Here is a 71,822-nt window from a genome sequence, read left to right as displayed (position 1 = left end):
TTACATAAATTATCGTAAAATGCCATTACATTTAAAATTAATATGACAATAAATAATTTGCAATAAAATTTAAACATATAAATTTACCTGTTTAATTTACATAAAAGATGCTGTAATGCCAATGTTATAATAATTTCATTGCTATGTTTTTTACATCACTAATTTTTAAATTACGCACAAATAAATTTGATACGATTTGTGGCACTTCATTGAGTTTTGCAACATGTATAAAACCACTCAGAGATATAACATCGCAAATAGCATTTAGATAATATTTATATACTGTAGTAAATTCTTCTATATTGGCAACGATTGTTACTTGATACACTTCTCCAATGTGATTAAAATCAAAGATTCTTCTAATTTGCCAGAATTTTCCCAAAACAATTTTGTAGCTTCCGCTTTTTTTTGACGTTTATATTGATCATTTTACAATAATATATGTACAAGACTAATTCGAAAATGAAGAACATATCCGTTTCATCAAACTGGTTTATTTTATTAATACATTAAAATTTTAATAAAAATACAGAGTTTGGTTATGTGTAATCCCGGCACCGTGGCCACGTCCGCGACCTCGTCCGCGGCCACGTCCGCGGCCACGTCCGCGACCCCTGCTGCGTCCGGCTCGTTGCCAGCGAGGTGCTGTAAAAAAAAAAAATTATTAATAAAAAATTATACTTATCATACTTATGAAGATACTTACGTTTTTTTAGCTTTTCCTCTAATTCTTGAATTTTTTTTACTAACATATTTATAGTTTCATTTTGTGATGGTGCCTCCTGAGGAGGTGGCGGCTGCTGTTGTGCAACCATCTCCTTGTGACGAGGTGGCGGCTGCTGTTGTGCAACCGTCTTCTTGTGACGAGGAGGCGGCTGCTGTTGAGCAGCCGTCTTCTTGTCGCAAGGAGTCGACTGCCGGTTTTTTTCCATATCATCCATGTAGCTGAAAAAAGAGATATACATATATATATATATATATATATATATATATATATATATATATATATATATATATATATGTGTGTGTATGTGTGTGTGTGTGTGTGTGTGTGTGTGTATTAATTATCATTTAATCTTACTTTCTAAAATTAATGAAATAGCTTTCTTCAATTTGTTGTAGCTCTTCGTCGGTAATTGTCGCCATTTTGAAATGGCGGGAACTGAGATTAGTATAACAAAAAACGATTGCGTTTTATGGGTGAGTTTATAACAAGTTATAGTAGTTGCGGTGAGTTTCGTAACGTATATTTACATAGTTTGTGACGGCTATCACTACAGCGAGAGTGAAATATTGTTTATGTTGTGGTTTTGTGATAGATCGCGTATAATTTTAACATTGACTGTGCAGATTGGGCTTAGGACTGTTCGTCGTGCATATAGTGATAACCAGGATAAGATACGTTTTCGCTTTTTCCTACAATCTTCGCTTATTTTTTCGCTATGACTGTTATCTCTTCTCGGTCGCTTTCTTGTACTTTTCTCGGTTCTGCTTGGTTGAATCAGCCAAAAAACGCGATTGTAGCATGTCGATTTAAATTTACGCAATTAATGATTCGTTTTTTGTTGATTTATCTATTCTCTATCTTGTTAATTATTCTCTATCGCTTTCTTGTACTTTTCGCGCTTCTGATTGGCTGAATCGTTTCTGATTGGCTGAATTAATTAGAAAACGCGGTTGTAGCATTTTGGTTGTAAATTTACGCAATTAATGATCCGTACGCTCTGTTTTTTTTGCGCTATTTGTTCTCTTTTTTCCGCGCTTTCCTTGTTTTCCGTACACTCCGTTTTCTTTGCACGCTCTGTTCTTTTCACATGTTTCGTTCTTTTCTCGTTATTTATTCTTTTCATACGTTCCGTTCTCCCCACACGCCACGTTTTTTACGTTAGAATGTAATTTTTTTTTCTTTTTTTCAGGTCTATTTGGAGGATTTTTTTTTTATCAGGTCGATTTGGAGGATTTTTTAAAATAAAAGCGGTTGTGCGCTTATAATTGTAGGCAGCTGTGCGCTTACATACGTAAGCTGCTGTGCGCTTACATACGTAGGCTGCTGTGCGCTTACATACGTAGGCTGCTGTGCGCTTACATACGTAGGCTGCTGTGCGCTTACATACGTAGGCTGCTGTGCGCTTAAAATCGTAGGCTGCTGTGCGCTTACATACGTAGGCTGCTGTGCGCTTACATACGTAGGCTGCTGTGCGCTTACATACGTAGGCTGCTGTGCGCTTACAATCGTAGGCTGCTGTGCGCTTACATAAATACTATATTTTCCGTACTTCGAAATACAGAGCAATATTGGCGTCGACCAAGAAACGATTTAGATTGTATGGCTCGACATTACGGACCTGCAACATGGTTCTTAACGTTAAGTCCTAGTGAATGGTTATAGGACGATTTAGGTGAATATATTCGTGAAGTTAATGGATGGCAAGATTCTTCGTTGAGTACTAGTGTACTTGTTGCTAAAGATCCTGTATCAACGTCAAGATTTCTTGATAATAAATTTCGAGCGATGATAGATTTTATTTGTTCGAAAGATTTTCCGATCGGAGATGTAACGCACTATTTTTGGCGACGAGAATATCAAAGTAGAGGCATACAACATTTTCACTTATTAATTTGGATAAAAAATCCACCAATTTTTGGAGAATCTTCTGTAGAAGAAGTTTGAAAATTTATTTCGCAATACATTAGCTGCCAAAAGCCAGATAAAAATATTGCACCATTATTGTACAGTCGTGTTGATAAACATCAACAACACAGACATAATGATTATTGTTTACGATCAAAAAAAGTAGGACGAAAAGTTATTCGTAGGTGTCGTTTTGGATTTCCACGACCTGTTACTGAAACATTGTATATGAGAGATGTAGCAACTGCAATAGCAGGTAGAAAGCAATTGAAACATAAAAGTAGATTGTATGATCTTCCTAGAACAGAAGATGAAGTTGATATTAATGATTATAATCCCGTGCTTCTAACTGCATGGGAAGGAAATATGGATATACAATTTATTGGTGAAAAGTCGACCTTGCTTACATGGTATGTTACTAAGTATGTAAATAAAGCGGGTAAAAGTGAGTTATCTGACTTCGATCTTGAGAATTTTAAAAATAATAAAAATAAATCATTAGGCAGTGTTCTTTGGAATTATGGTTTACGATCCTTAACTAATAGGGAATGTGGAGCTCTTAAAGCTGCAGATACATTATTAAGCATTCCTTTATATGGAACCGATCGTAATACAACTATTAAATGGTTGACCGTTAATCGTATACGACAAAAAAAGTTAAAAAGTCGTAAAGAGATTGAAGCTTTTGATAATGAATCCACAAATTTATTTTGTCCAGCTTTAGTAGATGATTATTATCCACAAAGAGTGGAAGAAATGGAATCTATGTCTCTTTACGAGTTCGCCCAATGGTATGATATCACGACAATCGAGCCAAAGAATAATATACCTAAATATTATAAAATAGATAGTAAACATTTTCTTAAACGACGACAATGTGCATGTCTTATTAATCACTATAAATTCAATGTTGAAACACAGCCCGAAGATTACTTCTTTTCTTTACTGCTTATGTTTAAACCATGGCGAAATTTAGACGATCTTAAAAATAATTGTGACACTTATGCAGAAGCATTTGAAAAAGCAAAATTAAATCTTACAGAGGCATTGCAATATCATGAAAAAGTACAAGAATTGCAAAAAGCATTTGAAAATGCAAAACAGTTGGTTCAGCAAGTTGATGAAGAATTACAACAAAAGAATGTGTCTCAGGATGATCCTGATAATCCGATTGGTATTCAAAATATAGAAGCTGGTGAAGCGATGCAAGATTTTAGAGATCTTGGTGAGAAAATAGATAATATCGATGTTTCAGAAATGATAGCAAAATTAAATGCGGACCAACTAAGAGTATTTGGTAGAGTCATTGATACGGTAAAATCGAAAGATTCGATATTACGTTTATATGTTAGTAGAGAAGGTGGAACTGGAAAAAGTTGTAACGCGGTAACTTTTTCGGCGGAAAGCTCGCCGGGAACCAAGGTACGAGTAAGAAGTGAGACGTGATTAGAACGTGGAAAACATAAATGATACTTTATTATAAAACTATAAGGTTAATGGCAACATAAAGATAAAGCTATAATACAAAGAAAACTAAAGCTAGAGTAACGCAGAAAGTAAACAGAAATATCCTAGCTGCTCGGTGGAACGGTCCACGGCCAGCCTTATATTACCGGATTGATCGGTGTTACGCTTTGAGGGTGGTGGCATACGGCCGCGAGCCGTCTTGGCGCTGGTCCAGGGTGGGCCCCGCGTCTGGGGGAAACACGCGGTCGAGAGGCGGCGGCGCGACGGGTGATGCAAGCCCTCTGAGCGGTATCGTTTCGAACGGAGCGACGTGCTTGCGGGTCGGCGACGTGGTGCGCAACAAACGCCCCGAGTCGTGTCGTTCGGTCGGAGGCACGCGGTCGCGAGTCGACGGCGCGATGTACAAGATAGGCCGTTCAGGCCGGGACGGTCGGACAGGTTCCGCGGTCGCGAGTCGACGGCACGCTGTACAAGTTAGGCCGTTCAGGCCGAGACGGTCGGACAGATTCCGCGGTCGCGAGTCGGCGGCACGCTGTACAAGATAGGCCGTTCAGGCCAAGACGGTCGGACAGGCTTCGCGGTCGCGAGTCGGCGGCACGTTGTACAAGATAGGCCGTTCAGGCCAAGACGGTCGGACAGGCTTCGCGGTCGCGAGTCGGCGGCACGTTGTACAAGATAGGCCGTTCAGGCCAAGACGGTCGGACAGGTTTCGCGGTCGCGAGTCGGCGGCGCCGGTCACATAGTAGGCCATTCGGACCGTGGCGGTGGTACGATTTCCGCGGCGCGTGAGTTCGCGGCGCAAAATCCGGGGAGACCGCTCGGACTGTGGCGAGGGAGATCCGCGAGCGTTCGGACGGAAGAAGGCTCGAAGGTGCCTATGTCCTGGGGGAAAATAACGGTAATGAAGGCCGGGTGAGCCCGGTCGAGGACAGGCTCGGGAGCGCCCGAGTCCTGGAGGCAGCGGTATCGAAGGCCGGGTGAGCCCGGTCGAGGACAGGCTCGGGAGCGCCCGAGTCCTGGAGGTGACGGTATCGAAGGCCGGGTGAGCCCGGTCGAGGACAGGCTCGGGAGCGCCCGAGTCCTGGAGGCAGTGGTATCGAAGGCCGGGTGAGCCCGGTCGAGGACAGGCTCGGGAGCGCCCGAGTCCTGGAGGTAGCGGTGTCGAAGGCCGGGTGAGCCCGGTCGGGGACAGGCTCGGGAGCGCCCGAGTCCTGAAGGCAGCGGTATCGAGGCCGGGTGAGCCCGGTCGAGGAAGTCTTGGGAGCGCCCAAGACCTGGAGGGTCGGATGCTGGAGTGCCCTCCAGCGAGGAAAAGGTGCCTCGTCTGCGTACGAGGCAGTTTATATACCCGTGGGCCCGAGAGTGGGGGACCTCCCACTCCCGAGCGGTCGGTGGCGGTGCGCGGTGTGGGCGGTTGGGCGGCCCATGTCACGCGGTCCGGTGATCCGCGCTACACGCCGCGGGCGGCTGGTCGGCCCGCGTAATTAATAATTAATATGGCCGGTGTCCTCGCGATAATTCCGGGCGATCAGTGTTAGTCGCGGCGCGGGGTCTGAATGTAGTTTTAGTGGCCTAGGGCCACATCACCCCCTCCTTTCACTCCAGCGTGACCTCCGTCACCTTGCGGCACATTGTCAGGCGGCCGTCCGTGGCGAACCGGAGGATCCACCTCCCTGTGGGGGTCCGGGCTCGCCACTTCCTATTGTGCCGGATGGCCGACATTGGCACGGAGATGCACGTGCCATCCGGTAACTGAATTGGTACCGCTAAAGGTATCCCAGGCCTCGAGATCCAACCTTCTCTCCGTACGTAGGCGGGAGGGGCTGGTGCAGGCAGAATCAACGGTACGGTGCCTGGTGGGCTGACGGTGGCCAGGGATGGCGGTGCTGCTGCTGCTGGAGTGCTGGATGGCCCGGCTGTCACGTTCTCTCGTCCTCCGGGTGTTGTGACGACGGTGGTTTTGTCTGCGTCTGATGACGCGATCGCCCGGGCATCGGTCCGCCGGATCCCGGATGGTGTGGCTGCTACGATAGGCTTTCTGGCCGCCAGGATGCTGGCCACTGTTTTAATTTCTGCGCCCGGCGGCTGCACAATCTTCACCGCACGGATGGTTGGCCCGCGGCGTGTTGTCGAGCCGCGTCTTAATCCTGGCGGCATTGGCGGGGGGGCCTTTGTTCGTTGTCCCCTGGCCGGATCTCGGCCGCGTGTCCCGGTGCCGGATTCCGTCAGGCTGGTGGGCGCCGATCTCCCTGCGTCGGTGGTTGTTGCCTGGCGGGTTGTTTCGACCGGATGTTTTTGGCCGCTGGTGCTAGCGGTCGCGAGAGGCCCGTCCTGCGTAGCTTGGTTGCGCGCCATTTTCCCCGGGTCACGTGTGGCCGGTCTCGTGGTGTCTGAGCTGCCGGGCGCCGCCATCTTGGTCGCGGCGGTGGTCCCTGCGGCCTTTTTTCCTGCCGGATCGCTTCGTGTGGCGGTGGCGGCGTTTTGGCCTCGCTTTTTCTGCGTCGTCCTTGGTGTGGCCGGTGGCGGTTCCTCCATCCAGCGGGTATGCCGATCTCGGCCGCCGTCTCCGCGCTGGATGCTCGTCCCGATCTTTGGGACTTGGTAACGACGCCCTGGATCAATGGGCGGCGGCCAGGCTCCCGGCGGTGGACTGGCCGGCGAGTCACTGTCTTCGCTAAGACTCCCGAAGAGTTCTCTTAATTTGTCTCGCTTGCTCATCGCGGACGATAACTGCTTGACTGATATCTGGGTCGATTTGGCACGCTTTATATATCCTGATTGCGGGGGTTTCTCGGTTGTGGATTGGTCGCTTTCTTCAGGTGGGGGGTCCGGCTTTAAGTCTTGCACGTGAATATGTCGATGCCAGCGCCCTCGGCCGTCACGAAGATCCACGATGACCGGCGAATGGAACTTCATTACTGTAAACGGGCCCGAATATTTTGGCGCCAGTTTTGCATTGAATCCGTCAGTTTTCCGTGACAATGGATGTTTCTTTTTCCAGACTAAATCACCGTTCCGAGGTTGCCAATCCCGTCGTCGTAAATTGTATGTGGTTTCTTGGCGCTGGAAGGCGCGGGCGAGGTTTATTCGTACTAGCTGGAAGGCCTCTTGGAGCGAGCGCTGTGTTTTATGCGGTGTTGTTGGCGTGGCGTGGCGGCGATCCTCGGGATGTGACAGGGCTAATTCTCGGCCGTGGTTGAGAAATGCCGGCGTGAATCCGGTGGCGTCGTGTTGCGCTGTATTAAATGCGAACTGAAGCGGCCCGAGATGTTCGTCCCATCGTCTGTGATTCTTCTGTGTGAATTGCGCAATCATGGTTTTTATTGTTCGATTGGTCCGCTCGACCGGATTACACTGTGGGGTATAAATCGGTGTCGTACGGTGTTGAATGTGCCAGGCGCGCAATAGGTTTCTCAGTAGGCGAGACTTGAATTGAGTGCCGTTATCGGAAATAACTTGGTCCGGGCATCCGTGTCGATACAAAATTTTCTCGACTATAGCAGTTACCACCGCCGTTGCTGTGGCCTTTCGCAGTGGGTGCAGCTCCACCCATTTTGAAAAGCGATCTTGCATGACTAGGAGCCATGTATGACCTTTGCGAGAGCGCGGTAGGGGCCCCACCAAATCCATGGTGACTTGTTGCCAGGGCGCCGCCACTGGTGCTGTGTGTAACTTCCCGGCTGGTTTGGTAGGCGATGCTTTATAGGCGAGGCAGGTTCGGCATTTCCTCACGAATCGGGTGATGTCGCGGAACATGCCCGGCCAGTAGAAGAGCCGAGCCATACGGGCAATAGTTTTGGCCGTTCCAAAATGGCCGGCGCTAACGTCCGCATGATGTCGGGCGATGGTTTGCTGTCGTTCTGGTTTCGGTACGCATTGCTTCCACTGCATAGCTGGATCAATCTCTTTAAAATCTACCTCGTGCAGTATGAGGCGGAATAAGCGTCCTTGTTGTTCCTTGTAATCTGGAAAGTCGGTAGGGTGAGTTCGGACCCCGGTGAGAATGCGGTGGTACCAATTATCCGGGGGCGGTGCCTCGGTGCTGGCTATGGCCGGTTGGCGGGAGAGCGCATCGGCCACTTGATTGGCTGCCCCCCGGCGGTAACGGACTTCGAAGTGGTACTGTTGCAGCTCAAAGAGCCAGCGGCCCAGCCGTCCGGTAGGTTCGTCCAAACGTTGTAACCACTTTAACGCTTGGTGATCGGTGATTACCGTAAATGAGTAGCCCTCGAGATATCCTCTCATTTTCCGTATGCCCCAGATAACGGCCAGGCACTCTAGCTCGGTGGCGCTGTAGTTTTTCTCGGCTTTAGTAAGCGTACGGCTTGCGTACGCGATGACACGCTCGCCTTCCGCTAGGTGCTGCGTCAGGACCACTCCTAGGTCGTTCGTGCTAGCGTCGGTCTGCAAGATGAAACGACGGGAGAAATCCGGGCAGGCCAGAACTGGGGCGGTAGTCAGGGCGGTTTTGAGCTCGGTAAAAGCTTTTTCTTCGTCGGAGCCCCAATTCCACCGGGCGTTCTTTCTGGTTAGGCGTGAAAGCGGGGCGGCTAAGCTGGAGAAGTTGTTGACAAATCTTCGATACCACGACGCCATTCCCAGGAATTGTCGTACCTGGCGAAGAGTCGTTGGTGGCGGCCAAGCGGTTACGGCCGACGTCTTCTCCGGATCTGTACGGATACCCTCGCGGTCGATAATATGACCGAGATATCTTAGTTGTGGCCTGCAAAAGTGGCATTTCTCGGGGTTCAGGCGTAATTTAGCGTCCCGCAGGCGTTGGAACACCATCCTTAGGTGGGTTAGGTGCTCGTCGAAGGTACGGCTTAGAATAATGATGTCGTCGAGGTAGACCAGTGCGCAGGGTTCGAGCTCCGGGCCGAGCACCGTGTCCAGAAGTCGCTGGAACGTGGCCGGGGCCGAATGAAGTCCGAACGGCATTACTCTGAATTGCATCAGGCCCCGTCCCGGAACGGTGAAGGCGGTGATTGGCCGGCTCTCCGGATCCAACGGCACTTGCCAGTAACCGTCTTTCAAGTCTAGTGTCGTGAGGTAACGTGCCCCTCGCAATTTATCAAGCGTAGCGTTGACCTGAGGTAACGGATACGCATCCTTCTCAGTGACTTCATTGACTTTTCGATAGTCAATGCAAAAACGATAGCGGCCGTCCTTCTTCTTCACAAGTACAATTGGAGAGCTCCAGGCCCCGTGGGAAGGCTCAATGATCCCGTCTTGCTCCATGCGCTCGATTTCCTGGTTTATCACAGCCTGCATGGCCGGATTACGGGGACGGTATCTTTGCTTGATTGGCTGGTCGGTCTTTAGTCGTAAACGGTGTGTAATTTTGTCGGTAGGTCCCCTGATGTTCTGGAATTTTCCCAGTTCACGCTTGAGGAAGTGTTTCAGGCGTTCCTCTTCTTCCGGTGATTGGACCGCGAGTCCGATTTTGTCGAGACCGTTTAGCTGCTTCTGGTGTGAGCTGCCCGGTGGGATTCGCAGCGTTAATCCAATCTGCTCCCACAAATCTACCCCTATGATCATGGGGCTCCGAGCGTGCGGCATAATCGTAAATTGATGCCGAAAGATATCTCCTTTGTATCTAATGGGTAATAGCAGGCTGCCGGCGGTCTCTGTTGTCTCCCCGTCCGCCAGCCTGATTTGCTGTCGGTCCGTTTGGCGGTGATAGCCTAGTTTTTCGGCTAAGTTTACCACCTCGGCATTTACACACGAAAGCTCCGAGCCGGAATCCAAGAGAGCCTCTATCTCTGTATTTCCGAGCCGGATCGGAAGATGTGGTCGGGGCCGGAACCTTAATTCTGGCTGGCAGTGGGCCGGTCGGTGCTGTCGGTACCTCCGGCCCGTTGGGCGTTTCCCGTAAACGGATGACACTCCCGCGTAAGTACGCCGTCTTTGCCGCAACGGGAACAGAATTTGACGGCGGGACGGCGGCATTCGGCTCGAGTGTGGCCCCGCTGTTTACAGCGCCAGCAGCACTCCTCTCGGTTGTAAGAGGCGGCTGCTACGGCCGGGGGATGGCTGGCTTGTTGTTTCTCGGATTGCTCTCGGCGCTTGATGTCTTCGAACTCTGCGGCCCGTCGGGTGAGGTCCTCTAGGTTGTTTATATCCCCGATTCTGATGTACAGCTTATATTCGGGCCTCATATTCTCGTAGACCTGGTCGAGAATCTCGTCGGCCGACAGTTTCTCAGCGCGGCGTGCCATGGTCAGTAAAGCGGTAGCGTATTGTTTAAACGGTTCGCCAGCCCGCTGTGTGCGGCCATGCATCTCCCGGGTTAACTGAGCACGGTATCGGTGCGGCAGATAAAAATTGCGGAAACTGTCTTGGAAGTCCGCCCAGCACCTCCATCGTGCCTGGTTGTTGCGAAACCACAGCAGTGCGTCGCCCTTCAACATTTCCGGCAGTCCAAGTAGCAGGAGATCCCCGGGATACCCGTAGGCGCGCTGGAGTTCCTGGATCCGCTCAAGAAATGAAAACGGATCCCGTCCGTCAAAATGCACGCCCCACTTCCGGATCTGGTTGACAGTTTTTGCATGGTCGATTGTGCCGAGGAGTTCCTCATTTCGTGGTGGCAGTGGTTCTGCCCGGTCGGGGGTGGTTTCCTCCATGCCGATTCCGGGGGCGGGTGCTTGTAGTGGCAGCAGCTCTTCCAAGTGACTAAATGCCGGGAGCGGATGATGCCGCGGAGTGCCGGCCGCAAAGATCTCTATTTGGGCCGAGGTATTTAGCTCGGCGCTGGTTTCCTCTCGGAGGCCGCCGGATTGCGACTGATTTTCCGGCTTTGGCGGCACCGTTCTATTTACTGCCATCGGAGGTTCGTAACTGGGGTTAGACTCCACAAATCTTCGCAGGCGGTATCGTAATTGATCGCAGGGGCCGTCGTTATCGATTTGCAGGCGGGTCAATTCCTCGGACAAGTCTCTTTTGGATAATTTATAGATCCAGCTCTTCATTTAGTTTTAATCACGTCTCAGTTCGGTCAGGTCCCTGTTCGGGCGCCATGTAACGCGGTAACTTTTTCGGCGGAAAGCTCGCCGGGAACCAAGGTACGAGTAAGAAGTGAGACGTGATTAGAACGTGGAAAACATAAATGATACTTTATTATAAAACTATAAGGTTAATGGCAACATAAAGATAAAGCTATAATACAAAGAAAACTAAAGCTAGAGTAACGCAGAAAGTAAACAGAAATATCCTAGCTGCTCGGTGGAACGGTCCACGGCCAGCCTTATATTACCGGATTGATCGGTGTTACGCTTTGAGGGTGGTGGCATACGGCCGCGAGCCGTCTTGGCGCTGGTCCAGGGTGGGCCCCGCGTCTGGGGGGGGGGAACACGCGGTCGAGAGGCGGCGGCGCGACGGGTGATGCAAGCCCTCTGAGCGGTATCGTTTCGAACGGAGCGACGTGCTTGCGGGTCGGCGACGTGGTGCGCAACAAACGCCCCGAGTCGTGTCGTTCGGTCGGAGGCACGCGGTCGCGAGTCGACGGCGCGATGTACAAGATAGGCCGTTCAGGCCGGGACGGTCGGACAGGTTCCGCGGTCGCGAGTCGACGGCACGCTGTACAAGTTAGGCCGTTCAGGCCGAGACGGTCGGACAGGTTCCGCGGTCGCGAGTCGGCGGCACGTTGTACAAGATAGGCCGTTCAGGCCAAGACGGTCGGACAGGCTTCGCGGTCGCGAGTCGGCGGCACGTTGTACAAGATAGGCCGTTCAGGCCAAGACGGTCGGACAGGTTTCGCGGTCGCGAGTCGGCGGCGCCGGTCACATAGTAGGCCATTCGGACCGTGGCGGTGGTACGATTTCCGCGGCGCGTGAGTTCGCGGCGCAAAATCCGGGGAGACCGCTCGGACTGTGGCGAGGGAGATCCGCGAGCGTTCGGACGGAAGAAGGCTCGAAGGTGCCTATGTCCTGGGGGAAAATAACGGTAATGAAGGCCGGGTGAGCCCGGTCGAGGACAGGCTCGGGAGCGCCCGAGTCCTGGAGGCAGCGGTATCGAAGGCCGGGTGAGCCCGGTCGAGGACAGGCTCGGGAGCGCCCGAGTCCTGGAGGTGACGGTATCGAAGGCCGGGTGAGCCCGGTCGAGGACAGGCTCGGGAGCGCCCGAGTCCTGGAGGCAGTGGTATCGAAGGCCGGGTGAGCCCGGTCGAGGACAGGCTCGAGAGCGCCCGAGTCCTGGAGGTAGCGGTGTCGAAGGCCGGGTGAGCCCGGTCGGGGACAGGCTCGGGAGCGCCCGAGTCCTGAAGGCAGCGGTATCGAGGCCGGGTGAGCCCGGTCGAGGAAGTCTTGGGAGCGCCCAAGACCTGGAGGGTCGGATGCTGGAGTGCCCTCTAGCGAGGAAAAGGTGCCTCGTCTGCGTACGAGGCAGTTTATATACCCGTGGGCCCGAGAGTGGGGGACCTCCCACTCCCGAGCGGTCGGTGGCGGTGCGCGGTGTGGGCGGTTGGGCGGCCCATGTCACGCGGTCCGGTGATCCGCGCTACACGCCGCGGGCGGCTGGTCGGCCCGCGTAATTAATAATTAATATGGCCGGTGTCCGCGCGATAATTCCGGGCGATCAGTGTTAGTCGCGGCGCGGGGTCTGAATGTAGTTTTAGTGGCCTAGGGCCACAAAGTTTCTTAATTAAAACTATTAAATGTTGGATTAAACATAATCTCAACAAAGATACCGCTTTAGCAGCACCTACTGGTATAGCAGCGTTTAATATTGATGGTTTGACTGTTCACAGATTACTTCAATTACCTGTTGAACATGGTCAGACTTCAAAATATAAACCATTGTCAAATCATGTATTAAAAGTTTTACGAACTGAACTTAAAGAAGTTGTTCTCTTTGTAATTGATGAAGTGTCAATGATATCAAATTTGATTTTAATGTATATACATTTTCGATTGACAGAAATCTTTGATACAAATGACGTTGAAGATGGATGGTTCGGTAAAAAACACATTCTTTTATTTGGCGATTTTCTTCAATTGCCTCCTGTACGTGAAGATTGTATTTTTGCACAATTATCAAATGATAAAATTAACAAATGCATTGGTTCTTTAACTGCTATTAATTTGTGGTCTACGTTATTTCATTATGATGAATTGACGATTAATATGCGTCAGCGAGAAGACGATACATATAGGCAATTGTTGTCGAGAATTCGTATTGGTACATTGACAACAACTGATCGTGTCGTACTTGAAAATAGAAAAATAATTTTTAAAGGTGAGTCTTTGGAATCCAGATTAAAAGAATTATGTGATTTTATTAGTAATTGTTCATCGGACGTTGTTTGTCTACTACCTGCACGTCATATGTGTGACGCTCCCAATACAGCTATGTTAAGTCGCATTAATTCGAAAGAGATATTACTAATTGCTGAAGATACAATTGACTGTACTTCATATTTAAAAAAAAAGTATTAAAAGTATTATCGAATAATGACGATGATAATTCCAAAACTGCTGGACTTTCAAAAGAAATTGTAATTAAAATTGGAGCAAAAGTTATGATGAGGCGAAATATCGATGCTACTTTGGGTCTGGTGAACGGTACAATAGCTACAGTAGTTTCAGTTGTACGAGATATATCTACTGATTGTGTGGAAAAAATTAAATTGCTTTTACCTTCAGGATTGGAATATTTGATAGAAAGAGTAAACGTAAAATTTGAAGTGGTGGATAAAGCATTTGTTGTAAGAAAACAATTTCCACTGTGTCTGAGTTATGGAATAACTGTTCATAAAAGTCAAGGATTGAGTTTACAGACTGCTGTTATTGATATAGGCAATTCTATATTTAATTTTGGTCAATCTTACGTTGCATTGTCTCGAGTAACAACTGTGGAAGGATTGCATTTGATTAACTTTGATCCTTCCAAAGTGACAGCTCACGAAAAAGCTATTGACGAATACAATCGACTAAGATATAAGTACAAACCAGAGGCAGAAATAATTACTATGCAAAAGGAACGTCGTACCAAAGTGAAAGATATTCTATAGATACAATCTAATAAACTAGTCGAAGCTGTTCAAGAAAATGGTCAGCAAAATCAAACGTTACAAATAAATACTACTTGGATTTTACGTAGTTTTCAAAATACAGAAAATGTCGCATGTTATGCTAATACGGTTATACAATGTTTATTTTATTTAAGTCCTATTAGAAAGCAACTGCTTAATTGTGATAAATCAAATATTCTACGTATGTTAATGCATCGGTATGAATATGGAATGAGTAATTTAAATACATATGATGTTCGACAAGATTTAGGAGAATCGTTTACGATGAATATAAAACTAGATGGAATCAATTTTTTAACAACTTTGTGTACAAGGTACGAGTGTATAAGAGTGTAACGGTAGCGTTTTGCCGTGTCGCGGGGGTTGCCGGATTGAGGCTCGCCGGAGCCTGAGTTCGTTAAGACGACGATAGACCAAGCGGTTGGTCGGGGTCTGGGCCGAGGTTGCTCGGGCTGGCCCGAGGGGCAGCGGTCGGGAGCGCCCAACCGTGGCAGTGCCGGCGACTGGTTGTCGCGCGGCGGATCCGTTACCTGACGGGAGCGCCCGTCCGGGGGATCGCGAAAGGGCGCAAAGCGCCCTGGAGGTGGCGGCCGTCGGGAGCGCCCGACGGCGGCGATGCCGATGACTGTTAGTCGTGCGGCAGGCTCTAGGCTTGGATGGGAGCGCCCGTCCAAGAGAACCAAGGGTTGTCCGGGATAATCCGGAGAGCGGCAGTCGGGAGCGCCCGACCGCGGCGGTGTCGTCGGCAGCGTGCCGTACGACGGATCCTACGACCTGGACGGGAGCGCCCGTCCAGGGGATCTCGGTGTGGCACTGGATGCCCTGGAAGCGGCGGCAGTCGGGAGCGCCCGACCGCGGCGATGTCGTCGGCGGTATGCCGTACGATAGATCCTACGACCTGGACGGGAGCGCCCGTCCGGGGGATCTCGGTGGTCCGGACTAGCCGGGGGCGCCGGCGGTATCCGGTCGCCTCGGTGGTGGAGCCTCGGGGGCGCCCGAGGTCCCCAGGAACCTGAAGTTTACTCTGCCTTGGGAGCGCCCAAAGCAGCGGAAGACTCTCACCGGGAGCGCCCGGGGACGACTCGGGAGCGCCCGAGTCGGAGAGTACTAGAGAGGGCTTCGGGAGCGCCCGAAGCCTATCGGATCTGGAGGACTAGTGCTCGTGACGAGGAGTCGGAACGGACAAGGTGCTTGCTCTGCCGCGAGCTCGGCTTATATAGCCGCCGAAATGAGAGTGGGGGAGTTCCCACTCTTACCTCGGCGGTGTGCGCCATCGTCGGGCCGGTGGTCGCCCGCCGAACCTCGCTTGGCGCGTTCGGTCCTGTTCGGGTCGGTGTTTGCCCTCAGGGACGGCGTCTGCCGTCTAGTGGCGGGGCCTAGGCCCTTGCCACAAGAGAATCTGTAGAGTATGAAGTAACTTCTACTACTCGGTGTGTTACGTGTCAATATACAAAAACAGTTTGTTTTAATAATTTATTTATTTTAATACCTATTATTAACTTTAACACAGCTATAATCTACAAGATTTATTTAATGTTACATACTCTCAGTGGTATCAAACTGATAACGGGTTTTGTGATAATTGTACAGGAAATAGTGTACTGTTTAAAAAAGAATTAACGTTGACAAAAGATATAATTATTATTCATTTTGCAATATTTTTGTTAAAAGACGATAAAGTTGTAAAAGCAATACGTAGTTGTAATATATCTCATATTCCAACGGCTACAGTAATAATAGCTGAAAAATCATATAAAGTTATGAATGCCATATTTCATTATGGTTCAAGTATTGAAGAAGGAAATTATAGAAGTATTTGTAGACAATGTAATAGTTGGATTGAAATAGATAATGAGCGAATTAAAAAAAGACAATGGCCCAGAGGTGCTAAAGATCTTTATATACTTTTTTTACAAAAAATTGATAAAAAATAAATTTATTTAACAAATTGCAAGCATGGACCAATAAGTTATTAAATTAAAAAAAAATTAAATAAAATCTGATTGATAGTTAGTTTAGACATTTATGAAAATTTTGCTAAAAAAAAAGAATCTCAATAGCTCTGAATAAGAAACCTTGCGTAATGATTAAATCAATGATGGGATGAGAAAATATTAATATCTTTGAATAAGAAATTTTGCAAAATGATTAAAATATTGGTTACTGTACGCAGATAGAAGGCTGCTGTGCGCCGACAAAAGGCTGCTGTGCGTCTGAGACCAATATTTTTATAAAAACGTTAGAGGTGTTAAATGTAACATTGCAACGGAGAGACGAAAAGTATTAATTTGGTGCGTCTCACGAGAATGGGCGTTGGATGGGGCCCATTCTATTATATATGTCAAAAATTTTCTTGAAAAAAATCAATCAATAATATTGTTACGCCCGGTATACGGAGCAGCGTGAAGCTGCCGGCTTGCTCCGAGGTTTCGGTTCCCCGTTGCTAGGGGAACGAAGACTATTGATTATTATTAAAATGACACTTCTGCCCGTGACTTAATTCGGTGCGGATGTATTTGATGTATTTGGTTAAGTCCGATTAAACTCTTATCTTTTCTTTTTCTAAATCCGTCTTCTTCTCTTTCGCGGAGCTCGAGCGCCGCGAGTGTGAGTGAGTGTGAGAAAGAGACGCGAACGCGGAGACGTTCGCCGACCCGTTCCCGGCGTAACATTTTGGGGGCTCGTCCGGGATGGCTACGCATACGGCGAAGAGGAGGCGATCCCGTCAGGAGGATCCTGCTTCGTCTGAGGCGGCGCCGTTCGAGTCGCTCCGTCAGGAGATGCGTCAGCTGCGGGTCGAGCAGGAGCAGAGGGAGGAGAGTCTGCGGGCCGAGATTCGTCTGCGTGATGATGCGATCACGAGGATGCAGAGCCGAATCCTGCAGCTAAGTCCCTCCAATAATTTTTCGCGCGTCTCCGGTGTTCTTCCGGCAGAGGGGGGCGCGAGTTTCGTTCCGGATGTCCCTCCGGTTGAGGGTAACGCGCGTTCCGTGTTCGGGTTGAATTTAAAATTAGATACATATGACGGTTCCGTTCCATTGCGGGAGTTCTTCTCCCAATTTGATTTGATCGCTCGGGCGAAGCAGTGGGGACAGGAGGCGAGAACTGTTGCCCTTGTTTCTTGCCTTCGGGGCAGAGCGCGTTCGGTTCTCTGTACTTTTCAGGATTCCGAGGGCATGGGCTACGCGGAGCTTAGAGCAAAGCTCGAGTTATGTTTCGGGGAACCGCGGTCTTCTCAGAGTTATTATTCACTTTTTACAAATCGGAGACAGAAGGAAGGGGAGGATTTTGCTTCTTTTGGGACGGAATTAGAGCGGTTATCTCAGTTAGCTTATCCTGAATGTCCCTATGAAGTACGGGACAAGATCGCTTGTGCACAGTTTATTTCTGCGTTGTTAGATGGTAGGGTTAGGAGAACGCTGCAATTAGAAGGGATCTCCTCACTTAAAAAGGCGATCGAGAGATCGAAAGTGATCAGGACGATTTTCGGGAAATCTTTCGATAAGAGAGCGTCAGGTTTTCAGGGGCGCGCGAGTTCTTTTAGAAATTTCAATTCTTTTCGTTCGGAAAAGTGCAGGGGGGACGTTAAGAAAAACGAAGGAAAGGGGGAAAGTTCGGTAAATCCTAGGAAGTATAAAGGGAATAAGTTTTCTCGGGAGACGAAGGGGGGGGCTCGAGGAAAGTGTTGGCTTTGTGGGAAGCCAGGACACTTCCAGAATCAGTGCCCTACCCGTCAGGAAAACTCGGAATAGTCGACCTCTTCGGGGGGTCGGCTAAAGGAAAGGGGGCCCCGAGGGAGTTATTTTCCAGAAGAATCGGCTATTCTTCACGCGATTTTTGTTTTGCAGGAAAGATTAATGGTAGGAAATGTAATTTCAGGGTTGACACGGGCTCTAATATTACTATTTTGAGTTCTAGGTTTTTCGGAAAGGGGAATTCAGGTTTACAATCGCTTAGAGAGGGGCTAAGATTTCGATATCCTACGGGGGAAGATGTTTCTATTAGAGGAGAAGCTAAAGTTTTTATGGAGGTAGGGAAGTTTGCTCTTGAAATGAGCATGTTTGTAGCGGAGATTTCGGATGATTGCCTTCTCGAGGCGGATTTTCTGAAGAAGGTTGGTTTTTTTAAAATTTTTAATGAAGCTTTTGGTTCTTGTCGGAATTCTTTGAGGGTGGCCAGAGTCGAACAGACTTCCGGGGTGAATTCTTTTTTTCCTCAGAAGCTTTTTGAAGAAAGCTTGAAAAAATTAAATGATGAGCAGAAGAATGTAGCTTCTTTATTCTTTAGAGAATTCCAGGGGACATTTTCGGAGGAAATTGTTGCAGGGAATTGCGAATTAGTGAAACATAAGATTGATGTAGCGGACGCTCTTCCGATTAGACAGGTTCCTCGTCGGATTCCTTTTCGAATGAGGGATGAGGTAGATGGAATTATCGAAGACATGAAGAATCGTGGGGTAATTGAGGAGTCGCAAAGTCCTTGGGTTTCTCCGGCAGTTTTAGTCAAAAAGAAGGATGGGACAATTAGATTCTGCGTCGATTATAGGAAAGTTAATGCGGTTACGGTAAAAGATTCTTTTCCTCTGCCGAGGATAGATGATATTCTAGATCGTTTGGCTGGGAATTCCTGGTTTGCTACTCTTGATCTTAAGAGTGGGTATTGGCAAATCAGGATGGATCCAAAGGACAAGGAGAAAACGGCTTTTTCCATAGGAAAAGGACTTTGGCAATTCACTGTCATGCCTTTTAGTCTCACAAATGCTCTGGCAACTTTTGAACGGTTTATGGAAAGGGTTTTGGAAGGGCTTCTTTCTAAGAGTTGTTTTGTATATTTAAATGATGTGATAGTTTTTGGAAGAAGTTTCGAAGGACTTATGGAGAATCTTAATGAAGTGTTTTTTCGTTTAAGAAAATTTAATTTAAAAATCAATCCAGGGAAGTGTGTTCTTTTCAGTAGGAAAGTTAAGTATTTAGGTCATGTGGTTTCTTCAGAAGGGTTGCTACTGATCAGGAGAAAGTAGCAGCAGTAATAGATTGGCCAGTTCTTCATACGAAGAAGCAATTGAGAAGCTTCTTAGGTTTTTGCTCGTATTATCGGAGATTCGTGAAAAGTTTTTCTTCAATAGCAAAGCCACTTCATTATTTGACGGAAAATTTGATGAAATTTTCTTGGACGAATGATTGTCAAGAGGCTTTTGAATCCTTGAAGCGGGCCTTAACTTCTTCTCCAGTGTTAGCGTTCCCGAAGGAAGAAGGTCAGTTTATTTTAGATATTGACGCTTCTGGAATAGGAATCGGGGCTGTTCTTTCACAGAAGCAAAAGGATGAGGAGAAAGTTATAGCGTATTTCTCGGGTTTCATCAAAGTCTGAAAGGAATTATTGTGTTACTCGACGCAAGCTTTTAGCCATTGTAGATGCAGTCAAATCTTTTCGTCATTTTCTTTTAAAAGGGAAATTTTTAATTCGCACGGATCATATTTCTTTAAGGTGGCTCTTGTCTTTTAAGGAGCTCGAGGGTCAGTTAGCTGGCTGGGTAGAAAGATTACAACAATTTCAGTTCAAAATTGCTTACAGGAAGGGGACTTCTCATGGGAATGCCGATGGTTTATCGAGACGGCTTTGTGAAGCGGAAAACTGTCGGTATTGTTTTAAGGTTGAGCAAAAAAGTCTTCCTGAGGGAGGTGAGACTGTGGCTCGAATAGTTTTCCAAGAAGAGGAGTTAGATCTTTGGAAGAGGGATCAGCGGAAGAATCCGAGTCTTAATGTTTTAATACAGGCGAAAGAGTCTGGGGAACGTCTTTCCCGTTCGGAATTTTTTTCTTCAGATACAACGGGAAGAGTTCTTAATTCTTATTGGGATTCCCTCGTTTTAGAGAACGGAGTTCTTTATAAGAAATGGATAGCTCCAAATTTAAGGAAGGTGCTGTTGCAATTAGTGGTTCCTCGTAAACGGATTAAGGGGGTTCTGGCTGATGCTCATGATTCTCCTTTGGTTGGGCACTTTGGAATCAATAAGACTCTAGATAGAATTCGAAAGCGTTTTTATTGGGTTTCTTGCAAGCAAGATGTAGAAGATTGGTGTCGTTCATGTTCGGTTTGTTGTTCAAAGAAGGGACCTTCCGGCAAAGGGAAATCTTCTTTGCAGATTTACAATGTCGGATCTCCGTTTCAGAGATTACAGATGGACGATCTTGGTCCTTTTCCTATATCTTCTTCTGGGAATAGGTTTCTTTTAGTAATTGTAGATTGTTTTTCTAAATGGGTGGAAGCATTTCCGGTGAGGAATATTAGGGCAAGAACGGTAGCTGAAGTTTTTGTTAGGGAAATTATTTCAAGATTTGGAGTTCCTGAGGAAATACATACAGATCAGGGACGAAACTTTGAGTCTGGTCTTTTGAAAGAGTTGTTGAATCTTTTGGGGGTTAGGAAAACTAGGACTACTGCTTTACATCCACAATCGGATGGGCAGGTGGAGCGACAGCATCGTACGGTTTTGGAATATCTTTCAAAATTTGTTTCAGAAAATCAAAAGGATTGGGATCGTTGGATTTCAATGTTTTTGTTAGCTTATAGGTCTTCGAAGCATGAGGTCACTGAGGTTTCTCCGGCGGAGCTTTGTTTTGGCAGGGATTTAAGGTTACCGTTAAATTTGACGCGGGGAATGCCTCCTCAATCTTCTCAGTCTTCAGCTTCTCAAGAAGAGTTTGTTAGGAGTTTAAGACAAAGGCTTGATGAAATCCATTCTCAAGTCAGGAGGAAGATGGCGGTTAAATCCTCTCGTGTTAAGGCGTTTTATGGTAAGAATGTTAGGGATATTTTATTCCAAGAGGGACAGAAGGTTTGGTTTTTTAATCTTTGTAGAGTTAGAGGTAAGGCTCCTAAATTGCAAAGTAATTGGGAAGGACCTTACTTGATTTTAAAAAAGTTAGGGGAGGTGGTGTTCTGTATTCAGAAGTCGCCTAAACATAGGAAAAAAGTCGTCCATGCGGATAGGTTGGCTCCGTATTTTGAAAGGGAAATTAAATTGGTTTTGGGGGCCGTGTTTGTTTTTTTTTTTTGGGGGGAGAAAATTGATTTTTCTTTGAAAACTGCTTTTCTTCTTTTTCTCTTTTGAGGAGGAGTTTAGCTGGACGGGGAGGAAGGAGAATTTTCTTCAGGAGAAACGTGTTCCGCTCCGTTTCAAGATGAAGGAAGATTTTTCGTTAAGAAGACTGTTCTTTCCATGGTTTTTGATCTGTGGTTTTCCATGGGACGAAGGGCTAATGCCGGAACAGGAACTTGGGGAGACCTTGAGTCGGAGGGTCCACAGAAAGTTATGTCCCCCCCTTGTTTGAAGATTTTAAGAGGAGCAGCGGAATCGGGCTGGAAGCCAAGGATGGAAGCATCTTCGCGCTGATGAAGATTCTTCGCGTCGCTTCGTGGAGTTCAAGAACTTGGACAGGAGTCCAAGGTGGAACAGGAAGCCACGGAGGCCCCCCCTGATTGTCGGGGCGACAATCTGGAGGAAGAGGGGAGGGCAGTGTTACGCCCGGTATACGGAGCAGCTTGAAGCTGCCGGCTCGCTCCGAGGTTTTGGTTCCCCGTTGCTAGGTAAACGAAGACTATTGATTATTATTAAAATGACAGTTCTGCCCGTGACTTAATTCGGTGCGGATGTATTTGATGTATTTGGTTAAGTCCGATTAAACTCTTATCTTTTCTTTTTCTAAATCCGTCTTCTTCTCTTTCGCGGAGCTCGAGCGCCGCGAGTGTGAGTGAGTGTGAGAAAGAGACACGAACGCGGAGACGTTCGCCGACCCGTTCCCGGCGTAACAATATAGAAGCTTTTAACGGATCCTATTTAGAAAGCGATTGGTTGGACTGTTAAACTACAAAATGAATGAAATTTCCCAAAAATTACTTTTTTTTAAAAAAAGGTATAAAAAAGCGCCAATTATAAGCGCGCGAAAAGCATTCTCGACAAACTTTTTAAGTAAAATCGAGACTTCCATAAAAAGATTCCTTCAAAACCAAGACTCCCTCAAACAAAGATTTTCTAAAAAAAGAACCCCTACTAAAAAAGAACCCTCTAAACCAAAATTTCTCCCAAAAAAAAACTTCTTTAAAAAAATAATTCCTAAAAAAGACTCCTACAAAAAGACTACAAAAAAAAAACTCCTCCAATCCAAAATAGAACATAAAATGTGTACATTAATGTCAAATACTCTCTATAAAACTAATGAGATCAAATAATTGCGCCAAGAACCTGAAGAAAATAGATAATTATATTTAAGCAAAACCAAGACTTCTCAAAAAAAAGACCCTCAAAACCAAGACTTCTAAAAAAAAGACCCTCAAAACCAAGACTCCACCGTAATAAAACTTTCCAAAAATAGGACATAAAATGTGTATTTTAATATAAAATACTCTTTATAAAACTAATAAGATCAAATAATAGCGCCAAGAACCTAAAAAAGCTAGAAAATTTTAAAAGTTATAAACCCATGTACAACCGTACACACGTAGACCTAGGTTCGCCCCGATAATAAAACGTTAACATTACAAACCCATTTTATGTTCTATTTTTGGAAAGTCGTGATTTTACATAAAAACTATTGTTTCTATATTTAAAGCTTAGTAGCGCCATTATTTTACAAGTTTTTATTATTAAAAAATTATTTTCTTCTGTTTTGGCAAAATCTCTATCGATTAACGATTTTTTAAAATTTAAATAGATTAATCAATAAATTAATCAATAAGTTAATTAATTAATTACAAAAAATGTTTGTAGGACTTTCGTTTCCGATAGCAGAGCGAGTGGTTGTATGTATGAGAGTGTGAGTGCAGAAAAAAGGGTTTTTGGGTGTTAAAAAAAATTTAGAAGCAAAGGGTGGTGTTGTGGGGATAAAGGGGAAGGTTTTTAAGGAGGGCAAGTAAAGGGAAAGGGTGGAGGTGAGAATAAAGGGAGAAATCTGAGAAAGTACAAGGCGGAGTTCTTTGAAGGTTAGGTTGGCGGTGACAGGGAAAAAACCGAGAGTAAGACAAAGGAAAGGAGGAAGGTAAGGGGGCGAAGGGGAAAGTAAAAGGTAATAAAGACAAAGGAAAGAGGTTCAGAACAGATTTGGGAAAATGAGTGAACAAAAGAAGGAAAATATTGAGATGGGAAAAGAAGAAAAAGGAGAGGGAAAAACGAAGAAGAAAATGGGAAGGCCGGCCAAAGTCGAAATGCTGATGAGGGAAAGGTCCAATAGCTTACCAATAATGGAAGCTTGGAAACAAGAAGAAAAAAGGAAGGAAAGGCAGGAGGAGATAGGTGAAATAGAAGGACTGGAAGGATTCAGAAAAAGCGTAAAAGTATATAGGTTGCCGGTGAAAACGACAGAGGAGGGTGGTGAAGGAAGAGTAAGTAAGGAAGGGTTTGAGGAGGTTATAAAAGAGATGAAAAGTGGATTCCCAAGGATCCAAGCCCAGATAGAAGAGGTAAGGGAAATTAAGGTGCAGATAAGGAAGGAAATAAAAGATTTAAAGGCAATATGGAGAGGAGAAAAAAAAGATTTAGAGAAAAGAATAGATGAAATAGAAAAAAGAATCAGGGAAAAAAAATATGAGGAAGGTAAATCGGAAATGCCAGCAGAAATAAGTGGAAAAGTGTTAAGCCTGGAAGAAAGAACGAGAATGCTAGAAATGGGAAAAGAAAGAGGAAAGAAGGAATGGAGAAAGAATAATTTAATAATAAGAGGAATAAAAATAGAAAATAAAGACAAAAAGGCGCTGAAGGAACAAGTAGGAGAGATATTTGAAGCAATAGGTGTAAAAGCAAAGATAGACGTGAATAAAATAGGAGGAGTGAACAAAGAAAGCTTCGGAATGGTATGGGTAAAAATGGAAAACTTTAAAGAAAAATTGGAAATATTATGAGGTAAAGGAAAACTGAAGGACAGGACGGAATGGATAGGAGACGATTTGACGGAATATGAAAGGAAAGTGGAATGGACTATAAAGAGAGAAGCGGATAGATTAAAAAGAGAAGGAAAACAGGTGAAGATAGGATATAAAAAGATATGGGTAAACAAGGAAATGTGGTTATGGAACGATTTGAAGGAGGAATTGAGAAAGTGGGATAGAGCAAAGGCTTTTGAAACAGAAGGAAATAAAAGGAAGCGGGTGACTGTGGATAGAATAAATGCAAGTTTTTAAAAAGGGGCAGAGAAAGAGAAGAAAAGGAATTGGAAAAAAAGAGGATAAAAGGTGAAGAAGGAGAAAAAGAAAAGAATAAGGAAAAAAATAGAAATGTGAAAAATAAAGGGGGTAAAGAAAAAGAGGGAAAGAAGAAGGAGAAAAGAAGGAAAAAGGCAGAGACAGAAAATAGGAAAATAAAAATAGTTTTTTGGAATGTGGCAGGGGTAGAAAACAAAGATGATGATTTTTGGAAGGGCATGGAGAAGTGGGGCGTGATTTATATGTGTAAAACATGGTTGGAGGAAAAAAGATGAAAGGGAATAAGAAACAGATTGCCAAAGGGTTACAAATGGATAAATAAGGGGGCAGAAAAGAAAAATAAGAAAGGGAGGGCTATGGGGGGATTGTTGATGGGATGGAAGGAGGATTTAAAAGGAGAAAGAAAAAGAGATTTTGAAGATAAGAAAGAAATGATAGGAATAAAGATAAGATGTGGAGGAATATGGTGGAAAATAGCAGGGGTATATGTGAATGAGAAGCTAGAAAATATGATAGAAAATATGAGAAACTGGATGGATGAAAAAGAAAGAGTGAGATATTTGATTGGGGGGGACTTTAATGTGCGAATGGGAGAGGAGGGGGGATTGTGGGATGATGAAAAGGAGGAAAAAGACAAGGAAAAAAGGAAAAGGAAAACAAAGGATAAAAAAATTACAGAGGAAGGAAAAAGATTCTGTAAAGTTCTGGAAGAAGCGGGATGGGGAATAATCAATGGATGTACAAAAGGAGACGAAAAGGGCGAGTGGACATACGTGGGGGGAAGAGGGAAAACATTGATAGATTATGTGATTAGTAATGTGGAAACAAAAAAAGAAATAATAGAAATGAAGGTAAGGGAGGAAGTGGATTCAGACCACTTGCCGTTAATAGTGACGATAAAAGGAGAAGGAGGAAAGAGAAAAAGTTATAAGTATGGAAAGAAAAAGAGTATGAAACTAGACTGGAGTGAGGAGGAGAGAAAAATATTTAGGGAAAAGTATGAAGAAAAAAGGGAAAGAGAAGATAAAATGGAGGAAAACTGGAAAAATTTCAGTAAAGAATTGGAAAAAACAAAAAAATTAGTAAGAAAAGAAATGAAAAAAGAGGGGGGGGGGGAAACCCAAAGAAAGATGGTGGGATGAAGAATGTAGAAGAAAAAAATGTAAAGTTAAGGAAGAATTGCAAAAATGGAGGAAGGGAGAAGGGAGCGGGGAAAACTATAAAAAGATGATAGGAGAATACAAGAGGCTATGTGAGGAGAAAAAATTGCAAGAAAGGATGAGATGGGAGAAAGAGATAGAAAAAATTAGAACCTAAAAAAAAGTGTGAAAAATAGTAAACAAGGGAAGAAAGAAAAGGAAGGAAATAGAAGAAAAAAAAAAGATCGAAGAATGGGGAATATTTTAGAGAGATACTAGGTGGTGTGGAACGGAGAGTTGGAGGGGAATTGGGTAAAGAGAGAGAAGAGGATGTGGAGGAAGACATAGATAGAGAAAAATTTGAGAAAGTAATAAGAAAATTGAAAAAAGGAAAAGCAGCAGGGAGTGATGGAATTGAAAATGAGACCTGGAAATGGGGAGGGGGAAATGTAAAAGAGAAGTTATGGAAAATGTGTAAGAAGGTATGGAGGGGGGAGGGGATGCCGGAGGAATGGAGAGAAGGAGTGGTAGTCCCGATGTTAAAAAAAGGGAAGGGGGAAAAGGTAGAAGAGTACAGAGGAATAACACTGACGCAGACAGCGTACAAGGTGTACGCATCTGTGCTAGCAGAAAGACTAAGGAAGAATATAGAAGAGAAAGGAATATTACCACGGAGTCAGGCCGGATTTAGAAGAGACATGGGGACAGTGGACCAGATATATGTGTTAAACTGTTTGATAAACAAGAAGATAGAAGAAAAGGAAGGGATATCACCAATATGGTGATAGCATTCATTGATATGAGAGCGGCCATTGACTCAGTGGATAGGAGAAAACTGGTGGAAGCAATGAAGAAAAGAGGGGTAAGGGAGGGATTGATAAGAAGGTGTAAAGAAATATTAGAGGAAACGGTGAATAAAGTTAAGGGGGTATTCTAGTGTAGAATTTTGAAAAAATCAAAAATTTTTTTTTGATATTTCAAAAGTGTAGACATTCAAGAATATGCCATTAAAAAACTCATTAACAAAAGTACTTATAAATATAATAGTAAAGTAAACTTACCCCGGCTGCGGGTTTATAAACGAAACGTAGGACTTCTTAGCAAGCTCTAACGTCTAGTGCGTGCGTCTCCTAATCGCTCTTTTGTCTTACGACGCTGCGCGGATCGGTAACTTAGTATATCGATATTACAGATTCCGAATTATCATATAACAAGATGAATTGCTGATGTTGGAATATAAGATATTTTCTTTATACTCATATTACGCGCGCTGGGTAGAGGGCCGTCACTCTCACGTCATTGGACCAAACACCGCCGCATGCGGTGATTGGTCGCTAGAGTTACGTGCACGTGGCCGCTCGACTGCCTGCTGTTTTTCTTGTTTCGTTGCTAACCGCCGAGCAGTCAGCAAGAGCTAAATCTTGGGAGCGTTACGAATTAACTTTTCACGTTCTTTCAGAGTCAATAAGTGAAAATTGATCATACTGCAGTGTGGCCCGTAAGGACAGTCTTTCTAAGCACTGCCAGGGCATATTCGCATCTGGATGATGCTTGTTTGGGCGTCGGTTCAATACCACGCAAAGGATATTAACCCGTAAGGGCAGTGAATTCAGATCCTGCCAGGGTTTTAGCATTAAGTTGCTTGAGGATTAAACGCATACAGAGAATACCCGCATTCAGAAATACACACATCTTGAAGATACACGCATACTTTCAAACTACACTCACGTTTATTATAGGAATTCCCTGGGTAATTATTTGCTACAATTAATTAACCTTTATTTTCAATTATTATTTCATTATGTTTAGTTTTGGATTCAACAGATTAATCTAACGTCTTTGTTTTTCTTTTTCTTCTCCTTCAAAGTGTAGCAGCCCAGATACTTAGTTTTATAAGATAATAATATCAATTATAGTCATTGTAAAAATAAAACAATTTTGTTTTGCAATATTCAGTCTAACCCCTTGCTTGCATCCACATACTTGCTTTATCAAACAGCTGATGTTACTTGACATCTGGAAAGAACTCTGCGAGCATCGATGGACAATTCAGAATATGCTTCGCGATCGACCGAAGCAACCATACGACTGTTTGAACATAGGTTCGCTCACAGTGCGAATATGTTACATGAACGAAATGAAACTTGTGCGACTTGAATCTTTCGACGCACGTATGGCTAGGACCGAGGCTACGTTCACGCGAATGTTGGATTTTGATGATTGCGTCGCTTTGAAATTCAACGTATTCACCAAAGCCCTACCGAAGATCGACGACAAATACGAGCAATTTTGTAAAATCGCTTCCGCATCAAGAAGTCGTACCGAAGCGGTGAGCGCTGTACGCAGCAGCGATTCCTTCGACGAACAACAAATTATAGATTGTGAACTGCTTGCGATTATAATAAATGTGTAAGAAAAAAAGTATAATGAAATATATTGTATCGCATATTTAGAAAATATATACTTTGTAGTCTATATGTAACATTTTTTAATTATTTCTATTCCATCCTTCATCTTCTTATAATTGTGAGGCGTAAGTCCACTTCGTGAATCCGCCTTGTTCATATGTAACGTATGTATCTGAAAGAGAAAGAAATAAGATAAGGAGGAGCGATTAGCCGGGGGGTGTGTACAGCGTTACCCGCATTCAAATCGTATGAGCGCATAAAAGAATCGTTGATAGGCGGCGCGAACGGGTGCGAGAGAGAGGGAACGATGGGCGCGCGATACTTTGCGTTTAACGGGTGCAAGCGAGAGGGAACGATAGGTGGCACGAACGAGTACGAGCGAGAGGGAACGATGGGCGCGATACCTTGCAATTCGCCGCTGCCGCCGCCGCCGCCGCCGCCCGTTGCCGCCGCGACGCCACACAACCCCTTTAAAAAAAATCGCGACTCCTTTGAAAAAATCGCGACTCTTTTGAAAGTTGCGATGCCGAATAAACATGCCGCTGCGCGACGACGCGCTTATCATTTAAAAAAATAATATTACATTTCAGAGTTTTGATGTTGTTATTATTTTCTAAACAATTTGTTCCTAGAATCGCCGACACAGGGGCGATTTATAAATACCCACCCTCTTCCCGCGTGACGTCATTACCCCTTGCCCAAGGTCTCACGGGTCCAAAACCGTTAACACCCCCCTCTCCGCGTGACGTCATTACCCCTCACCCTAGGTCACACGGATACACTAACACATAGTGATCCAGAACCGCTCCATATACATCTACTCCGGCGATCTGAGAATTCGCAGGATCATCTTGCGTTGCTAGCTTGAGATTATTGTCTCTGGTTTCACGATCGTTCGTGACATTAGTTAGAGAAAGGCACTGCGTATTTGCAGATCGTTATAAGACGCAAGGCGTGCTTTATCTTTGCCTAATGAAACAAAGAAATGGCTAGCAAGATGATCTCTTTAAGGTGCGTAATTGGCGACGCGACGGCGCCGTGAAAGCTAGGATTACGTTTCCGTTATTATTATTTTAAACTTATACACATAACGATAAATGCCTTTCAATAAGTAACACATGTATAAGAAAATAAAGCATTTCATTATTAAAAAACATATTAGTATAATCGAAAGAGTATTAAATCACAAGAGATCTAGGAGTGTTCCTTTTTAAAAAAGTTATAAAGTGTTATTACGGGCTATTCCCAGAAAATCATAAAGTGTTAATACGGGCTGCTCCCGGAAAATTATTTATCAGCTGTTAAACAGCGGAACAGGCTGCTCCTGTGTAATTACTCGGGCTGCTCCCGATAAGAATTTGGGCTGCCCCCATTTGAAGAAACGGGCTGCTCCCGCCGACTCATACTTTAAAAAAAAAGGAACAAACTATACAAATTATTGTGGATTAAATGAAAGGAAACCTGGTGTTGATTTTGAGATTCAAATTTAAGTTAATTTTCTTCAGAACTGTGAGTAATTTAATCATCATTCTTCTTTGTATTTCTCGACTTATCAGCATGCATGCGCTTTATTAAAAACCTTTGTAAAATTTGTAATTCTCAATTTTCGGCTTTTTCCCTCCTCCCATGCTGAGGGAGGGTTTTTTATGCCAATTAAATCCTTCTTTCATAATCTTTAATTTCGAGTTTATTATTTCAATGTCAAGTTTATTATTCTAATTAACATTTTCTTCTGTAAGAATTTTCAGCCATCTGGTATAAGTTTATCTACAGAAAAATTCAGTTTATTGTATACACAGGCGTTGACACTTCATATCTCCTGACACGCGTTCTCACACACACACGCACGCACACATTTATTCAATTTTAATATTACCTTTTATATACAGCTTCCACCTCCTCCTCCTTCTTTTCCTCCTCCTCCTCCTGCTTTTTTTTCTCCTTTTCATTACATATTAGTAAAAAATGTTTGTATGAGAAGATGCGAAAGCGACGCATCTTATCATACACACACGCGCACTCACATTTAATGAAGTTTGCCCCGTTTTAAATAAATAGTCTTCTTTTAATTCGGTGCTCTCATCGGAATCAACATATGATTTTAACTTTTTCGCGAGAGAACCGGCGTTATCATCATTAGAATTTTCCACGGTTGTGCATTCCGAGTCTTCTACTGGATCGCGCAACCACCAGTCACCATTCATCGCACATAGTTCACTCTTTTCTCTTTGACTCCAGAGAAAAAAGGGGGAACTAAATGATGAAAGGGGTTCAACGTTCATCTCCTCAAGAGGGAGAGGAAACCCTGGAGGTGTCTGAGATTCACATCTCTTCTCAAGAAGAGGAAGAGGTGAACCAGGAGGCGTCCGCGGCAATATACCTTGCTCCTCTAGCGGAGGTGAAGCAGGATTCTCAAGTGATGACAATGAGCGTGGTGGTGCGCAAAATCCTACACCTCTCTCCTCTAGTGGAGGTGAGGCAGGACTCAAATGATGATGATGATGATAATGATGGTGATGATGATAATGAGCGTGGTTATGTGTAAAGTATTACACCTCTCTCTTCTAGCGGAGGTGATACAGGGCTTTTGAGAGGTGGTGATGAGTGAGATAAGTTTTCACACTAAAAATGCTGAAAAATGGTTTTTTTTCACGTCAAAATTGTATACACAGTTAATGCGAACTGTATGACACTAAAAACGACAAGCGCGAATTACCGAACTGAATAGATCCATAGCCAACGATGTACTACTGTTCGTGAACTGGAGAACACAAAAACGTTCTATAAAAAAAAATGTGGTGGGGGTGTTTGAATCATAGTTTAAATCATACAACGTAAAAGATAATAGAAGTAAAACGTTGCGCACACGCAGGTAATGTGACCGTTTAAAGAAGAACTGTTACGCACCTCCGTGTAATAAAACAGAAAGATTGATTGCAAGTATGTTATAAAGAATCGTGGGAGCGGTTACAATGTCTGGAAATCAGAATGGGAATAAAAGAACTAGCAAATGTGATATAAATGTTAAATGTTATATATATTTTAAAAAAGGAATTATATTACAATGGTTAATATATATATATATATATATATATATACAGGGTGTCCCAGTTGATATAAAAAAGTTCTTAGTTGTAGGTTAAGCTTCAAAAAATAAGTAGAAAAGTCCTATACGGTTTTGTAAGTTAGGCGTTAATAACCGAGAAAATAACATGTAAAGATTTGACGCCCCCGTGCGAGTAAGACCGCGCCGCTGAAAGCTACCGAGACGCTGAAAGTACGGCCCATCCCACGCGACTTTACAAAAATCATAGATTGGGCGGTTCGGTTCTTAGGCGAGTCGGAGGACGGTGCGCGGGTAAGGGAAGCGACGACGCATGGTGAGGGAAGAGGTTTGGCCGTCCGAAATCACAGCTTACGCTATTATCGCGTTAATGTATACTATCTATTCAAGCATCGAGCAATGCGCGAAGGAAATTGTAGGGTTTATTTTCTATTCGTGTTCGCGATTATTTACTTGATTTAATGTCTTTATTATTATAACTTTAATAGATAAGCAACCTGATGAATAAAGTATTATTGTTTAATTGTTTCGACTATGGAAATTCTATTATTGCGGTATGAAAACGCTATCGTTTTCACACCACCCCGCGAGGTAGATAGCTTGGCGCGTTTTTTTTTTAGTGGTGTCCCCAATAGGCCTAATTCACTGTTAAAAATTAATGCATCAGCTGTTCGAAATAATTGCCCTGTTCTTGTATGCATAGCTGTGCTCTCTGGATGATTTGCCGAGTAGCGCGATATGCCATGTTCGGCGTAATGGTATTGAAAACCGCTATGATGTTTTCGCGTACTTCCTCTACATTACGATCGCGCACATTCTACACTCGATTTTTTATGTATCCCCACACAAAATAATCGAGGACGTTAAGATCTGGAGATCTTGCTGGCCACGAAATTGGACCATTTCGGCCTATCCACCGATCCGGAAAGTGTCGATCCAAGACCATACGCGCGCGACGTGAATAATGCGGTGGTGCTCCGTCGTGCTGGAAAATCATCGTTTGCCGCATTTGTAGAGGAAGCTTTTCTAACAAAATTGGAAGATGATTTTCCAAAAATTGCGCGTATCTTTCCCCATCGAGGCGCGGAGGCAAATAGTATGGACCAATCTGCAAATTAATAATACAAATATTTAAAATTTGGTTTTTTATTATAATTTTTATGTAAGAAAAATACTTACTACTCTATTGTCAATTACTCCTACCCAGACGTTTAACTTCCATCTAAATTGGAAGGCACACTGACAAACGGCGTGTGGATTTTGGTGTTGCCACATAATGAAATTTTTAGAATTAAAAATTCCATTTGGAGTAAAAATTGCCTCGTCGCTCCATAAAATATGGTCAGGAAACGTCTCATCTTGACGACATTGAGCTAAAAAGACTGTCAACATACAGTATTAATTATTATTAATTAAGAAATTAAATTAATTATAAGTATCAGTTATAACAAAGTATACATGCATATGTACTTGTTAGACAAATGTATGTATACGCGTTCTCAACGTATTTAGAGTCAAGCAGGTCGACTAAATGTTGTCGCGTCGATTGTGTACGTACATAACGTTTACATCGACCTGCTTGTCTAACAAGATTAAATGTTTTTTTCAAATTAAATGAAAACGATCAAATTGCTTGCAAGATTCACGATTCTGATAATAAAACAACAAATTGCTCGAATTAGATTTAACAAAAGAGTTTGCGCGTCGATCGTTTTATTCGCTTTTTCATGTATTTTGTCAAAACAATGAGTTTTAAGAAATTTTTTCGAGTGGTCAATTTTATTCGAAAAAATAAAAAATTATACAAAAATTATACAAAAGAACAAAATAAATTTTTGTTAATGAGAATTTACACGCAAAAGTTGAATGTATTTACCGACCGGTATTAAAATTATTAGTTTTAATATTAGGCGCCTTGTTACAAAAGCAGCACAAGTGTGCACGTTTCTGCGGAAATGCACACTTCCGATTTCTTTGTGTGTGAGCAAACAGCTCAGCAATGAGCTCGGCACGGTGCTTTGACTTGAGGTCGACAATACAAAGAAAGGCGAAATTCTTATGGTCACAGTTAACAAAGAGCAAAAAAAAAAATATATTTACAAAAAAAAATGATACAAAAACTATACAATGTAGAAGTAGGAAATCACGCGAGCAAGGTTGGCGGTGGTAACGGACGGAGATCTTCTGAGCTCGGCCTTCCCGACGGAAATCTTCGAGAGCGGTTGCTTTCCCGCCCGATCGTCGGAAATCTTCTCGCGAACGGCGGATATCTTGAACGCGGGCCGACAAATTGCGCGATCGCGACACCTTGCTCCGCGATTATTCGTGTAACAAAAAAAGAAATAAAGCGAAAGGAAAACCTGATAAGAAAATTTAATGAAAGATCGCGGAGTATTCAGATAGAGACGGAACGGTCCGATGCTCGCGGCCGAGAGAGAATATGCGACGAGTGAACCGTACGGTGACTACGTGAGAACTTCTTTCTTATTAGTATCGAAGTTCGAGCGAAACTGCCCGCGTTTCGGCAGAATCGGCTTTCGATCATCGGAAACATCGAAAATACAAAACAAACAGGTGACGAGATACTAGTGAGAACCGGATTAATCCGACTCTAACGTATTGAACCTGTCGATGTAAACTAGAAGCGGTATTCGGCGACTGACAAAAATAACAAAGCATAAGCGAAGAGCGCGGACGGATCGCGAATGCTAATGGAGAGTCAGCGAATTAAATAAAATTTCACAGGTGATGAAACATACCGCTCGAAATGGTATTTCGAAAAGGAGCTGCTTCAAAAAAAAGTATAATAAATGCCGCCCGCCATGCGGCGCGCAAACGCAACATAATCGTAATAGAACTGGCCCGCTGGCCTATGTACATTGAATTTTACATACAAGAAAAACGGTGACTTAAACCTAAGTAATACAATGCAACGCACGCAAAAAAAATGACAAAATTTTTAGTTCGACATCGGTGCGGTCTCGACGTCGATAGGTAGAACGCATACTTTAGAGATCGGACGCTTGAATTCTGACAACGCGGTTTTGACAGAAACGACGCGAACGAGTCCGTCTGATCCAGGGAAGCATTCCGTAATACGGCCGAGTTCCCACTTACAAGGGGGTAGCGCTGAATTTTTAAGGATAACTAATTGCTTGGCTTTGAGAGCAGGCTGAGATCGGCGCCACTTTGAACGCTGCTGGAGAGTATTAACATAATCCATGTACCATAAAGACCAAAGTCGTTCAGTCTTGTGACGGATGAGCTGCCATCGATTTAATCGATTTTCAGCACAATCGAGCGTAGATTCTTCCGGAGGGACCGTAAGAGCAGACCCGATTAAAAAGTGGCCCGGAGTAAGGACGTCATAGGAGTCGCAAGAATCCGCTAAAGGGGCGAGCGGTCGGGAATTAAGGCACGCCTCGATTCGGCATAGAAGTGTTGAGAATTCCTCGAACGTGAGGGCATGAGATCCGATGACCCGCCGGAGATGATGCTTGACGCTCTTGACTTCTGCCTCCCACATGCCACCGAAGTGAGGAGCAGCCGGCGGGATGAAGTGCCAGGATATATTTTCAGTGGCATGAAGATTTAGAAATGACGGATCTCGGATTGCGGCGCAATAAGCGGAGCGTAATTCGCGGTCGGCACCGACGAACGTTGTGCCGTTGTCTGAATAAACGTGCGATGGAGGCCCGCGGCGAGAGCAAAAACGTGAGAATGCATTGAGAAATGCAGGAGTAGAATAATCTGGAACGAGTTCCAAATGAATTGCGCGGGTCGCCATGCAAATAAAAACAGCGATGTAACATTTTGTGGTTTTCACGCCGCGACCTCCGGAAGATCGAACGATGAAGGGACCGGCATAATCGAGGCCGCAATGTGAAAAGCAGCGTTTCGGGGCAGATACGCGACAGGAGGGAAGATCGCCCATTAATTGCAAAGGAGCAGTAGCTCGTTCTCGAACGCAGGTCACACACCTGTGAATGACGAATTTGGTTAAATTGCGAGCGCGGAGAATCCAAAATTCGCGACGCAAAGTATTTAGTGTGAGTTGCAGGCCGCCGTGCAAAGCGCGGAGGTGAGTGTACGAAATAATAAGTGTGACGAGAGTATGGGCCGCTAAGATAATCGGATGTCGAACAGTGAACGTGAGCGGGGCGCGGCGAATGCGACCACCAACACGGATGAGTCCATCTCGGTCGAGAAAGGCGTTGAGCGCGCTCAGAGGACTTGTCGTCGAAACTGGCCGATTTGAAGCCAGGGCTTGAAGCTCGCGAGAAAAGACAGCGGCTTGAATAAATTTTAACCAAAATAACTTGGCCGAAGAACACTCATGAGTTGTTAGCGCAACCGAAGGAGAGTCATGAGTCGATACGTCGCGTCGACGGCGGCAGCGCGTGATAAAACGGAGTAGAAATGCGGTGACGCGAATTAATTTAGGCCAAGACAAAAAGCGATCAGCCAAATCAAACGTTGCGGGCGAGGTGATCACGTGCGACGCGACAGTCCTTCGCTTCAACGGCGCGTCCGAGGGAATTGTCACTAACGAATCAGGCCAGTGTTCGCACGGCAGATTTAACCAAGAGGGTCCGTGCCACCATAACGAATGAGTGACCAGCTCTTTACCTAGTAATCCGCGCGAAGCACAGTCCGCGGGATTATCTCCGGTGACGACATGGCGCCAAGTAACGCCAGCAAGTCTTGATTGCACGTCCGCGACACGGTTTGCCACGAATGTTTTCCAGTGTGACGGCGGATGTCGCAACCACGCGAGCACGATCGATGAATCTGTCCAGCAGGTGATGCGAACGGTAAAGTCGGTGAACAAAGCGCGAGTAAATTCCATTAATTTGGCAAGCAGAACCGCGGCGGAGAGTTCAAGGCGCGGGATACTCAGCAGTTTGAGCGGAGCGACTTTTGATTTCGCGATTAGTAAGGAGGAAAGAATCTCTCCCGACTGTGATATTACACGCGAGTAGATTACGGCGGCGTAGGCTTCGCTGGAGGCGTCCGCGAATCCGTGCAGCTCGATAGTCCGCGAGGCAGCGTCAATTCCGACCCACCGCGGAATCTGAATGGAATTCAGATGTGAGAAATTCGAGTAGATGTTATGCCACCGAGATAAGATTTGCGGGGGGACGGGATCGTTCCACGAGATCTTCAGCTTCCACAGATGTTGAATGATTATCTTAGCGCAGATAATCGTAGGAGTAACCCAACCCATCGGGTCGTATAATTTAGCGATCGTGGACAAGATTGAGCGCTTCGTACGTGGAACAGATTCGGGAGCGGAGATTCGAAACTGAAACTCGTCCGAAAAGGGCATCCAGTGAGTGCCGAGGATCTTTAATTGTTCGTCGGAAACAGGAATCGGGCTACACGCTAGCCCATGGTCGACGGGGTCGATATCGGATAGGAGTCGGGCCGAGTTGCTTGCCCATTTTCGCAATGTAAAACCGCCGCGCAGTAATAACGTCGTGAGCTGATCGCGCTTTTCGACGAGGTGATCGACCGTATCGGCGCCGAACAAGACATCGTCGACGTAGATGTGATTGTTCAGCACAGCCCGCGCGAGCGGAAATTCGTGACCATCGTCGTGCGCCAATTGCTTGAGCACGCGCAAGGCGAGAAACGGAGCACACGCTGTGCCGTACGTAACGGTTAATAATTGATACTCGCAAACATCGTCTCGCGAATCCGGCTGCCATAGAATGCGCTGAAAATCGACGTCCCTTTCATCGACAAGAATCTGGCGGTACATCTTGGCGATGTCCGCTGTGCACACGTACCGACATAATCGCCATTTAAAAATGATCGTCGGCAAATCACTCTGCAATTTCGGACCGGCGTACATTAGATCGTTTAGGCTGGAGCCATTTGTTGTGCGGCTGGACGCATTGAAAACGACGCGAATCCGAGAAGTGACGCTGTCGGGACGAAAACGGATGGTGCGGAATAAACACGGTTTGCCTATCCGACGGAGAAGCGAGACGCATATGCCCGAGCGATGCATATTCGTTCATGAAATCGCGATATTCCGAGGCCAAGTCCGGATTCGAACGAAACCGACGCAACAACGCGCGAATACAATTCAGCGCCCGTGATCTAGAATGCCCGATTTCGAGCGGAGGCGGATTCTTAAACGGGAGACGGACAACGTAACGACCATCGGGTCGGCGCGAATGCGAATTTACAAAATGCGATTCGCATTGCTCGTCCTCAATTGACGGCGCGTGGTGTTCGGGCGGCTCCTCACTGATCCAAAATCGCTCAAGCGCATCGGTGAGTTCGACGGCGTCGGTGTCTTGCGTGACCGAGAGATGAACGGCGATTCGGGGGGGTGGAAGAACACCGCTCGCATCGGAATCGCGAGCCCCGACAGGGCCCGAGAGAATCCAGCCGAATATTGAATTTTGCGCTATGAGTTGACCCGGCGCTCCTTTTTTCAACCCTTCTAAAATGATCTCGCTATAAATGTCCGCGCCTAATATCATATTAATTGGCTCTCCGTTCGTGGGATCGACATCGGCAAGTTTGAGTCCGCGAAGGTGTGACAGAGATTGGAGCCCCGACGCACACCGCGGTGAATACGACGTTAGCTTTGGCAGAATCAACGCGAGAATTTCGAGCGACGGAGCACGATTTTCGACGGAAGAGATAACGACGCGAGTCGCGAATTTATACGTGCCGGCGTTCTTACCGCCGACGGCGGAGATCGTAACAGGGCACCGAACTCGCTTGAGACGCAGTAGATTTGCGACTGACTCGGATACAAACGTCATTTCTGAGCCTTGGTCGATTAACGCACGAACGCGGAGTTCCCGACCAGAGGGACCGACAACAGAAATCCAAGCGGTGGCGAGCAAAACAGGGATCGCTTCCCGAGACGGAGCGCGTGACGCGACGAGCGATGTGACCTCCGCGTGAGGGCCATTCGCCTCAGAGACTTCTGTACCCGGCCTCTCCTGCGTCGAAGATGAGTGTGAGCCCTCGGAAGCGTCGTCGTGAAGCAACGAATGATGCTTCTGATGGCAAGTACGGCAAGTATACTTGCTAGGGCAATCACGACTTACATGATTCCCGCCTAAGCAGTTAAAACAACGTTTATGCGTTTGCACAAGACTGCGACGATGGCTCAAACTCCCTTTCACAAATGACGGACAAGAGTTAAAATAATGTCGAGCTTGGCAAATCGGGCATCGAGAGGCCGGACCCGCTGGTGAGGACACATGATGCGCATTTGCGGGAGCGGAGACGGGTGAGACGGCAGCGGCCGGTACGGGCGCGAGATTCGAAGATGCTGTGGACGCAGTTATTTTGCGAGGGGACGGCTTGGCAACGATCTGGCGTGACGCAGGAACGACCAGATCGTCCAGCGCGCGGCGACGATGTCGAAGAAACTCGAGTAAGTCCGTATACGACGGAAGATCATCGGAATCACTTGTTTTTATGCTCCACGATTTTCGCGACGACGCATCGAGGCGCTGACAAATGATGTGCACCAAGATATCGCTCCACAAATCCTTCGGTCGCCGATTTAGATTTTTCAGTGAGGTGAGCGACGAGGTGACTTTATCCAGTAAAGCTTGTAAATCTCCTGCGGACTCTCGCGAAATAACGGGGAGATTAAGCAGCGTGGACAAATGCGTGCGAATTAACCGTCGCTTGTTCTCAAACCGCGAGTTTAAGGCCTGCCAGGCGCTGTCGAAATTGTCCGCGGTGACAGCGAGATCGCGAACGCATTCAAGGGCGCAACCAGTGAGGCACGATAACAGGTAATGCATGCGCGCAAAATCCGTTAGATCGCGGTTCTGAATAATCAGCGAATTAAAACGGTCGCGAAATTGTTCCCATTTATCTAAATTGCCATCAAACGGAGGCAAGGAAATCGGCGGTAGATGGGACAGAGAGAAATTCGACCGAGCGTGACCAGACGACGAGTCAGTGCCTGTTTGATTTAAACTCACGGCCGGCGGTTCCAATGTTTCCAGCGACTCGTTCATGAAGTCTAAGGCACTCTGATAGGCGTCCTCAACGGCATCATAGATGTTGTCCTTGAAGTAGGAAATCGACAGCTTTGTCTCATCCGTGATGGAATTAAGCAGCTCAGAGTGCCCGCGGAAGAACAGCGCCCAGTTTTCTTTAAGGGAGGTGATCCGAGACCGCAAGGTGGCAGATGTGACATTGGCACGACCCAATTTTTTCAGGTTGTCAACTGCGCGCACGATTGATCGTTGCAATTGTCCTTGCGTGAGCAACAATTGCTTCGCAACCTCAGCCATGACGAGCGAAAGAGAATCGCACGGGAGAAGCACACGCGCCGAATCCGGCTCGAAGGACCACTCAATTTATGTGCACGTTTCTGCGGAAATGCACACTTCCGATTTCTTTGTGTGTGAGCAAACAGCTCAGCAATGAGCTCGGCACGGTGCTTTGACTTGAGGTCGACAATACAAAGAAAGGCGAAATTCTTATGGTCACAGTTAACAAAGAGCAAAAAAAATTATATTTACAAAAAAAATGATACAAAAACTATACAATGTAGAAGTAGGAAATCACGCGAGCAAGGTTGGCGGTGGTAACGGACGGAGATCTTCTGAGCTCGGCCTTCCCGACGGAAATCTTCGAGAGCGGTTGCTTTCCCGCCCGATCGTCGGAAATCTTCTCGCGAACGGCGGATATCTTGAACGCGGGCCGACAAATTGCGCGATCGCGACACCTTGCTCCGCGATTGTTCGTGTAACAAAAAAAGAAATAAAGCGAAAGGAAAACCTGATAAGAAAATTTAATGAAAGATCGCGGAGTATTCAGATAGAGACGGAACGGTCCGATGCTCGCGGCCGAGAGAGAATATGCGACGAGTGAACCGTACGGTGACTACGTGAGAACTTCTTTCTTATTAGTATCGAAGTTTGAGCGAAACTGCCCGCGTTTCGGCAGAATCGGCCCTCGATCATCGGAAACATCGAAAATACAAAACAAACAGGTGACGAGATACTAGTGAGAACCGGATTAATCCGACTCTAACGTATTGAACCTGTCGATGTAAACTAGAAGCGGTATTCGGCGACTGACAAAAATAACAAAGCATAAGCGAAGAGCGCGGACGGATCGCGAATGCTAATGGAGAGTCAGCGAATTAAATAAAATTTCACAGGTGATGAAACAACAAGCAATATTTATAACTTTAAATTGTTGTTTCTTTTAACAGTCTAGTACTTCTTTGTACAAACGTGTTGCGAGACATTAAGTGCTTTCAATTTTATATTGAAAAATGCGGTATACAGCTAGTGAGTACACAGATATGTTAATCTGTTACGGGATGGCTCACGAAAACGCGTTAGAAGCAGCCCATATTTATCGCGAAAGATTTCTCAACCGAGTCCATCCAACGGTTGGGACAATTTTAAGATGCGTTCGGCGTGCGCGAAATACGGGTTTTGTAAGTGTGCAGAGACAACAGTTAGTGCAATTTGATCGCGGTGTTCGTCGGAACATTAATCGTGAAGAAGCAATTCTAAACGAGTTCGAAAATGATCCGACAAATAGTGTGCGGCGCGTGGCTGAAAATGTGGGTGTATCAAGACAATTAGTGCACCGCGTGATACGAGAAAATGGATTGCATCCGTTTCACTGTCAACGGGTGCAACATCTCCCACGGAACCAGATGTGACGCGCAATCTTTTGTCAAGGTATTTATATTTTTTCATTTCTTAAAACTCATTGTTTTGACAAAATACATGAAAAAGCGAATAAAACAATCGACGCGCAAACTTTTTTGTTAAATCTAATTCGAGCAATTCGTTGTTTTATTATCAGAATCGTGAATCTTGCAAGCAATTTGATCGTTTTCATTTAATTTGAAAAAAACATTTAATCTTGTTAGACAAGCAGGTCGATGTAAACGTTATGTACGTACACAATCGACGCTGTTGCGTACGCACCCATATCTTATTATACGGTATTATGCGAAATAATATAGAATCATGTACAGTCGTGCACGACCAATAAGCGATAACAAAAAAATGACGAAAAGATCCAAAAAAATTTATTGCTTCCGGACGCTCTTGTGAAGACAGATTTTATCGCGCTATTTTAGAATTTGAAGGGACAATAGCATGCCTATTACCGTCGCCAGTCAAAAACAAAGACGTTGCCGTTTCGGCGCCGACGACTAAACAAACGTCGATTCGCGACGGCCTTTGGGACAGCCTCCACAAAACATAGATTTTTGACAACCAATCAGGAGGCTTTTTATGAGGAACACATATAATGTCAATAGCCAATCCGGAATATCTTCCAAAACGCATACAAACGATATAATTTCAGTCAGTCGGTAGAGAGCGAATATTGATATCGAACGCTTCACAGTTGCGTCCGTCGTTCGAAAGCAGTCGGATCGTCATTAAAAATTTCGTTAGTCAGTTAGTGTCGCGATTCAGGCACAAATATATAAAAGAAGCTGTGAGATATCACAGCACGAACGTGTGGTTCTGCGAGTATAAAAATTAAACTTTGTCTTGTGAAATTTATTTACAAAATAAATGAAATACAAAGTAGAGATTAATCATTTTTATTTTGATAGACTTAACATTTTGGTGCCTCCTGTGAGGTGTTGAGGCTATAAATTTATGAACAAACATAGTGATCAGTGCGTCGAAACTAAGAAGAATTCTAAGGACTGGCCAGAGGTTGAGACGACCCATTCCGTGACGGACTAAATCAAACTTTGGATCCGCACCTACGGCATTTTGTAGAAGAAACAAGGACAGTACATAAGTAGAACATATATACAATATATTATATCCGTTTCTTTAATTCATAAATATGGCCGAGAGAACACGGTTCCTTATACAAAAACGAACATCTTTAAAGTCGCAGATTACGAGTTTGACCAATTTATTCGAAAAACAAGCTCTCGACAACACCGCGTTAAAGCTACGATTGGCACGGTTAACGACTCTTTACAACGCTTTCGAGGAATACAATGATGAACTTGCGATATCTGACCCCGATGAAGCACATCAAGTGGAATTCACTCAGATTCAAGACCGTTTCTACGCATTAGCGGGTAGAATTGAAAATTTTCTAAATCGAGCGGATACATCAAACGCGAGTACTAGCGGTACTAATAATGACGTTCGATCAGAAAGCGTAAATTCAACAACGACCATTCGTATGCGAAGAATTAAATTGCCAGAAGCACCGCTGCCAACTTTTGATGGAAGATATGAAAATTGGCTATCTTTTAAAAACGCATTCCACAATGTAATCGGGTCACAAACGGATTTATCTGAAATTGACAAATTGCATTATTTAAAGGCGGCATTAATTGGCGACGCGGCAAATAAAGTAAAGGTTTTTTCCGTAGACGGGATAAATTATACGAAGGCATGGGATTTGCTAGAACGTGCGTATGAAGTTAAAAGACTATTAGTGTCGCGGCATCTTTCGATGATCATAAATGCACCTGTGTTAGAAAAAGAAACGTCAAACGGATTAACTAAACTCGCTGACGAGATACAACAACATCTAGCTTCTCTCAATTCATTAGGAATCACGGTTGGATCGGAAATGATTATACATCTTATTGAAAGTAAATTACCGCGGCAAACGACCGAAAAGTGGGAGGTCAACCTCGAACGAGACGAAATGCCAACATTAGATAAATTGTACGAATTCTTGTACAGAACAGCAGTAACGGCTTCCAAGCGAGAACGTTCGAAGATTCCGGACACAGAAAAGGGCAAATTCGAGCCATCGGCGAAGCGACGAAAGATTCATCCCGCGAATCAAAGTTTTATCGTAGATACATCACGGAATTGCGTCGTATGTAAAAACAAACAACATCCGCTTTTTGTCTGCGATACTTTCAAACAAATGCCAGTCCAGAAACGCATTGATACTATTAAGAAAGCGAGACTTTGTTATAATTGTTTACGCTCACATCGTAATAGGCCGTGCGGATATTCCACTTGTCCTCGCTGCCATAAACGCCACAACACCTTACTACATATTGACAATTACTCAAATTCCATTAAAACCGATATAAAACAGTCCGACAGTGAAAGACAAGCATGACTAGTCGAACAAATTGGCGAGAGAAGAACATGTCTCTCAACTATCTTACCTAGTTTTTCACCTCATTTAATGACCAGCGCAATGATACATATTTATGACGATCAACGGAAAAACTTTATAAGATGTCGCGCGTTATTAGACACCTGCGCGACAGCAAATTTTATCACGGAATCAGCGGTAAAACGACTAAATTTACACGTAGAATCACACACATTACAGATTAATACGATTAACGCAACTGGCACATTATCTAAGGGCATAGTGCAGATAATTATTCAATCTACACATAATGAATTTTTGAAAAGGTTAACTTGTCTCACAATACCAGTCATTGCAAACTCAATTCCGTCCGAAGTATTTCCGCGGGAGTCAATAAAAATACCGGCTAACATAAAACTTGCAGATTCAAATTTTCATGTACCTGGTCCAGTGGATTTATTGATAGGATCCGGTGCAACATTATCGCTGTTTTCCGTCGGACAGATCAACATATCAAAGGACGATCGCGATCTATACTTACAAAAAACACGACTAGGTTGGGTCGTTGCGGGCGATACCTCGAAACACAAAAATTCAAAACCATCAATGTGTTGTCTAACTAATTTAGAGAATCAAGTCACTAAATTTTGGATGATCGAAGAAATTCACGCTGATAAACCGAAATCGAGAGAAGAAGTTAAATGCGAAACATTTTTTAATGAAACAGTGTCACGAAACCCGGACGGACGTTATACGGTCCGCTTACCATTCCGCGACTTAAACAAACGAATTGGAGAATCTCGATCTATAGCACTTAAACGTTTGTTATCTTTAGAGCGAAAATTTAATTCTAATGATATTTTAAAGCAAGAATACACAAAAATAATCGAAGAATACAAAAAATTAGGACATATATCCGTAGTAGAAGATTTCGACGACGACAAGTATTATATGCCGCACCATGCGGTATTCAAGGAATCGAGCAACACTACAAAGATTCGTATAGTTTTTGATGTTTCGGCCAAATCGATCAACGGAACTTCTCTTAACGATACCTTATTGGTGGGACCAACGATACAGGACAAATTATTCGAACATCTGATCAGGTTTCGCACGTACAATTACGTTATATCAGCAGATATAGAAAAAATGTATCACCAAGTATGGGTTCACCCGGAAGATCGCCGATATCAACGACTGTTATGGCGCGAAAACGGGGAAATTAAAACATTTCAATTGAATACATTGACATTCGGCGTTTCATCTTCGCCTTTTTTAGCGATTCAAACGATAAAAAAATTAGCTGATGACGAACAACAAACGTTTCCGAGAGCAGCCAACATTCTCAGAAATCATCTTTACGTTGATGATCTATTGTCGGGCGCTGTTACCATTAAAGAAGCGCGTGAAATTAGAGATGAAATAACTGCCTTATTACAACGAGGCGGTTTTAATATTCGGCAATGGGCGTCAAATGACTTACGCGTTATTAATGACATGGCTAATGAATCGTTACATTTAAATCTAACACTCGACACAGACTCTTCGTTAAAAACTCTAGGTGTTTCTTGGAGTACACAGGACGATAAAATATATTATTCAGCTCACCCTATCGATAATATTGGAATATTGACAAAACGGAAAATTCTCTCAGAAATCGCAAAAATTTTCGATCCGATAGGTTTAATGGGCCCGATAATCATCTACGCGAAAAAATTAATGCAAGACGTCTGGCAAGCCGGAATACATTGGGATGAGTCAGTTTCTCAAACCATATATACCGAATGGTCAGAATTTGTTAAACAGCTACAAAACATGCGGCGCGTTACATTTGATCGCCAGATATTATTGAAAGAATACCATGATGTTCAAATACATGGTTTTTGTGATGCCAGTAGTATCGGTTATGGAGCTTGCATATACACACGTTGCGTCGGAAAGGATAAGAAAATCATCAGTAGGTTAATATGCTCAAAGTCACGAGTTGCACCACTGAAAATTATCACAATCCCACGACTCGAGTTGTGTGGCGCATTGCTACTAGCGCGATTATTCGCCGACATCCACAAAACACTAAACATTTCACCTAATAGAGTAATTTTTTGGTGTGACTCCACGATTGTTTTAAATTGGTTAAAAACTTCACCTCACCTACTTAAAACCTACGTCGCTAATCGTGTCACCGAAATAACGGAAATTACCGATACAATCGAATGGCGACACATACGATCAGAAGACAATCCAGCAGATACAATATCAAGAGGACAATTACCACGAGCCTTTTTACAAAACAACACATGGCGCGAAGGACCCTCATGGTTAACGAAAGAAGAAAGTGAGTGGCCTCACGAAACCATACCGACAATTAAAATACCGGAGCTGAAAATAAATACATGTTTAATCACGACGATTAACAAACCAGAAATTTTCCAAAAATATTCCACCTTTTCTAAAATATGCCGAATAATCGCATATTGTCTTCGTTTCAAATCCGATAACAAATACGTTGGCCCATTATGTTCAAAAGAAATAAACGAAGCAGAAATACGGATATTGAAACTACTTCAAATTACAAATTTTTCGCAAGATATTAAAGAAATTAAAACTAAAGATTCACAGTACAAAGGCAAATTCATACATCTCAATCCATTTCTGGACGAACGAGGACTTATGCGAGTCGGAGGTCGATTGCAAAACTCGAAATTATTAAATTTCGCGCAAAAACATCCGATTTTGTTACCTAGCCGACATCAATTGACTGATAAAATAATTCGAGAGATACATGAAAAACATTATCACGCAGGGATCCAGACTACATTATACACATTACGACAAAAATATTGGATCTTAGATGGTCGAAATCAAGTGAGAAAGGTAATTCGTTCATGTATACGATGCCATCGATTTGCTGCTAACACAATTGAATATAAAATGGGAAACCTCCCATCAACACGCGTATGTGAAACAATTCCATTCAGTAACACCGGGATCGACTTCTGTGGGCCATTCTATATAAAGGAGAAGAAATACCGAAACCGCACACGAATTAAAGTATATGTTTGCATATTCGTGTGCATGTCCATCAAAGCTGTACACCTAGAAGTTGTGAGCGACCTTTCCACGGACGGTTTCCTCGCAACTCTACGCCGATTTATCGCCAGAAGAGGCATACCAAAAAATATTTATTCTGACAATGGATCAAATTTTGTAGGCGCCAACAACCAATTGAGAGAGATATACGCATTACTTAATTCAAATAAACATCAGGAGCTTGTACTTAAATATGCGTCTGAACACCGCCTATCCTGGCATTTCATTCTACCAGCAGCCCCCCACTTCGGCGGATTGTGGGAGTCTATGGTAAAATTGTTCAAGCATCATTTTAAACGAGTCGTAGGCGATTCATTATTCATCTTCGAAGAACTAAATACATTTACAATACAGGTGGAAGGTATCCTTAATTCCAGACCTATTACTTCCTTGTCATCTGATCCCAATGATTTGCTTGCTTTAACACCTTCTCACTATTTAATTGGCAAGCCTTTAACATCTCTTCCGAAAAGAGATTTCACTTCTGTTTCAGATAATCGACTTTCCATTTGGGAACATATATCTAAAGTACGCCAAGATTTCTGGGCAAGATGGAGTCTTGAGTATTTAAATGAATTACAAAAACGCATTAAATGGATGAAGGATGGACCGAAAATCGAAAATGGAACCGTAGTATTAATCAAGGATAAAAATATGCCATGCACACAATGGACGCTAGGAAGGATTATACAATTGCATCCCGGTGAAGATAAGGTAGTCCGAGCCGCCACAATCAAAACAGCTAACGGCGAATTGAGAAGAGCAACAAAATACCTGTGTCCTCTTCCTGTGGATTAATTGTCCTCGTATGACAAACACAAAATAAAATATGTCAACATAAACTCACAACTCAATGTACAATGCGAACCACTCGATATAAAATATATTAACCATTAAAATATAAGTTGATCGGATTCCTCTCAACGGGAGGGAAGATGTTACGTACGCACCCATATCTTATTATACGGTATTATGCGAAATAATATAGAATCATGTACAGTCGTGCACGACCAATAAGCGATAACAAAAAAATGACGAAAAGATCCGAAAAAATTTATTGCTTCCGGACGCTCTTGTGAAGACAGATTTTATCGCGCTATTTTAGAATTTGAAGGGACAATAGTATGCCGATTACCGTCGCCAGTCAAAAACAAAGACGTCGCCGTCTCGGCGCCGACGACTAAACAAACGTCGATTTGCGACGGCCTTTGGGACAGCCTCCACAAAACATAGATTTTTGACAACGAATCAGGAAGCTTCTTATGAGGAACACATATACTGTCAATAGCCAATCCGGAATATCTTCCAAAACGCATACAAACGATTTAATTTCAGTCAGTCGGTAGAGAGCGAATATCGATATCGAACGCTTCACAGTTGCGTCCGTCGTTTGAAAGCAGTCGGATCGTCATTAAAAATTTCGTTAGTCAGTTAGTGTCGCGATTCAGGCACAAATATATAAAAGAAGCTGTGAGATATCACAGCACGAACGTGTGGTTCTGCGAGTATAAAAATTAAACTTTGTCTTGTGAAATTTATTTACAAAATAAATGAAATACAAAGTAGAGATTAATCATCTTTATTTTGATAGACTTAACAGACGCGACAACATTTAGTCGACCTGCTTGACTCTAAATACGTTGAGAACGCGTATACATACATTTGTCTAACGAGTACATATGTATGTATACTTTGTTATAACTAATACTTATAATTAATTTAATTTCTCAATTAATAATAATTAATACTGTATGTTGACAGTCTTTTTAGCTCAATGTCGTCAAGATGAGACGTTTCCTGACCATATTTTATGGAGCGACGAGGCAATTTTTACTCCAAATGGAATTTTTAATTCTAAAAATTTCATTATGTGGCAACACCAAAATCCACACGCCGTTTGTCAGTGTGCCTTCCAATTTAGATGGAAGTTAAACGTCTGGGTAGGAGTAATTGACAATAGAGTAGTAAGTATTTTTCTTACATAAAAATTATAATAAAAAACCAAATTTTAAATATTTGTATTATTAATTTGCAGATTGGTCCATACTTTTTGCCTCCGCGCCTCGATGGGGAAAGATACGCGCAATTTTTGGAAAATCATCTTCCAATTTTGTTAGAAGAGCTTCCTCTACAAATGCGGCAAACGATGATTTTTCAGCACGACGGAGCACCACCGCATTATTCACGTCGCGCGCGTATGGTCTTGGATCGACACTTTCCGGATCGGTGGATAGGCCGAAATGGTCCAATTTCGTGGCCAGCAAGATCTCCAGATCTTAACGTCCTCGATTATTTTGTGTGGGGATACATAAAAAATCGAGTGGAGAATGTGCGCGATCGTAATGTAGAGGAAGTACGCGAAAACATCATAGCGGTTTTCAATACCATTACGCCGAACATGGCATATCGCGCTACTCGGCAAATCATCCAGAGAGCACAGCTATGCATACAAGAACAGGGCAATCATTTCGAACAGCTGATGCATTAATTTTTAACAGTGGATTAGGCCTATTGGGGACACCACTAAAAAAAAAACGCGCCAAGCTATCTACCTCGCGAGGTGGTGTGGAAACGATAGCGTTTTCATACCGCAATAATAGAATTTCCATAGTCGAAACAATTAAACAATAATACTTTATTCATCAGGTTGCTTATCTATTAAAGTTATAATAATAAAGACATTAAATCAAGTAAATAATCGCGAACACGAATAGAAAATAAACCCTACAATTTTCTTTGCGCATTGCTCGATGCTTGAATAGATAGTATACATTAACGCGATAATAGCGTAAGCTGTGATTTCGGACGGTCAAACCTCTTCCCTTACCATGCGTTGTCGCTTCCCTTACCCGCGCACCGTCTTCCGACTTGCCTAAGAACCGAACCGCCCAATCTATGATTTTTGTAAAGTCGCGTGGGATGGGCCGTACTTCCAGCGTCTCGGTAGCTTTCAGCGGCGCGTTTTTACTCGCACGGGGGCGTCAAATCTTTACATGTTATTTTTTTGGTTATTAACGCCTAACTTACAAAACCGTATAGGACTTTTCTACTTATTTTTTGAAGCCCAACCTACAACTAAGAACTTTTTTATATCAACTGGGACACTCTGTATATTAAGAAGGTGATTCTCATAATGTACGAAAAATCTTGAAGATATTACGAGGTCCGGTTTACATAATGTACGGTATTTATTAAAATATTATGAGGATTGTTCTCATAATATCGTTTGGTCTACATAATATACAGTGGTTTAATAAAATTGTCCTCATAATAAACCTCTCACATATATATATTATATAAGACATTTAAGTGCATTTGACATAATTAGGTGCACGGTAGGCAAAAGCACTGTGGGCAATCGAACTGTGGGCAATTGCACAGTGGGCAATCTAACTGTTGGCAATAGCACTGTAAGCAATCGAACGTTTTTTAACTTTTGGTGAGCAATAGCACGATGGGCAATTGAACTGTGGGCAATTGCACAGTCGGCAATCGAACTGTGGACAATTAAACAGTGGGCATTTGAACAGTGAGCATCTTTTTGTGTTTAATTGCACGTGTCCAAATGTTACGAATCCAATCGCTCTGTGTCCAATCAAACTGTGTCCAATCGCGCTGTGTCCAATTGTTACGTGTTTAATTGCACTGTGTCCAATCGAACTGTGTCCATCTGCACCGCCACCGCTCGTATCCATCTTTTTAAGTTCCGCACTATGCTACGTTGCCAAATTTTAAAAATATATTTTTTCGGTTTTTAACCATACATCGGCTATTGTTGAAGATAGAAAACTCGGAATAAGCTCGTATGCATCTTTTTTAAATTCCGCACAATGCTACGTTGCCAAATTTATAAAAATATTATTTTTTGTTTTTTGGCCATATCTCTGCTACTGGTGAAAATAGTAAGCTCGGAATAAGCTCAAATGCATCTTTTTCAAATTCCGCACAATGCTATGTTGCCAGATATTAAAAATATTATTTTTTGTTTTTTGGCCATATCTTGGCTACTGGTGAAAATAAAAAAACTTGGAATAAGCTCGTATGAATATTCTTTAAGTGCCGCACAATGCTACGTTGCCAAATTTCAAAAAAATTTTTTTCCGTTCTTTGACCATATCTCGGCTACTGGTGAAGGTAGAAAACTCGGAATAAGCCCGTGTGCATATTCGTTAAGTGCCGCGCAATTCTACGTTGCCAAATTTCAAAAATATTTTTTTCCGTTTTTTTGGCCATATCTTGGCTACTGGTGAAGATAGAAGGCTCGGAATAAGCCCGTGTGCATCTCCGTTAAGTGCCGCATAATGCTACGTTGCCAGATTAAAAAAATATTATTTTTTGTTTTTTGGCCATATCTCTGCTACTGGTGAAAGTAGAGAGCTCGGAATGAGCTCGTATGCATCTTTTCTAAATTCCGCACAATGTTACGTTGCCAGATTTTAAAAATATTATTTTTTGTTTTTTTGCTATATTTCAAATACTGTTAAAAATAAAAACTTGGAATAAGCCCGTATGCATATCCATCAAGTGCCGCACAATGTTACGTTGCAAGATTCCAAAAATATTTTTTTCTGTTCTTTGGCCATATCTCGGTTACTGGTGAAGGTAGAAGGCTCGGAATAAGCCCGTGTGCATCTCCGTTAAGTGCAGCATAATGCTACGTTGCCAGATTAAAAAATATTATTTTTTGTTTTTTGGCCATATCTCGACTACTGGTGAAAGTAGAAAGCTTGGAATAAACTTGTATGCATCTTTTTTAAGTGCCGCACAATGCTACGTTGCCAGATTTTAAAAATACTATTTTTTGTTTTTTTGCTATATTTCAAATACTGTTAAAAATAAAAACTTGGAATAAGCCCGTATGCATATCCATCAAGTGCCGCACAATGTTACGTTGCCAGATTCCAAAAATATTTTTTTCTGTTCTTTGGCCATATCTCGGTTACTGGTGAATGTAGAAAGCTCGGAATAAACCCGTGTGCATCTCCGTTAAGTGCAGCATAATGCTACGTTGCCAGATTAAAAAAATATTATTTTTTGTCTTTTGGCCATATCTCTGTTACTGGTGAAAGTAAAGAGCTCGGAATAAACACGTATGCATCTTTTTTAAGTGCCGCACAATGCTACGTTGCCAGATTTTCAAAAATTTTTTTTCGTTTTTTGTCAATATCTTTGTTCCTGGTGGGGATAAAACGCTGAAAATGGTCACGTGGGCATCTGCTGACGTCACCGCACGATGCTACGTTGCCAAATTTTCAAAAATTCATTTTTTGTTTTTTGTCAATATCTCCGCTTTTGGTGAAGGTTGAACGCTGAAAATGGTTACGTGGGCATCTGCTGACGTCACCGCACTATGCTACGTTGTTAGAATTTCAAAAATTTTTTTTTTGTTTTTTGTCAAAATTTCCGCTTTTGGTGGAGATAGAACGCTGAAAATTGTCACTTGGGCATCTGCTGACGTCACCGCACGATGCTACGTTGCCAAATTTAAAAAAATTTATATTTTGTTTTTTGTCAATATTTTTGCCTTTTGTGGAAGTAGAACGCTGAAAATGGTAACGTAGACATCTGCTGACGTCACCGCACGATGTTACGTTGTTAGAATTAAAAAAATTTTTTATTCGTTTTTTGTAACTATTTCCGCTTTTGGTGGGGGTAGAACGCCGAAAATGTCACGTAAGCATCTGCTGACGTCACCGCACGATGCTACGTTCTTATAATTTTAATAAACTTTTTTTGGTTTTTTGTCAATATCTCCGCTTTTGATGAAGGTAGAACGCTGAAAATGGTCACGTGAGCATCTGCTGACGTCACCGCACGATGCTACGTTCTTAGAATTTTAATAACCTTTTTTTTGTTTTTTGTCAATATCTTCGCTTTTGGTGAGAGTAGAACGCTGAAAATTGTTACGTAGGCATCTGCTGACGTCACGGTACGATGCTACGTTGCCAAATTTTCAAGAATTTATTTTTTGTTTTCTGTCAATATTTCTGCTTTTGGTGAAGGTAGAACGCTGAAAATAGTCACGTGGGCATTTGCTGACGTCACCGCACGATGCTACGTTCTGAGAATTTTAATAAACTTTTTTTTGTTTTTTGTCAATATCTTCGCTTTTGGTGAAGGTAGAACGCTGAAAATTGTCATGTAGGCATGTGCTGACGTCACCGCACGATGCTACGTTGTTAAAACTTCAAAAATTTTTATTTTGTTTTTTGTCAATATCTCCGCTTCTGGTGAAAGTAGAACGCTAAAAATAATCACGTGGGCATGAGCTGACGTCACCAAACGATGCTACGTTGTAAAAATAAAAAAAAATTTTTTTTGTTTCTTGTCAATTTCTTCGCCTTTGGTGAGGGTAGAACGCTAAAAATTGTTTCGTGGGCATCTGCTGACGTCACGGCACGATGCTACGTTGCCAAATTAAAAAAAATTTATATTTTGTTTTTTGTCAATATTTTTGCCTTTGGTGGAAGTAGAACGCCGAAAATAGTTACGTGAGCATCTGCTGACGTCACCGCACGATGCTAAGATGCCAAATTTTTAAGAATCTATTTTTTGTTTTTTGTCAATATCTCCGTTTTTGGTGAAAGTAGAACGCTGAAAATGTTCACGTGGGCATCTGCTGACGTCACCGCACGATGCTACGTTGCCAAATTTTCAAGAATTAATTTTTTTTTTTTGTCAATATTTCTGCTTTTGGTGAAGGTAGAACGCTGAAAATAGTCACGTGGGCATCTGCTGACGTTACCGCACGATGCTACGTTGCCAAATTTTCAAAAATTTATTTTTTGTTCTTTGTCAATATCTCCGCTTTTGGTGAAGGTAGAACGCTGAAAATGGTTACGTGGGCATCTGTTGACGTGACCGCACAATGCTACGTTGTTAGAATTTCAAAAATTTTTTTTTTGTTTTTTGTCAATATCTCCGCTTTTGGTGAAAGTAGAACGCTGAAAATGGTCACGTAAGCATTTGCTGACGTCACCGCACGATGCTACGTTGCCAAATTCTTAAAAATTTATTTTTTGTTTTTTGTCGATATCTCCGCCCTTGGTAAAGGTAGAACGCTGAAAATGGTCACGTGGGCATTTGCTGACGTCAGCGCACGATGCTACGTTGCAAAATTTTCAAGAATTTTTTCTTGTTTTTTGTCAATATCTTTGCCCTTGGTGAAGGTAGAACGCTGAAAATGGTCATGTGAGCATCTGCTGACGTCACCGCACGATGCTACGTTGTTAAAACTTCAAAAATTTTTTTTTTGTTTTTTGTCAATATTTCCGTTTTTGGTAAAGGTGGAACGCTGAAAATGGTCACTTGAACATCTGCTGACGTCACCGCACGATGCTACGTTGTTAAAATTTCAAAAATTTTTTTTTTGTTTTTTGTCAATATCTCCGCTTTTGGTGAAGGTAGAACGCTGAAAATAGTCACGTAGGCATCTGCTGACGTCACTGCACGATGCTACGTTGATAAAACTTCAAAAATTTTTTTTTTGTTATTTGTTAATATTTCCGTTTTTGGTAAAGGTAGAACGCTGAAAATAATTACGTGAACATCTGCTGACGTCACCGCACAATGCTACGTTGTCAAATTAAAAAAAAATTTTTTTGTTATTTGTCAATATTTCCGCCCTTGGTGAAAGTAGAACGCTGAAAATGATCATGTGGGCATCTGCTGACGTCACCGCACGATGCTACGTTCTTAGAATTTCAAAAATTTTTTTTTTGTTTTTTGTCAATATTTCCGTTCTTGGTGAAAGTGGAACGCTGAAAATGGTCACGTGGGCATCTGCTGACGTCACCGCACGATGCTACGTTGTTAAAACTTCAAAAATTTTTTTTTCGTTTTTTGTCAATATTTTCGTTCTTGGTGAAGGTGGAACGCTGAAAATAATCACTTGAACATCTGCTGACGTCACCGCACGATGCTACGTTGCCAAATTTTCAAAAATTTTTTTTTGTTTTTTGTCAATATCTTTGCCCTTGGTGAAAGTAGAACGCTGAAAATGGTCATGTGGGCATCTGCTGACGTCACCGCACAATGTTACGTTGTTAAAATTAAAAAAATTTTTTATTCGTTTTTTGTAAATATTTCCGTTTTTAGTGGGGGTAGAACGCTGAAAATGGTCACGTAAGCATCTGCTGACGTCACCGCACAATGCTACGTTCTAGAATTTTAATAAACTTATTTTTGTTTTTTGTCAATATCTTCGCTTTTGGTGGAAGTAAAACGCTGAAAATTGTCACGTAGGCATGTGCTGACGTCACCGCACGATGCTACGTTGTTAAAACTTCAAAAATTTTTATTTTGTTTTTTGTCAATATTTTTGCCTCTGGTGAAAGTAGAACGCTGAAAATAGTCACGTGGGCATCTGCTGACGTTACCGCACGATGCTACGTTGCCAAATTTTTAAGAATTTATTTTTTGTTTTTTCTCAATATCTCCGCTCTTGGTGAAGGTAGAACGCTGAAAATGGTCACTTGAACATCTGCTGACGTCACCGCACGATGCTACGTTGTTAAAATTTCAAAAATTTTTTTTTTGTTTTTTGTTAATGTCTTCGCTTCTGAAAGAAGTAGAACGCTTAAAATAGTCACGTGGGCATCTGCTGACGTCACCGCACGATGCTACGTTGTTAAAACTTCAAAAATTTTTTCTTTGTTTTTTGTCAATATCTCCGTTTTTGGTGAAAGTAGAACGCTGAAAATGTTCACGTGGGCATCTGCTGACGTCACCGCACGATGCTACGTTGTTAAAATTTCAAAAATTTTTTTTTTTTTTTTTGTCAATATTTCCGCTCTTGGTGAAGGTAGAACGCTGAAAATGGTCATGTAGGTATCTGCTGACGTCACGGCACGATTCTACGTTGCCAAATTTTCAAGAATTTATATTATGTTTTTTGTCAATATTTCCGCCTTTGGTGAAGGTAGAACGCTGAAAGTATTCACGTGGGCATCTGCTGACGTCACCGTACGATGCTACGTTGCAAAATTTTCTAAAATTCATTCTTTGTTTTTTGTCAATATCTTCGCTTTTGGTGAAAATAGAACGCTGAAAATGGTTACGTGGGCATCTGCTAACGTCACCGCACGATGCTACGTTGCCAAATTTTCAAAAATTGTTTTTTTGTTTTTTGTCAATATTTCCGTTTTTGGTGAGAGTAGAACGCTGAAAATTGTTACGTAGGCATCAGCTGACGTCACGGCACGATGCTACGTTGCCAAATTTTCGAGAATTTATTTTTTTTTTTGTCAATATTTCTACTTTTGGTGAAGGTAGAACGCTGAAAATAGTCACGTGGGCATCTGCTGACGTTACCGCACGATGCTACGTTGCCAAATTTTCAAAAATTCATTTTATTTTTTTTGTTAATATCTCCGCTTTTGGTGAAGGTAGAACGCTGAAAATGGTTACGTGGGCATTTGTTGACGTGACCGCACAATGCTACGTTGTTAGAATTAAAAAAATTTTTTTTTTGTTTTTTGTCAATATCTCCGCTTTTGGTGAAAGTAGAACGCTGAAAATGGTCACGTGGGCATCTGCTGACGTCACCGCACAATGCTACGTTGTTAAAACTTCAAAAATTTTTTTTTCGTTTTTTGTCAATATTTTCGTTCTTGGTGAAAGTGGAACGCTGATAATGGTCACTTGAACATCTGCTGACGTCACCGCACGATGCTACGTTGTTAAAACTATAAAAATTTTTCTTTCGTTTTTTGTTAATATCTTCGCTTTTAGAGAAAGTAGAACGCTAAAAATAGTCACGTGGGCATTTGCTGACGTTACCGCACGATGCTACGTTGTTAAAACTTTAAAAATTTTTTTTTTGTTTTTTTTTAATATCTTCGCTTCTAGAAGAAGTTGAACGCTAAATATAGTCACGTGGGCATCTGCTGACGTCACCGCACGATGCTACGTTGAAAAACTTCAAAAATTTTTTTTCGTTTTTTGTCAATATTTTCGTTCTTGGTGAAGGTGGAACGCTGAAAATGGTCACTTGAACATCTGCTGACGTCACCGCACAATGCTACGTTGTTAAAATTTCAAAAATTTTTTTTTTGTTTTTTGTTAATGTCTTCGCTTCTGGAAGAAGTAGAACGCTAAAAATAGTCACGTGGGCATCTGCTGACGTCACCGCACGATGCTACGTTCTTAGAATTTCAAAAATTTTTTTTTTGTTTTTTGTCAATATCTCCGTTTTTGGTGAAAGTAGAACGCTGAAAATGTTCACGTGGGCATCTGCTGACGTCACCGCACAATGCTACGTTGTCAAATTAAAAAAAAATTTTTTTGTTATTTGTCAATATTTCCGCCCTTGGTGAAAGTAGAACGCTGAAAATGATCATGTGGGCATCTGCTGACGTCACCGCACGATGCTACGTTGTTAGAATTTCAAAATTTTTTGTTTTTGTCAATATTTCCGTTTTTGGTGAAAGTGGAACGCTGAAAATGGTCACGTGAACATCTGCTGACGTCACCGCACGATGCTACGTTGTTAAAACTTTAAAAATTTTTCTTTCGTTTTTTGTTAATATCTTCGCTTTTAGAGAAAGTAGAACGCTAAAAATAGTCACGTGGGCATCTGCTGACGTTACCGCACGATGCTACGTTGTTAAAACTTCAAAAATTTTTTTTTCGTTTCTTGTCAATATTTCCGTTTTTGGTGAAGGTGGAACGCTGAAAATGGTCACTTGAACATCTGCTGACGTTACCGCACGATGCTACGTTGATAAAACTTCAAAAATTTTTTTTTTTGTCAATATCTCCGTTCTTGGTGAAAGTAGAACGCTGAAAATGTTCACGTGGGCATCTGCTGACGTCACCGCACGATGCTACGTTGTTAAAACTTCAAAAATTTTTTTTTAGTTTTTTGTCAATATTTCCGTTCTTGGTGAAAGTGGAACGTTAAGAATGGTCACGTGGGCATCTGCTGACGTCACCGCACGATGCTACGTTGTTAAAACTTCAAAAATTTTTTTTTCGTTTTTTGTCAATATTTCCGTTCTTGGTGAAGGTGGAACGCTGAAAATGGTCACTTGAACATCTGCTGACGTTACGGCACGATGCTACGTTGTTAAAACTTCAAAAATTTTTTTTTCGTTTTTTGTCAATTTTTCCGTTCTTGGTGAAAATAGAACGCTGAAAATGTTTACGTGGGCATCTGCTGACGTCACCGCACAATGCTACGTTGTGAAAACTTCAAAAATTTTTTTTTCGTTTTTTGTCAATATTTTCGTTTTTGGTGAAGGTGGAACGCTGAAAATAATCACTTGAACATCTGCTGACGTCACCGCACGATGCTACGTTGTTAAAACTTTAAAAATTTTTCTTTCGTTTTTTGTTAATATCTTCGCTTTTAGAGAAAGTAGAACGCTAAAAATAGTCACGTGGGCATCTGCTGACGTTACCGCACGATGCTACGTTGTTAAAACTTCAAAAATTTTTTTTCGTTTTTGTCAATATCCTGTTTTGGTGAAGGTGGAACGCTGAAAATGGTCACGTGGGCATCTGCTGACGTCACCGCACGATGCTACGTTGATAAAACTTCAAAATTTTTTTGTTTTTTGTCAATATTCCGTTCTTGGTGTAGAACGCTGAAAATGGTCACGTGGGCATCTGCTGACGTCACCGCACGATGCTACGTTGTTAAAACCAAAAAATTTTTTTAGTTTTTTGTCAATATTCCGTTCTTGGTGAAAGTGGAACGCTGAAAATGGTCACGTGGGCATCTGCTGACGTCACCGCACGATGCTACGTTGTTAAAACTTCAAAAATTTTTTTTTCGTTTTTTGTCAATATTTCCGTTCTTGGTGAAGGTGGAACGCTGAATATGGTCACTTGAACATCTGCTGACGTCACTGCACGATGCTACGTTGTTAAAATTAAAAAAATTTTTTTTTTGTTTTTTGTTAATGTCTTCGCTTATGAAAGAAGTAGAACGCTTAAAATAGTCACGTGGGCATCTGCTGACGTCACCGCACGATGCTACGTTGTTAAAACTTCAAAAATTTTTTTTTTGTTTTTTGTCAATATTTCCGTTTTTGGTGAAAGTAGAACGCTGAAAATGTTTACGTAGGCATTTGCTGACGTCACCGCACGATGCTACGTTCTTAGAATTTCAAAAATTTTTTTTTTGTTTTTTGTCAATATCTCCGTTTTTGGTGAAGGTGGAACGCTGAAAATGGTCACTTGAACATCTGCTGACGTTACCGCACGATGCTACGTTGATAAAACTTCAAAAGTTTTTTTTTCGTTTTTTGTCAATATCTCCGTTCTTGGTGAGAGTAGAACGCTAAAAATGTTCACGTGGGCATCTGCTGACGTCACCGCACGATGCTACGTTGTTAAAACTTTAAAAATTTTTCTTTCGTTTTTTGTTAATATCTTCGTTTTTGGAGAAAGTAGAACGCTAAAAATAGTCACGTGGGCATCTGCTGACGTTACCGCACGATGCTACGTTGTTAAAACTTCAAAATTTTTGTTTTTTGTCAATATTCCGTTCTTGGTGAAAGTAGAACGCTAAAATATCACGTGGGCATCTGCTGACGTCACCGCACGATGCTACGTTGTTAAAACTTCAAAAATTTTTTTTTCGTTTTTTGTCAATATTTCCGTTCTTGGTGAAAGTGGAACGCTGAAAATGGTCACGTGGGCATCTGCTGACGTCATCGCACAATGCTACGTTGTTAAAACTTCAAAAATTTTTTTTTCGTTTTTTGTCAATATTTTCGTTCTTGGTGAAGATGGAACGCTGAAAATGGTCACTTGAACATCTGCTGACGTCACCGCACGATGCTACGTTGTTAAAACTTTAAAAATTTTTCTTTTGTTTTTTGTTAATATCTTCGCTTTTAGAGAAAATAGAACGCTAAAAATAGTCACGTAAGCATCTGCTGACGTCACCGCACGATGCTACGTTGTTAAAACTTCAAAAATTTTTTTTTTGTTTTTTGTCAATATTTTTGTTCTTAGTGAAGGTAAAACGCTAAAAATGGTTACGTGGGCATCTGCTGACGTCACCGCACGATGCTACGTTGTTAAAACTTCAAAAATTTTTTTTTCGTTTTTTGTCAATATTTCCGTTCTTGGTGAAGGTGGAACGCTGAAAATGATCACGTGGGCATTTGCTGACGTCATCGCACGATGCTACGTTGTTAAAACTTCAACAATTATTTTTTTTTTTTTGTCAATATCTTTGCTTCTGGAAAAAATAGAACGCTAAAAATAGTCACGTGGGCATCTGCTGACGTCACCGCACGATGCTACGTTGTTAAAACTTCAAAAATTTTTTTCTCGTTTATTGTCAATATTTCCGTTCTTGGTGAAGGTAGAACGCTGAAAATGGTCACTTGAACATTTGCTGACGTCACCGCACGATGCTACGTTGTTAAAACTTCAAAAATTTTTTTTTCGTTTTTTGTTAATGTTTTTGCTTCTGGAAAAAATAGAACGCTAAAAATAGTCACGTAAGCATCTGCTGACGTCACCGCACGATGCTACGTTGTTAAAACTTCAAAAATTTTTTTTTTGTTTTTTGTCAATATTTTTGTTCTCAGTGAAGGTAAAACGCTAAAAATGGTTACGTGGGCATCTGCTGACGTCACCGCACGATGCTACGTTGTTAAAACTTCAAAAATTTTTTTTTCGTTTTTTGTCAATATTTCCGTTTTTGGTGAAGGTGGAACGCTGAAAATAATCACGTGAACATCTGCTGACGTCACCGCACGATGCTACGTTGTTAAAACTTCAAAAATTTTTGTTTTGTTTTTTGTCAATATTTTCGTTCTTGGTTAAGGTGGAACGCTGAAAATGGTCACGTAGGCATCTGCTGACGTCACCGCACGATGCTACGTTGTTAAAACTTCAAAACTTTTTTTTTGTTTTTTGTAAATTTTTCCGTTCTTGGTGAAGGTGGAACGCTGAAAATGGTCACGTAAACATCTGCTGACGTCACCGCACGATGCTACGTTGTTAAAACTTCAAAAACTTTTTTTCGTTTATTGCTAATATCTTCGCTTCTAGAAGAAGTAGAACGCTAAATATAGTCACGTGGGCATCTGCTGACGTCACCGCACGATGCTACGTTGAAAAATTTCAAAAATTTTTTTTTCGTTTTTGTCAATATTTCCGTTCTTGGTGAAGGTGGAACGCTGAAAATGGTCACGTGGGCATCTGCTGACGTCACCGCACGATGCTACGTTGTTAAAATTTCAAAAATTTTTTTTTTGTTTTTTGTTAATGTCTTCGCTTCTGGAAGAAGTAGAACGCTAAAAATAGTCACGTGGGCATCTGCTGACGTCACCGCACGATGCTACGTTGTTAAAACTTTAAAAATTTTTTTTTAGTTTTTTGTCAATATTTTTGTTCTTGGTAAAAGTGGAACGCTAAAAATGGTCACGTGCACATCTGCTGACGTCACCGCACGATGCTACGTTGTTAAAACTTCAAAAATTTTTTTTTTGTTTTCTGTCAATATTTCCGTTTTTGGTGAAGGTGGAACGCTGAAAATAATCACATGAGCATCTGCTGACGTTACCGCACGATGCTACGTTGTTAGAACTTCAAAAATTTTTTTTTGTTTTTTGTCAATATCTCCGTTCTTGGTGAAAGTAGAACGCTGAAAATGTTCACGTGGGCATTTGCTGACGTCACCGCACAATGCTACGTTGTTAAAACTTCAAAAATCTTTTTTTAGTTTTTTGTCAATATTTTTGTTCTTGGTAAAAGTGGAACGCTAAAAATGGTCACGTGGGCATCTGTTGACGTCACCGCACGATGATACGTTGTTAAAACTTCAAAAATTTTTTTTTTGTTTTTTGTCAATATTTCCGTTCTTGGTGAAAGTGGAACGCTAAAAATGGTCACGTGAACATCTGCTGACGTCACCGCACGATGCTACGTTGTTAAAACTTCAAAAATTTTTTTTTCGTTTTTTGTCAATATTTCCGTTTTTGGTGAAGGTGGAACGCTGAAAATGATCACGTGAACATCTGCTGACGTCATCGCACGATGCTACGTTGTTAAAACTTCAAAAATTTTTTTCTCGATTGTTGTCAATATTTCCGTTTTTGGTGAAGGTAGAACGCTGAAAATGGTCACTTGAACATATGCTGACGTCACCGCACGATGCTACGTTGTTAAAACTTCAAAAATTTATTTTTTGTTTTTTGTCAATATCTTCGCTTTTGGTGAAGGTAGAACGCTGAAAATTGTCACGTAGGCATTTGCTGACGTCACCGCACGATGCTACGTTGTTAAAACTTCAACAATTCTTTTTTTTGTTTTTTGTCAATATCTTCGCTTCTGGAGGAAATAGAACGCTAAAAATAGTCACGTGGGCATCTGCTGACGTCACCGCACGACGTCACGTCGTCAGATTTTCAAAAATTTTTCTTTTGTTTTTTGTCAATATCTCCGCCCCTGGAGGTAGGACGCTAAAATGGTCACGTGGGCATCTGCTGACGTCACCGCACGACGTCACGTGGTCAGATTTTCAAAAATTTCTTTTTTTTCGTTTTTGTCAATATCTTCGCTCCTGGAGAGAGTAGGACGCCAAAAATGGTCACGTGGGCATCTGCTGACGTCACCGCACGACGTCACATGGTCAAATTTTCAAAAACTTCTTTTTTGTTTTTCGTCAATATCTCCGCCTCTGGAGGGGGTAGGACGCTAAAAATGGTCACGTGGGCATCTGCTGACGTCACCGCACGACGTCACGTAGTCAAATTTTCAAAAATTTCTTTTTTGTTTTTCGTCAATATCTTTGCCTTTGGAGGGGGTAGGACGCTAAAAATGGTCACGTGGGCATCTGCTAACGTCACCGCACGACGTCACGTTGTCAGATTTTCAAAAATTTTTTTCGTTTTTCGTCAATATCTTCGCTTCTGGAAAATAGGACGCAAAAATGGTCACGTGGGCATCTGCTGACGTCACCGCACGACGTCACGTGGTCAGATTTTCAAAATTTTTTTTTCGTTTTTCGTCAATATTTTCGTCTTTGAGAGGGTAAGACGCTAAAAATGGTCACGGGCATCTGCTGACGTCACCGCACGACGTCACGTGGTCATTTTCAAAAATTTTTTTTTGTTTTTCGTCAATATCTCTGCCCCTGAAAGGGTAGGACGCTAAAAATGGTCACGTGGGCATCTGCTGACGTCACCGCACGACGTCACGTGGTCAGATTTTCAAAAATTTTTTTTGTTTTTCGTCCTTCGCCCCTGAAAGGGTAGAACGCTAAAATGGTCACGTGGGCATCTGCTGACGTCACCGCACGACGTCACGTCGTCAGATTTTCAAAAATTTTTCTTTTGTTTTTCGTCAATATCTCCGCCCCTGGAGGGGGTAGGACGTTAAAAATGGTCACGTGGGCATTTGCTGACGTCATTGCACGACGTCACGTTGTCAGATTTTCAAAAATTTTTTTTTCGTTTTTCGTCAATATCTTCGCTTCTGGAAAAAATAGGACGCAAAAAATGGTCACGTGGGCATTTGCTGACGTCACCGCACGACGTCACGTGATCATATTTTCAAAAATTTTTTTTTCGTTTTTCGTCAATATCTCCGCCTCTGGAAAGGGTAGGACGCTAAAAATGGTCACGTGGGCATCTGCTGACGTCACCGCACGACGTCACGTGGTCAGATTTTCAAAAATTTCTTTTTCGTTTTTTGTCAATATCTTCGCTCCTGGAGAGAGTAGGACGCCAAAAATGGTCACGTGGGCATCTGCTGACGTCACCGCACGACGTCACGTCGTCAGATTTTCAAAAATTTTTCTTTTGTTTTTTGTCAATATCTCCGCCTTTGGAAAGGGTAGGACGCTAAAAATGGTCACGTGGGCATCTGCTGACGTCACCGCACGACGTCACGTTGTCAGATTTTCAAAAATTTTTTTTTCGTTTTTTGTCAATATCTTTGCCCCTGGAATGAGTAGGACGCCAAAAATGTCACGGGCATCTGCTGACGTCACCGCACGACGTCAAGTGGTCATATTTTAAAAAATTTCTTTTTCGTTTTTTGTCAATATTTCCGTTCCTGGAGGGGTTAGGACGCTAAAAATGGTCACGTGGGCATGTTCTGACGTCACCGCACGACGTCACGTGGTCAAATTTTCAAAAATTTTTTTTTTGTTTTTCGTCAATATCTTTGCTTCTGGAGAGGGTAGGACGCTAAAAATGGTCACGTGGGCATCTGCTGACGTCACCGCACGACGTCACGTGGTCAAATTTTCAAAAATTTTTCTTTTTTTGTTTTTCGTTCATTCTGCCCTGGAGGGGTAGGACGCTAAAAATGGTCACGTGGGCATCTGCTGACGTCACCGCACGACGTCACATGGTCAATTTTCAAAAATTTTTTTTGTTTTTCGTCAATATCTTCGCCCCTGGAGGGGTAGGACGCTAAAAATGGTCACGTGGGCATCTGCTGACGTCACCGCACGACGTCACGTGGTCAAATTTTCAAAATTTTTTTTCGTTTTTCGTCAATATTCGTTTGGAGGGGGTAGGACGCTAAAAATGGTCACGTGGGCATCTGTTGACGTCACCGAACGACGTCACGTTGTCAGATTTTCAAAATTTTTTTCGTTTTTCGTCAATATCTTCGCTTCTGGAAAATAGGACGCAAAAATGGTCACGTGGGCATTTGCTGACGTCACCGCACGACGTCACGTGGTCAGATTTTCAAAATTTTTTTTTCGTTTTTCGTCAATATTTTCGTCTTTGGAGAGGGTAAGACGATAAAATTGGTCACGTGGGCATCTGCTGACGTCACCGCACGACGTCACGTGGTCAAATTTTTAAAAATTTTTCTTTTGTTTTTCGTTAATATCTCTGCCCCTGGAGGTAGGACGCTAAAAATGGTCACGTGGGCATCTGCTGACGTCACCGCACGACGTCACGTGGTCAGATTTTCAAAAATTTTTTTTTCGTTTTTTGTCAATATCTTCGCTCCTGGAGAGAGTAGGACGCCAAAAATGGTCACGTGGGCATCTGCTGACGTCACCGCACATCGTCACGTGGTCAGATTTTCAAAAAATTTTCTTTGTTTTTTGTCAATATCTCCGCCCTGGAGGTAGGACGCTAAAAATGGTCACGTGGGCATCTGCTGACGTCACCGCACGACGTCACGGTCAGATTTTCAAAATTTCTTTCGTTTTTTGTCAATATCTTCGCTCCTGGAGAGAGTAGGACGCCAAAAATGGTCACGTGGGCATCTGCTGACGTCACCGCACGACGTCACGTCGTCAGATTTTCAAAAATTTTTCTTTTGTTTTTTGTCAATATCTCCGCCCCTGGAGGGGGTAGGACGCTAAAAATGGTCACGTGGGCATCTGCTGACGTCACCGCACGACGTCACGTTGTCAGATTTTCAAAAATTTTTTTTTCGTTTTTTGTCAATATCTTTGCCCCTGGAATGAGTAGGACGCCAAAAATGATCACGTGGGCATCTGCTGACGTCACCGCACGACGTCAAGTGGTCATATTTTAAAAAATTTCTTTTTCGTTTTTTGTCAATATTTCCGTTCCTGGAGGAGTTAGGACGCTAAAAATGGTCACGTGGGCATGTTCTGACGTCACCGCACGACGTCACGTGGTCAAATTTTCAAAAATTTTTTTTTTGTTTTTCGTCAATATTTTTGCTTCTGGAGAGGGTAGGTGTGACGTCCTGAAGTCTGAAGTGGTCTCGAGACTTGGTTCGACCATGTAATGATGAATAATAATAATAAAAGGGTTCTTCTGCGGTTAAGGAGGCTAAAACTCCAAGATAAAGGTCACTTAATAATTCACTGTTGAAGAGTTGATGATTTGTTCCCAGAGTAGATTTATTGTTGAACACAAATTTTTACAATATTTCAATATAATTAGTAAAGTTGGTCTTATAGTTTAACGAATTTATAATATGCGTATTTTTATTTATATCTTGACAGCGATAAAGTTGTAGCGCGAAAAAGTTTAAAGTAAAAGGGGTTGAATAATAGTAGAAGTAACTGAAGTAGTGGGCGCGATAAAAAGGCTTTTGTAAATGTAGTCGTGGTAGTAGTCGTGACTATTGCTGTAACTGTAACTCTAACTGATTCTGTAACTTTTTGCTCTAACTGCGCTTGTGGTTTTCTGAACCGTTTTTATACTATTTTAGAACAATGGAAAGGAGTAGTTCCGACCTTGACAATCCTTATTTGGTTACAGAGTTTCAGATTGGTCCACGTAGGTTCAACCTTGGTTCCATATATGGTAACGAATTTTGCTATTGGCTTAAAAGGCTGGCCTTGGTTCGAGAAAGTGTTTTGTCATGACTCAGAACTATGACTCACAAGTAAGCTCTGTTTTTCTATTATTTTATCTGATGGCCTTTAAACATACTTTACATAAATTGTCTAAGAAATGTCTTAGAGTATGTTTAAAGTATTAATAAATTCAGTCTTAAATCTCTCCATTTTTTCCTTGTGTTAACATAATATTATATATATATATGTATATTTTATAGTTTAAATTATTGAATGTAAAAGCTATTTTCTTTATGGGACTCAAGGATATATCCTTGAGTCTATTTCTGTATTGAAGGCAGTGAAAGTGCTGGTTAAAATCTACTTTCTACCGCACTAGGTTTTAATACTTGGTTTAGATAGAAACAATTTTTCTATTTTAATAATTAATTAATTAAAGGATATTTATATATTTATTTTTATATATAGAAGAGTTGTTTCCTTACATTATACATATTTTTCAAGTATTTAATTAAAGCATTTCTTATTTTATATATAATATAGATTTTATATAATAATAATAATTATTATAATTGTTAGAAGTTGTTAAGTTTGTTAATTGTTCTCTATTGTTATTGTTTCTATTACAGGATAGCAGGGATAAGACCAGAGTTGCTATTTATCAACTAATAATAGGATGGTAAGAATTACATGCTTTAGTATATCTATATATATATAGAATAAAAGTTTTAAAAATTCATAAAAGCTAAATTAATAGGAATTAAGAAAAGTTATTTTGCAGGGATTAATGATTCATTATAGTCTTTAACTTCTATTATAAAATTTGAAGAAGGTCAATTGTTAACTTGAAATTGTTTATAACAATTTATTAATTTGTTTATTAATATAAGATTTTTAATTACTCAGTTGTGCGTTATAGCGACGAGTCTTTGTTCCGTTCGTAGTTGGTTATTAGGAGCATTAGTTTAGAAAATGTTGGTGTTACTATTTTGTGTCATTTGTGTCGGTCTCTGATTTTGAACAGTGGTCATAACTCGAGAACTAAAAGAGTTAGAAAGAAAATGTTTAATAGTTTTTTAAATGGGAGCTCAAATGTGACAAAATACACGTAACAGAATTTTGAATAATTGGATAGTGTTTTATTATAACAATTTGGATAATTAACTAATTAAGAAAGTTTATTTATAGAACCATTTTTATTCCTTTATTCAATTACTTTATAAATAAATTAATAGTTTATTAATATTTTATAATTTAAAAGGTCTTTTATTAACTTTTGTATCTCTTGTTTTTCAGCAAAAAGGTATTCCAGTTCTTCAAATTATCGGAGTTTGTAAAATTCCTATATCTCGGAATCTATGAGGAGTAGAAGAAAGTATAATATATGGATTTGGGGTAATTTTGCAAATGCCGAAGGATGTACGGAACAGAATTTGAAAATAATGTACTTGTTTAATTTGTTTATAACAAATTTAATAATTAATTAATAAAGAATAACTTTTATAAAAGTTAATTTGAATATTTATTTACTCTTAATACAAATATAATTATAAGTTCTTGAAATGTTGCAAATAAAGGGAGTTCTCTCTGTACGTGTGTTGAAATGTATGTATATATGGGTAAGAGTAAAAGTTTAAAAATTCGTAGCTGCTAAACTAATAAAAATTAAGAAAAGATATTTAGTATACGTTAATAATTCATAGGGAAGTATGATTTAGCGTTATAAAATTTGCGTGTTAATGGTTATTAATTTTAATTTATTTATAACAATATACTATTAATGCCCACAAAGGTATAAGTCTATATGGGTTTTTTAGATGGAAAATCATAGGGCTCTTCACATCTAAGAGGATATGGCTTGATCTTTAATGGTTTAATAATTATTAAGGATTTTACGCGGCTGGTGTATCAGGAGAACATGAGTGGGTAACTTTAAAAATTTATAAGTCCAAAACTAAGGCAGATTAAGAAATGGTTTATAAGGGTTTGTTATTAGTTATTTAAGGCTCTTTAGAACGTATATAACAAAAATTAAAAATTATTAAATTTTTAATTTTATGTTGGTTGATCGAGAGTCTAAGTTCTATAAGAGAGCTCACGCGGCTAAGTCCATCGTATAGTCTGTGCGGCTAAGTCCATCGTTCATTTTCGCGGCTAAGTCCGTCTCGAAATTCATACTTAGTAATTTTTATAGATGAAAAGACAAGAGTACGCGCGGCTAAGTCCTATGCCTTTACCATTCTCGCGGCTAAGTCTTTGTACGTACATTTATATATATGGTTCGAGGACCGATTGACTCTGGGTATTATTTAAATTAATTAGGTATGCAAGGTGAGTAAAAATTATTATTAGGTATGGTTTTAAAGGAAAGGTTCAAGGTTTAATTTAAATTAATTAGCATATTTTTATGATTATTATTTTTAAAAATATTAAGGGTTAAACTTGTGGTCCCGGTAATTACCGTTAGACGCAGATATATATGTATGTATATTGGCACTTACTGGGACTTTTGCCTTATAACGGGTGACTTTTCCTTTAATTCTTTTTATAAATTAGGTTTTTGATTTTATATAGAAAATGTTATAATAAAAGTTATTATAAGTCTTATAGGCTTTTCAAAAAAAAAAATTATAATTAATATTGTTTATGGTTTATTATCAAAAGTTATATATTATAAGTTATACATATATTATTATTTAATAATGGTGTGATTATTTTTATATATTCTGTTTCTATAGAGAGAGACGAATACAGCTATATAATTTTTTTCTATCAGTTATATTGTTTTATATTTTATTTTATTTTTATACGATTTGATTTGTGGTTCCTTAGTTTCATAAGAGAAAAGTTGAACTGAGAGATTCAAATTCAGGAAATTTTTATATCTCGGAAACTATTACAGATACCGAAAAAATGGTATATACAAAAGTTTTTGTATTTTTAACAACAAGATTGATAGCCATCACAGTTTTTATATTTTATATATAATTTTAATTGTTTATAACAATTGATATTAAAAAATGCCTTATTATGAAACTGTTATTTTTACGTATGATGCTACCGTAAGACAGAAGAACATGTTTCTATATATTTTTTATTTATATATTATTGTTATAAGGTTTATTTTCAATAGTTAATAATTGTTCATAAGATTTGTTAGTAAAAGTTGTCACAAAATGTCGGTTTCTTGGGTCTATATGTGTAATTGAGTGTAGTTAGAGTAAATTTAATGGGTCAAGTTATGATTGGTTGGCTCTGGACTTGACTTAAAACGGACTTATTGTAGATGTCGCTTGTGTCTCTTAAAAGATTTGTCGAGTGACTGTACTACAAGTAGTGACAAGTGGTGACTGTACTGCAAGTGGTGAAATTTATGAATGCCGGTGTAGTTGGTGTAGTAGAATTATTTTTAATAATATGATTTTTGAAAAATTTTCGCCGGTGGTAAAGTTTTTACCCGTGTTAATAAAACGTCTCCTAGTCGTCGCAGGATGTGACAGTAGGACGCTAAAAATGGTCACGTGGGCATCTGCTGACGTTACCGCACGACGTCACGTTGTCAGATTTTCAAAAATTTTTCTTTTGTTTTTCGTCAATATCTCCGCCCCTGGAGGGGGTAAGACGCTAAAAATGGTCACGTGGGCATCTGCTGACGTCACCGCACGACGTCACATGGTCAAGTTTTCAAAAACTTCTTTTTTGTTTTTCGTTAATATCTCCGTTCCTGGAGGGGGTAGAACGCTAAAAATTGTCACGTGAGCATCTGCTGACGTCACCGCACGACGTCACGTGGTCAGATTTTCAAAAATTTTTTTTTTGTTTTTCGTTAATATTTTTTTTTTTGGTGGGGGTAGAACGCTGAAAATGGTCATGAAAACATTTGCTGACGTCACTGCACAATTCTACGTTGCAAAATTTTTGAAAGTTTTTTTCTGTTTTTAGTTATATTTTTGCTACTGGTAAAAGTGAAATGCTCAAAATAAACTTGTATACAATTTTTGCAAGTTGCGCACAATACTACGTTGCCAGATTTTAAAAATATTTATTTTGTTTTTTTGCAATATTTTGCATACTGGTGAAAACAAAAAACTTGAAATAAGTCCGTATTATTAAAGTTGGTTTTATATTTTAACGAATTTACAATATGCGTATTTTAATTTGTAATTCTTTATAAACCTTATAAAATTATCTAAAAGCTTAGAGCTTAATAACTTTGTAAATTTTACAAGAAAATTTTGAGAATTTTTTAAGCTTTTACTAGAGAGCAAGCGAGATAGGTAATGGTTGCTTGTGGTTTTTAGTACTGTTTATACAGGGTGTCCCAAAGTCATGTAGACAAACTTTAAAATTATGTAGATGTCGTTATTTTAAGACGAAACGTCCTTAATCATTTTTTATTTTGATTAATATTAAACGAGATAAAAATTATTAAAAATTAGATTTTTTGGGCGGATCTTACTGTTTCTCACACCGCGCGGAAACGCTTTATCCGTCGGTAGTCCCCAGTCCTTGCTTTTGATCATCGATAATTTTTTTGTATTGTTACGCGTTGTCGCTTTTTTTTGATTCCTGGTTTAGACCAGTTTATCTAGGCGGGCCGATCGTAACCGCCTGTCTTGCTTCGCGCGCTTTCGTTTTTTTTATCGATGATCGAGAACGCAAGGATTGGGGACTACCGATAGATAAAGCGTCTCCGCGCGGTGTGGGGAGCAGTAAGTTCCGCTCAAAGAATATAATTTTTAATAATTATTATCTAGCTTAATATTACTCGGAATAAAAATGGTAAAAACTTTTCTTCTTAAAATAACGAGATCTACTTAGTTCCAATGTTTTTCTACATGACTTTGGGACACCCTGTATATCATTTTAGAGCAATAAAAAGAAGTGGTTTCGTCTTTGTTAATCCTTATTTAATTTCAGAGTTTTAAATTGGTTTATGTAAGTTTAATTTTAGTTCTTTATATGGTAACAAATTTTGTTATTGTTTTTAAAATTTGGTCTTGGTTCAAAATGATGTTTTATTATGACTCAAAATTATGACTCACATAATAAGCTCAGTTTCTCTATTATTTTAACTGATAATTTTTAAACATAATTTACAAAAATTGTTTAAGAAATGTTTAGAGTATGTTTACAGTATTAACGAATTCAATCTTAAATTTTTTCTTTTTTTTTAATACTAAAAATATAATATGTATATTTTGTTATGTCCAGCCAAATAATATATATTTTTTATAAATATATTTTTGCGAATACATTAAAACATTAATTATTACTTATACATATAAAACATATATAAATTTATATTGCTTTACTCGTGTGTAGTACAGCATTAGTTGCGCCGACTTATATCTAGTAGTTTAACTTTATTCACGCCAAAAACACTTCCATGCGACTTGCAGCGCCGAACGCCGCTACTCCCACTACCAACTTCCATTACCACCCAAGCGCTAGATGAAAAACAGCGCCGGTAAAGTCCGAAGCTCAGTCTCACCGAAGCGACAGTTCTAATCCTGACTTCAAATTTTTCTCTCTCAATCAAATCTCTCTTCCAAGAGAGTTTATACCGCGTGCGGGTCTAATAAATTAACGACATAAGTCTAACGAAATAAATTTAACTTCTATATTCAATACTTTATAATTGTAACCAGTAGTGTAACGTAAAATTTAAGATTATATTTTAAATGTTTTAATTCTTGTGGTAACTTTAATGACATCTTAAATTTCCTGCTTTATTCCAATTGCAATTGTTTCACAATTTTAATTATTAACAATATCTCAAAGACCCTGTGTGATTGACAATTAATTTCGGTGCAGCCGCACTGCACGTTTTGAAAAATCAATTTAACAGGCATTTTAGTGTTAGAAGTGGTGCAGTTGCACTGCACGCTTTAATTCTAAGATTTTTATTAATTTTATTTAATATTATAATATTTTTGTAAAACTTTATGACAAATTCTAAAATCCGCTGCGGCGGTCGAAAATATCAGATTTAAAAGATAACCGCGTAAAATCACGCTTTAATTCGACATTCGAACGACGTACGCCCGCACTACCACTTGACGCCAATCACCTTTATCATAAGAAAGCCAAGCCCAACAGACATTCCAAAAGACGTTTCACACAGGAGGGTTTACGAGAATCCACCCCAAAAGAAGAACGTGCATTGCGACGCCGAGTATATCGAAACGCAGCGAAGACAATCAAAAGCAACGCAGTTTAAATATCTGAAATGGGTAAGTACAAATAACTCTCGCTCTTAATTCTGTTGAAAGCGTTTTCGTTATCCCAAATTTATTTGTATTCACTTAAACCTAACAAATACTTTACTTTACTTTTTTACCCTACTTTCTGCTGTGAGGGTTGTGCTTGATCTTTTATCTACCGCATTGCTAGCACTTAAACCCAAAATACCAAAATCTACCTTTTTACCCTAACTTCTGCTGTGAAGGTTGCGTGTTTGATTCTTTTAGCGAGCACTTAACTTAAAAGCTTACTTTTACCTTTTATCCTGACTCTGCT

At 41.6% G+C, this 71,822-nt stretch overlaps 5 protein-coding genes across 5 annotated transcripts; 4 read left to right on the top strand and 1 right to left on the bottom strand.

Annotated features, from left to right (window-relative positions):
• The first annotated feature begins 23,234 nt into the window (after positions 1-23,234).
• Positions 23,235-24,023, top strand: LOC139112857 (uncharacterized protein PF3D7_1120000-like). Its single transcript, XM_070673862.1, has one exon. It carries the CDS (start codon positions 23,235-23,237, stop codon positions 24,021-24,023), a length of 789 nt encoding a protein of 262 aa, XP_070529963.1.
• Positions 24,024-31,751: 7,728 nt separating this feature from the next.
• On the bottom strand, positions 31,752-39,219 carry LOC139112841 (uncharacterized). The gene is made up of 5 exons (XM_070673861.1): positions 37,893-39,219; positions 36,209-36,712; positions 34,052-34,684; positions 32,114-32,316; positions 31,752-32,042 (listed from the first exon to the last, which is right to left on the bottom strand). Exons 1-5 carry the CDS (start codon positions 39,217-39,219, stop codon positions 31,752-31,754), a joined length of 2,958 nt encoding a protein of 985 aa, XP_070529962.1.
• Positions 39,220-41,207: 1,988 nt separating this feature from the next.
• LOC139113089 (uncharacterized) lies at positions 41,208-43,897 on the top strand. The gene has a single exon (XM_070673974.1). The coding sequence runs from the start codon at positions 41,765-41,767 to the stop codon at positions 43,016-43,018; it is 1,254 nt and encodes a 417-aa protein (XP_070530075.1). The 5' UTR covers positions 41,208-41,764; the 3' UTR covers positions 43,019-43,897.
• On the top strand, positions 43,100-46,885 carry LOC139112832 (uncharacterized). The gene has a single exon (XM_070673860.1). It carries the CDS (start codon positions 43,100-43,102, stop codon positions 46,883-46,885), a length of 3,786 nt encoding a protein of 1,261 aa, XP_070529961.1.
• A 953-nt stretch (positions 46,886-47,838) lies between these two features.
• On the top strand, positions 47,839-48,575 carry LOC139112828 (uncharacterized). The gene is made up of 2 exons (XM_070673855.1): positions 47,839-48,051; positions 48,123-48,575. The coding sequence occupies exons 1-2, from the start codon at positions 47,839-47,841 to the stop codon at positions 48,573-48,575; spliced, it is 666 nt and encodes a 221-aa protein (XP_070529956.1).
• The last annotated feature ends 23,247 nt before the right edge of the window (positions 48,576-71,822 follow it).

This window comes from Cardiocondyla obscurior, linkage group LG02, assembly GCF_019399895.1.
Source record: "Cardiocondyla obscurior isolate alpha-2009 linkage group LG02, Cobs3.1, whole genome shotgun sequence".
Lineage (NCBI taxonomy): Eukaryota > Metazoa > Arthropoda > Insecta > Hymenoptera > Formicidae > Cardiocondyla > Cardiocondyla obscurior.
The sequence above is the reverse complement of the archived record's forward strand: the minus strand, read 5'-3'. Positions and strand labels throughout refer to the sequence as shown.

Coding starts and splice junctions, on each gene's coding strand:
- LOC139112857 (XM_070673862.1), top strand. CDS start 23,235: ATGAGTGAACAAAAGAAGGAAAATATTGAGATGGGAAAAGAAGAAAAA.
- LOC139112841 (XM_070673861.1), bottom strand. CDS start 39,219: ATGGCTGAGGTTGCGAAGCAATTGTTGCTCACGCAAGGACAATTGCAA. Junction 34,685..36,208: donor CGCTCCCGAATCTGTTCCAC/GTACGAAGCGCT, acceptor AACTCGTTCCAG/ATTATTCTACTCCTGCATTT. Junction 32,043..32,113: donor GAGTAATTGACAATAGAGTA/GTAAGTATTTTT, acceptor ATTAATTTGCAG/ATTGGTCCATACTATTTGCC.
- LOC139113089 (XM_070673974.1), top strand. CDS start 41,765: ATGGCCGAGAGAACACGGTTCCTTATACAAAAACGAACATCTTTAAAG.
- LOC139112832 (XM_070673860.1), top strand. CDS start 43,100: ATGATACATATTTATGACGATCAACGGAAAAACTTTATAAGATGTCGC.
- LOC139112828 (XM_070673855.1), top strand. CDS start 47,839: ATGTTGACAGTCTTTTTAGCTCAATGTCGTCAAGATGAGACGTTTCCT. Junction 48,052..48,122: donor GAGTAATTGACAATAGAGTA/GTAAGTATTTTT, acceptor ATTAATTTGCAG/ATTGGTCCATACTTTTTGCC.